This window comes from Episyrphus balteatus, chromosome X (genome assembly GCF_945859705.1).
Source record: "Episyrphus balteatus chromosome X, idEpiBalt1.1, whole genome shotgun sequence".
Lineage (NCBI taxonomy): Eukaryota > Metazoa > Arthropoda > Insecta > Diptera > Syrphidae > Episyrphus > Episyrphus balteatus.
In genome coordinates this window covers 7,168,797-7,238,787 of record NC_079138.1, presented here as the reverse complement: position 1 = coordinate 7,238,787, position 69,991 = coordinate 7,168,797, and the positions used below count along the sequence as shown (strand labels likewise).

The following is a 69,991-nucleotide window of genomic DNA, read 5'->3' as shown; positions in this document are numbered from 1 at the left end:
AAAATTAAAAACCAAATTCGTTTAATTCAGTCTCTTTTAAAGATTTTTTTGATGTTTGGCATTAAATTTAAAAGTCGTTTTAGTTAAAACACCAAAATCGACCTTTTAAGAGGGATTTTTAGAGCAAATGGAGGTTTTAAATAGGAAATGTCATTTCATTTATTATTTAATTAAACAAAGTTTCAGTGTCAGTTAACAATTACAAATGAATAAAACATGCATGAAAATGGAAAAATGGGATGGTGAAAATGTGTTCAATCAATTTCATAAGACCATAACGTTTGGTAATTGGTAACTTTGGTTTACAGAACAAGTCGTTTTTGTGTTTTTTTAGTTCAAACGACATGTACTTTATAGGTTTATGAGTTGCTTCAGGTTTTGGCCACTACTGGCATATCTCTCTCGCCAGACAAGAATATATTTATAGGCTTGCCAGAAATTTTTTAATCTATGGGTATGAGGGTTAAATGGACAACACTTCATTTGAGATTTTTAATAGAGACAAAATTCAAAGAAATTAATGCATTTCTTATCCACTTCTCAGAGCGCAGAAGAGCACAGAGAATATATACACGACTAGTGAAACTAATCAGGGTTGAGATGCTGCGTAATCCTAATCATCTCAAAAATTACAATATTTTCAGCTTTTGGTTTTTAGCTGCAAATACTTACGGGGCATCATTTTTGTGTTTTATATTGTTTATCCTTCAAATCTTCAAATTGAAATATATTTTATTTGACAAAAATGTAGCTTTTGACAGTTTAATTTTTCAAAAAATAACTCTGGGATATTTTTAATGGAGTTTTAAATTTAAAATTTCCATTAAAAGTAAAGACTTTAACTAAAGCAGAGTTAATTAAATGAATTTTTAATGATGGAAACTTAAAGACGTCAATAGCTAGATACTAGATTACCAAAGCTTTAAACTAAAACGACAAATTTCAAAATTTAATTTAATTAATGAATGAAAATTTATAATTGTATGGTAAGTTGAGAGAGGGAATGAATGTTTTGAGGGTTTTCATTTTTTTTGTCTCGTCGGATCTTTTTTTGTTGGACGTTTTTTTTCAGCCGGTTTTTTTCGGTTTTTCGGTTTTTCGTTTTTTTTGTAAAAACCGGTTTAAACCTTCAGGACAAAAAAAACGAAAAAACCGGTTGACCGAAGCAAAAAAACCGAAACCGGTTTAAACCGGCCGGTTTTTCCCATCCCTAGGTTAACTGATAGGTTCCAGTCTATTCATCATTAGCTGCATTCCGTCTATAGATTCGGTCAGGAAGACTGGATTAATGTATATATTAATACTATATACTATTTTAATACATTATTTGCATTGAACTTCATTTCGACTTTATTTCCCAGATTTTCTATATTGTTACCATTTAATTTCTATCTTATTGCCATTTTTCTTGGGATACATCATTTCTGCTTTATTACCATTTTAATGTTCCACATAATTACTCATTTTTTTCGAACTTATTACTCATTGGTAAGGAAATAAAGTCGACTATGAAAAAAAGGTAAAATTCGACTTTATTTCCAATATAAAATGGAAATAAAGTCGATTCTACCTAATTTCTCTCTATCTTAATTCATGGTACCTTGCAATTAGGCCCAAGTTTTCAATATACTCTACCTGTATTACCTGTAATATGACCTTAAGAAAATAAAAAACAATACAGTTCGATAATTTCATAGATTTTTTTTATTTCATCCAGTAACTCAAAGTGCTAAACACTACTTAACTTTAAAGCACTACACATTGATATTCTCTTTTTTTGTTTTTCAAATTGATAACTTAACAATTTTAACAGTGATTGATTTTCTTTAGTTTTTGTTTATTTTTTCTTTTTTTTTTTTTTGATAAATGGATATTTGCAACGGTTTTTTTTTTGTTTTTAATTTTTTTTTCACTTTATGGTAACTATTTTTTATAATTTTTTTCTGGATGTGAGGTGGGATCTCGAACATTAAAAATATAACAGAATATGCTTTTCTTTGTAACAAGATATTTTTTTTTGTTTTAAGGTTTAAGGGCGCCGTAGAAATAAATATAAAAGTGTATGAATTTTTATATATACATATTTATACATATATATACGCATACTTAATTATTATAAATATATAGAAAAAACAAAACCTTTGGTTTTAAAACGAAAAAAAAAACTTTTTATTGTTGCAACTGATCCGTCCGCCCGACTTGTACTCTGGCCTCGACTGTTTTTTGTTTCATTTTCGTTAAAAAAAAATTTATTGCGTTTTTTTGCCAGAAAGTATCCGTCTTTGACTTTAAAAGGTTTTTTTTTTACTATCCAAGCTTAAATATTTGTTATAGTTTCAAGCGTTTCAAGGATATTGTTATGGTAAAATAAAGCTGTAGATCAGTCAATGGGGAAAAATCTGAAAAAAGTTGTGACGTCAGCTCAGTTTGGATGCAGTTTTGAAATGGGGTTTATCCTGAGTATAAATCTCAGTTTGCGTATTGTTTGGTTTTGTGGATCGTCCGCTATTTAGAAAAAACGCATTTGTCTTAATAACCCGAGAACGAATGGTCGGAGTTATACTTTCAGAGTATTAGTACCGAAAAGTATAGCATTTTCAGTTATTTTCCACTTATTTCTAAGGGTTGTTTAAAATATCAAGAAACCCACTGTTTGCACTATTTGCTATTTGCGGTACTGTAACTCTGAAAGTATAACTTTTATAGAAAAATGATGTACTAGAGAAAGAAAGATAATAATATTTCCAGTCTAAAAAATTATCGCAAATTTTCTAACCGACCAGTCGTTCGCGAGATATTTAGACAAATGCGTTTTTCAAAATAGCGGGCGCCCCACAAGACCAAACAATACGCAAACTGCGATTTATACTTAAAATTAACCCCTCTTCAAAACTGCATCCAAACTTAGCTGACGTCACAACTTTTTTCGGACCCCCTACACTTGACTCCTCATTGACTGAACTACTATATAGTAATATGCAGATGCGATGTCCTTTCATTGGGTCTCATTTCATTGCAATTACACCACTGATCAGTGGTAGGCCTTGGTAACCCAGAGTTTATATGTTTGAGGCCACACGAAGCTTGCAACAAACTATTCAAAATTTTGATAATGGAGCGATTTTACATTATTAAATCTTATTTGAACGACGAATTGTCGGTTTTCATTTGTCATTTACAACAAAGAGTAGGTACCTATATCAAATAATTGTCTAATTCAATAGCAGCATTTTAAAAATATGGTTCTTATTACGAGTGTCGTTCAACATTCGATGCTGATTCGATTGTTTGTTAACAGAAAAGATCGAAGGATAAAACAAAAAATATCGTTTAAAATCAAGATTCATAATACCAAAATTCATGTTCGATGATCGAATATCGATAAAAGTTGTCTTTCGATAGGCAAACGGCACTCGAAATAAGGGCGAGTGTCCATAATTTATGGAGTTTTTGATATTGAAAAATGCCGCAACTGAACTAATTTCCAAATGGATCGGTGGAGGTAGAAATTACGCAGGATACACATGCAAAATTGATCTCGAACAAGTTTGTATTTAAATGAGTGGCCCAAAAAAAAATTAAGGATATCACATTTATGCATCTAGCTTTAATTAAATCTCGAAATAAATTACATTATATTGATGCACGGATTAAGATAAAACCTTTGGCTTTTCGGTGGAACTCTAATTATGACGGATTCAAAGTTTTTTTTTTTTTTTTTTTTAATAAAAGGCTTGGTGAGAAATTATATTGCTCTTTGATTTACAACAGATATATTTTTTTACTTTAAGAACTGTTGTTTTAATGGTTTTGATAGTTATTACTGCATTTATTCATATTTTTTTTATCAAACATATAAACTTGATCTTTTCAAAGGATTACATTTTTTTTTTTTTTGTATTTGATTATGATTTTGTGTGTTCTTTCTTATGCGAACTTATGAATTGAAATCCCTTAGTATTTTACTATTACTAAATATTTGTTTGTTTTTTCATATCCAGGTTTCATCTAATATTTATGTGATTTGTGTTTGTTTGTTGTTTGTTTGTTGTTTGTTTGTTATTTGTTTGTTGTTTGTTTGTTGTTTGTTTGCTGTTTGTTTTGTTAAACAGAAAGAAGAACGAAACTTAATTTATTTTATTTTTGTTTTACATTTTTTAAGATATTCAATTCACAATTATTGTTGATGCTAGGTAATAAGAGTCTTGTAACTATATAAATAAATCACACTTACTGGTGATTTTATTATTATTATTATTTTTTTATTATTTTTTTTTTTTTTTTGTTAATTTTATGTGTATGTTTAATTTTACTATTTTGATAAGATATTCCCTTTGAATTTGTATCAGTTTTTTTTTTTGGTTTTTTTTTTTTGGTTTTAGTTTTATGTATTTTTAATTTCAATAATAAAAAAATAGGTTTCTGATAATTTATTTTTTATTTGTTTTCCTTTTAAGTCTCTTAAAAATTATTCTATTCAGTTATAATTTTTATAGAATATTTTTTAAGGTTCTGCCTTTTCATTTTTTTTTGTCTTAATTTTTATGTGTGGGGATGTCTGTGTGTTTGTGTTTGTGTATGCTGTATGTGTGTGTACATGTGTGTTTAAAAACCCCATAACTCTATAACACTATCTTAAAAACAAAATAATATTCATATGTACAAATATATACTTGTATACACGTTGTACTTGTATACATGCAAACATATACAAATAGAATTTTTTTTTTTTGTTTACTTTTTATTAATTAGCATGGTTTTAATATTTAAATTTTATTATTATTATTATTATTATTTAATTATTACTTTTGTTGTTTATTAAAATACATATTTATAACTATTTTACACAGGTATATAACAAATATGCAATACTAAGGTGGGTTGAATTTTCGATTTACATTAGTTTTTTAAATATATATATATATATTTCTTTTATATTTTTTTGTTTGTTCTTGATTTTTTTTTTTTTTTATTTAAATCCATTTCCATCATACGATATAAAGAAATTGTTATTTTTATCAGTTATTTGATTTTACTTTAATATTATTTAATAATATTTTTTAGTTGATATAATAATGTATATATATGTAATTTACTTTACTTTTTTGTTAATTCTAAATTGTACGAACATACTTTTTGTCTCAGCTTGTTTTGTTTAATTCGCATGTTGTACCTAGAAGTAAGTTTTTTTTTTCATCATTTTATCAATGTACACTTTGCTTTAAGGACATGATTTTATTTTATTTTTTTTTTAATACATGGACTTGGCTGTTTTCCATATGTACGTATGTAGATTTATTTAATTTATTCTTTTAATTATGTATCGCATGTAATTATGTCAGAATGGTATCTAGTGTGTAAAAGTACAGAAATGACTGTGATGTGTATTTAAAATATATAAAAAAGAAAACAAAAATTAGATGTGCTAGAGAAAGAGTTTTCGAATGAATATAAAACTAATTGATTTTTTTAAATAGCTGGTATCTTCTTTTTATGCCTCAAAAAATTAAATCAATTTGTCAATTTTTTTTTTTTTTTTTTTTTGTTTTTTTTTTTCAAAAATAAATTTATGTGAAATTTCGTCCAATTCAATCAGAATCAAAATTATTTGATCTATTTTATGAATTTAATTATGTGATTTTTGTCAGGTATTAAATTTCATTTGGATTATTATGAGAATCCAATTTGCGTCGTTTCAAAACTGAAATATATAGCCGAAAACTTTAAACAGTGTGCTCGCTTTCGATCATCGTTTCGAGAAGGAATTAAACTGTATCTAGTTATTTCAAACTTTTCTACTGTTTCGAATTAGAGTAATTCGAGATGGTTGCAGAGGACCTTAAATTAAAAAAAAAAAAAAAACTTTTCGGTACATCTTAAATTAGTTATGTAAAATAACATTTTCAAAATGAAACTTACAATGTCGTCCTTAATCTTCAAACAAAAGCTTGCATTAAATTATAATTATGAACTTAGTCCCAGCTGAACGATATTCCAGATAAATAAACTACATACATAGTTTACTAAATAATAGTTCGTATGGCCGCAGCTAGTTCTCAGTTGTGTTTAAAACAAAAATTTGTTTCAAGACTTTGATCCGAAAATCACAGCTTCCGAATGTAAGAAAAAAAATTATTCGTCGGCCAAGTTTCAAAAAAAAAAATTTGTGAAAATTTAACACTTGATAAAACTTATAAAAAGAATTAGTAAATCGCTGGCGTAGCTCAAAGATTGATTTTGTGTGTACTATTGTAATTTAAATCTTTCCATTTAACTTAATTTAATTTTTGAAGAATTTATTTTTTTTATTTATTTAAATTTACAGACTGGGCATTCAAAATGTATGAATTTTTTAATTAGATTTTGTTTGTTCATTTCTTGTGGATTGTTTTTGTTTTGTTTATAATCTTTTTTTTTTTATTCGTTTTTTATTATTGTGTTATCCTACAATCGATTGAAATACGTACTTTACTTATATATGGAATATTTGGCACACATAATTTTTGTTTGATATTCACATTTTTGTTTTTTTCATTTTTGCATTTTTCATTCATGTTTCTAACTTCTCGCATAGTATTGTCGAAAACTTATGTGGTTATTCATTTTATTTTAATTTTTTTGAGTATCTACTGTAAATTAATTTTTCTTTACTAAAATATTTACCAGTTCATCCATACACAAGTCCTACTTAAATCATTCGGAACATACGAAGCTGGGTTCTTTCTGGTGTTGTTGTTGTTGATGTTGTCAGTTGTTGTTTTTGTTTTTGTTTTCTACCAAAACTTAATACTTTTTTTTGTTTTTTGTTTGTATAAATTGCCGGTGAGCAATTTAGTTTTAAGTTTTAAAAAATGATATTGGGTTTAAATTTAAACAAATTGCTCACTTTTCTTTATCACAGTTTATTTGTGTAGAAATTGAATTCGTTTTCTTTACTCCTCTCGGCTGAATGAAGATCTTCTGTATCCTGTGCCTATTTTTTTTTTTTCTTTTTAAACTGACAGTTATAGAGTTTTGCCATTTTTACATTATAACTTTTAAATGTTGTTTTGATTTCTTTTTATATAGTTCGGTGGCATTTAGATTGAAATAAATATGTGCTCAGAATTTGCGTGATAAATAGAGATACTGTACTGTTGTTTTGTATATAGGAAAAGCGGAAATTAGTTGTTACAATATAAAAGTTAGCATGGCGGAAAGTAAAGAGAAAAAATAATTTAAATAATTTAAAAAAAAAGTAGATAATAAATTGATTTTAAGACAGTTGCATATGCGAATTAATTTCATATTATCACATGTTAAGTATAAAATAAAAAACTTATATAAAAAGTTATTTTAGGTTTTGTCTCATATAATTCCAAGGAATTTCCTGGATATTATATATTCTTTTGTTTTTCATTCATTCTTTTATATTTTTTTTTTTTTTGAAGGGAAACCTAAGGCATATACAATAACGTAACAGATTTTAATCTGAAACTTTAATGGCACATTACTTAAGGCGATTAAAAATATTACTTTTTGTTTCGTTTTTTTATTTATTTCTTATTTTTTTATTTAATTATTTTTTTTACTTTTGTTAAATATTTCTTTTCGTTTTTGTCGATTATGGATAGTGAAGATAGACACATTTATTTTTTAATTTTGTTTTTAGAATATTATTTTTTTAAATATTTTTTTATAATTTAATTTTTGTTAGGAAATGTGAAGAAAATTGCTTTTGATTGAGTTAGTTTATTGTTATTTTGCATTTATGATTTTTTTTTTTTTCGGTGCGTATTTTTTTTTTAGGAAGCTGTTTGGGTTTAATGATAATTAAAAAATAAATGCAAAACAGATTCAAAAATTTAAAAAAAAATATTTTTGCTTTGCATAGTGGAATAAATTTTAATTAAGAGAATTTTTGTATACATCAGTAAATTGTAATAATGCTAACTTGTTATTTTTTGATAAAATAAATTAATAATTTAAACTAGCTACTTTTTCATATAAATCTGCAACGGAAGAACTTCTTGAATGTAATGGTTCTATTGTAGATTTTTGTTTGTGTGTGTGTGTTTATTTGTTTTAAATTTTTTTTTTTTTGTTGTGTTGTGCTCACCGACAGTTTTTTTATTCACTTAGCTTAAAAAAGGAGTGTAGTTGTTGTTTAAACATTAAAATATAATAACATATATTTATTGATATAAATAGGCCAAAAAGTTTAAATATAATATTTACCTAATATGTCACAAATTCAGTGCGTTTTGTCTCTTTTAAATATTTATTTTTGTCAAAGATTTTTTTTTTTGTTTTTTATTTTTTTTTTTTTGTTTTTTTTTTTATTTCTCTTAATTTCAGCAATACATTTTTTTAATTTGTTTTATCATATAGTTTTCATTGAGCAACATAAACATTTATATATATATATATACAATACATATTTGTATATATTTTATTTAATATATATTGTATTTAGAATTTGCAAACTTACTACAAACCATAAATTATAAATAATAGACATTTAAAGAAATAAACAACACATAATATATGGCATCTTTATCAAAGCCAAACTATTGAACAGTTATTCTATATATATATAAATATGTATGTGAGTTTATATATATATTTATTAAAAAAAACATTCAAGGTTTTTTTTATAATAAATAAATGGCTGCATGGCAAAAAATGCTATTGCTTATATTCTTAGAATAAAAAATGTAAAATTGTATTTAATTTTTTTTTTATCTAGAAATAGAAATTAAATTTTACTAATAAAAATAAATTAAATATTTGTTAGTTAGTTTTTTTTAAATCTTCTTAAGCTGAAGAATGCGATAGAGATTAAATAAGTTTGTGTGTTTTAAAAATACAATTTTTTCTTTATTAATAATTTTGTTTTTGTTTGATAAATAATTTTTTAAAAAAAATGATAATTATATCTTATTTAACTTATTTAACAAAGTACCCCTGTTTGTTTGTTTGTTTTTTTTTTTTTTTTTTTTTTTGTAATGTATTGGAAGACCTCACATGGAATGTTGTTATTCTATGTGGCATGAGACACTGAAATACTCTTAAATGCAAAAATATATACTTTTAAATCTACATTTATTACATTTTGTTGTTTACAAAGGAGTTTTTTTGTTTCGTATTTTTTACTAAATTTTAAACTTGAGGCATACCAATACAAAATTTTCAGGGTAAGTGGGGGGTAATTCACAACTTACGTAATGCATTGTTTTGTTATTTAATATTCATAATTCATGCATTCACCATTTGAACTCTTCGTACCTACAACAGTCAAAGACTGTAGAGGGGTGGAGGGGGGGGGGGGCGGGGTGGATGTTGGTTCTCAGATGCCAAAAGCGGCTGTTATAATACAACATTTTAACCCTGGGCATTGCATTTGTATAAACTGAGTGGTATTATACGCATTTCAAACATTTTAATCAGAGGAACAAATACCTTGTAGTTTGTTTAAAAAAAAAAAAAATCAATTAAAAGTAAGGGACAAAACTTATTGCAAATAGATATTACGAAAGCATTTCGGATTCTATATTTCGATCATGACTAAATACGTAAACATATGCTAATAGCTGTATTTTAGCTTAATATAGAACTCCGTATTATAGGGGCATAGGAGCTCAACCTGCTCCGCGTATCAAATTTGTTTTTTTCTAGCTTATAAACACCGACCGAAACACGAATATGTCCCCCGCATAAAGAAATACAAATCCGAGAAAATATTGCTTGCTATGATAATTTTGCAGCTATGATAAAAATTGTTAGGTTAGTTTAGGTAAATAATTTTTCTGTGTGGAAAAAGTGGAGGAGTAAATCTCGAAAATTCGGAGCGTTGCTTTAGAGTAGTTTGTTTTTTTTTTCCCTCAAAAGTGGAGCAAATTCTCGCCGATCGGAGCAAGGTTCAAACCTTGGAAGGTGTTATTGGCAATGATTGTGCACTTAACTTAAAAACTTCGCATACCTGCACTGGAGTAGGTTGAACAGGGTTGTTTAAGGGTCAGTTAATTTTTCTTTTATTTGCTTTATTTAACTAATAGAACACAACTTTGGGTGCAATTACTTACAATAATAAGAATTTTTTTTGTGAAGCCGCGCGTTAAGCTACATTTATTATGGGTGAATGTGGAGCGATTTCTTGCGTAAATTTAATTAATTTTTTTTTTTTTTTTTCATTGAACGACGAATTCATATCAGCATTAATTAGGTTAATAAAACCCTTCCAGTATGTGTAACAAAAACTATATTTACTAATAACAACATTTGAAGACATTATAAGTCCAACTGAACTAACCTTTAAACTTATGAATATTTATAACAATTTCACAAGTGAAAGTTGGTTAGTAGGACTGATTTATATACTTTATAAATCCATCAGCTCTAACGAATTCGGTCTACGAACAGTTTCTTTCTAAATTATCGTTTCACAATCACAATTAATTAAATCATGTACGAAACAAACAAGAATTTATTTAAAGGTCTTAATATCTGAAACTGATATATATTGAGGAAAAGGACAGCAAATATTGCAAGATGTTATCCTTTTTTATTTGATTTGTACGGGTCCAGTTCAAAAAAAATTTTTATAACATTTGCATATGTAAAATTATATAGATTTTTTTTTTGTAATTTTGAAACTTTTATGCAAAAAGCTTTAAGTAAGTTTTGAACGGCCCCTTAACTTTTTTAAATTAATATTTTTCTAACTAAGTACAAACTCACTTCTTATTTTTTATGTGTTTTTCAAGTTTAAGACTAACTCAATAAAACTTCTTTGCGCTACATAAAATCACTAAACTATCGCTATTTTTCATTAAGTTTTTAGTTTTTTTGTTTTAATAATTTGTCGGTATATATTTTCCATTTTGCTTTTTTTTAAATGCTTTGTTCCGAATTGTGGATTAAGGTTGGTATTAAAGGCAACCGCGTTTCTAGTAACAACTTTAAACTTTAACAAGATACTATTTTTTATTAACACAGATACAAATAATTCATATTTAAATATTTTTTTATTTTTTGTTTTTAAATGTAAATTAACATTTTTTAATATTGCAATTGATTTTGGTGTTGGTTTTAATTTTTTTTTTTTTTCTTAGCTTTGTTTAATTTTCTTTTCTTGTATTTTTTTTTTTAGTTTTATCCGGCTTTTCCTTTTATTTTAATTTTATATTAATTTTATTTTAAATATCTAAATTTTTACCTACTCGCTTCACCTATTGTTTCTGATATAAAGATTCTATACTTTCATTAAAATGGAATTTCTTTTCTAGAATACTTAGAAATGTAGTAAACAATTATAATTTTGTATTTTGTTTTGATTTGTTTTTTTTTTTTATAATTTTAATTAACAAAACATAAACCAGGTGTCTTGGAGCTGTGTTTTTGTTTTTTTTTTTTTTTGTTTTTTACTTGTTTATTATTTTTTTCTACTTATCCATTAGGGATATGGTGTTGCTGGTGGGAAGGTTCGATTTTATAATTTATGGTGGATTTATAAAATTGATAAGAAAAAACAAAACAAAGCCTCAAACCATTGCTGTAAAAGAAACTATTATTTATATTGATAATGGACATATACATATAAGGAACAAAATGAAAGAAAATCTTTACGTGTAACAACACACAACACTCAGTTACATTAATTGGAATTAACTTAATACTAATGATCATTCTTTTTTCTTAACTTCACACTTTTTGTGTACAATTAATTTTCATTCAGTGAATATTTTTTTAAGGAACTAGCTATAGAGTCGAATTAAGGAAAGCTTTATGCTATGAATATGAATATATCGAAATTTGGAATTAGACCTTTTTTACTTTTAATTCCAAGAAAAACATATTTATTCATTTAGCCAGGTCAGAATTCCTATTTCTAGCTGAAGAAATGCTTGGGACTCTGTGTGTGTTAAATTTTGGATGTTAGCACAGTGGGCTAGATTTTCATTTTTGTTGCGAAATTCATAATTTTTGAACGGGTTGGTATATTTTAATACATATTTTTAAACTTTTTTTTAATCAAAATCTCTCTTAAACTCAAATAAGCAAAAAGTGGCAGCTGATATTTCAGAAATAGTCAAAAATTAAATTTCAGTTGAGTTAAGTCCGTGGACTTTCATCGGAAATTTTGTAACTCAACTATAGGTAAAATAATTTAGTAAAAAACAGCTCTCCGAAAGCCTTCGAATTTTGCAAAATTGAAACAAAAATGGATAATATTTGAAATAAAAACAGTTTTTTTTTTAAACTCCAACAAAAAAAAAACTATGTTTTGAACTAGTCGTTTAGATTTAAAAAAAATCTAAAAAATAAAATAGGGAAACTTTGACCACCACCTGTATCAGCCGAATCCTTCAACCGATTTTAAAATTTCTTTCAGTTTTTGAAGCTTCCAATATTCAATAACACACATAAATTTGATTTCAATTCTAAGCACATACGAAATATGAATGTCGCAAGGACTATTTAAAAATGCACTGTGCAACGCAATATTTCCTTATAAGTCTTACAATATACAGTAAAAACAAATATTACCAAATATTTTGCATACAAAATATTATCACCCGTATTGGGAATGTCAACTATCGATTCCTTGCCATAAGGCAACAAGGTTTTTATTGAGTGAGAATAAGCTCTATATTTTCTTTAATTTCGTATAAGATGATCATACAGATATTTTCAAGCTTCAAATAAATTTTCCAAAAATGTACTACATTTTGTTACTTAGATCTTATTGCGTAATGTCAAAGAATTGATAGTGATACTGAAATTTTGTGTGTTTAAGTAATAAGATATCGAAATTTAATATTTATCAATTGATAGCAGTAAATCGCAATAAGGGTAGATTTTCAAAGCAAGGCCAGTAATTTTTTGATATTTTTTATTGCGTACAAATGGAGTAAAGGAAGACTTCCAGTGTAAGAAGAAAACTTAAACCTAAGATAATTCAACATTTTGGTTGTTCATTGTGCAAACGCATACAGCTTCCAAGAAAATAAGAATACGGTTCTTGTAAATTTTTGTTAAAAATATTGAGTGAAAATTAAATTTAATTTAATAACCACGAACGAAGCGTTGTACATTTTACTTTGCACATTTTTCTTTCATTTTTAATCCAAATAATAAATATTTTATATTTTTAAACTTTACTTTTGCTTTAAGCATTCTTTTGTTTTTTTTGTTCTTTTTGATCTTATAATGTATATTTGTATATTTTCATGTAGTTCTTCCTCTTTTAGAGTTTTTAAATGTCATTTTTTTATATTTTTGTTTTAATTTTTCTAAATGTAAAACCAACGACAATATTAACAAAAAATACTATGTAAGTCTAGGGTATGTATGTATATTTATATAGATATACGATCACATATACAAACATGTTTATGTGTATAGATGCATAAATATATATACATATACATTTATATATATAGATATAATCTGGAGTTTTAGTTTTATTTTCTTCTTTTTACTTCCTTTGGTTTTGTTTTACATACATAAATATTTTTTATCAATATCAATATAAACAAAATGAGGACATATAAATCTTATTTTACATATATTAATAAATATAATGTTATTTTATTATGTATATAAATATTTCATATGTATCTGTTATGTTATATTATTATTATTATTATTGTTTTTTAAATATTATTTTGTGTTTTAGTTTTCAAGTTTAAGTTTAAGAACCTACTTCAAGTTTTTTTTTTTTTGTTGTTGTCGAATGGACGCAACGCGACGCGCATATCTATACAAATACATACATAATAATGCAATTGTAGTAGTTATAATGAATGTATCCCCTTGATGTGTATATAGTTGCATTTGACTTTGACTTGTTAGTGCGTTTGTTTTATTTGTTTTTTTTGTGAAGTGTTTGTGTATTGTTGTTTTTGTGTTATATGAGAGTGTATAAAATTGTTTGAATTTTATTTTTAAATGTGCGTGTAAAATGTTTATTATCACTGCTGCCTGTGGTATGTTTTATTCCGGCTTAAGTCGATGCCACTGTACAATTGTTTGTCTTGGTTTGGATATCATATCTTGCCAATGTTTTGTCTCTGATGCCCCAGATCCATTCTTTCCTGTAAATGTATATTTTAATTTCAAAGAAAATTCAAACGAAAATAAAAACTTATAAAAATACAACATAGAGACGTGCATTTTTAATTAGGTACATAATATTAAGATGGAAGACAAGGTACACAGAATTATTAAGGTCTAATATTTAATATATTAGTAGGTATATATATAAATTGTCATTTTATTTGTTTATTAATAATACATCTTTATCAATATTCTACATAGGTACCTATAGTTTTTCTACAGTTTATTTATACTCCATTATACATAAAATGTTGAGCGAATTCACATTCACATATACATAATCAGCCCTATCGTGAGTTTCACGTGAACAAAATTCCACCCGGAAATAATTAATTTCACTTTTCCCTTATTGGAGTTCCGGGAGAATATCTTACGGTGTTTTCAACTTTTTTTTTCAGTACATATGCGAGTCGACAGCTCTTCTCTCACTTAAATTTTGGTGCCGAACAAGAAACTAGCTTAGCGGTAAATGTAAATTCTCTTCACGATAGCTCACGATAGCTTTTAAGATTCCGTGCGAACAAAAATATTCCGGGTGAAAAAAAATTCCACGGGGGACTCACGATAGGGATGAATATTTAATTTAACAGTAAATTCGTGTCAGTGCTTTGTCCCAATATATGTATATTATACATCAAAAGTTATTCTATAATCTATAACAGTAAAACCGCTTATAACAAAGCGGGAAAATGTCAAGAGTCCAACGTTCACTCAAGCAAATATTTTTTTCACTTAAACCAACCCCACTTAAATAAAAAAAAAGGAAAAAATTCACTCAAGCGGATCTAAAAAAAAATTCAGATGTCATTTTCATCGTGGTAAAAATGTGGTGAAATTGGAAAATAAAGAACAAATGAAAGCGTTCAGAAATTTTTTTGATTCAGCAATTTTGTCGATTCGTTATTTTTACTTGCGATATAGTTACTATACAGGGTTTCCCAAAAGTAATGGATCAAATGAAATATATGCTGATAGGCCAACTTAAGGCCTCTCAGAATTTGGTAACTTGTTTATCCCAAATCCTTACGGTTTTCGATTTAATGCAATTCTTGTGAAATTTCGAAAAATCCCTACTTTGCAACAGTATTTTGCTTACTGCGTCCATTTTTGATTTTTGTTTTTTACAATTCTTTTAGTAAAACATTGCCAAATAATGAGGAACAGTTAATTAATCAAAACATTTTTTATTTCATACGCCATTTCGCTTCAAATTAACTAACCACTTTCAAGTTTTATAAAAAAATCAATTTCTAAGTTTTATTTGAGAGCAACACCGCAAACAAAATTTGTACGATGTGAGAATGGTTTATTATTTTAAAAAGTTGCCCTTTTATTTTACTTTTTAAAAAAGTATAAACGTTTCTAAGGTTTCAGTTAGATCGCAAAATATTAGTTACAATTTGAATTAAAAAAAACAGCGTTTCTCAGAGCAAAAATACAAACAAAAATAGAGGCTTTTGTTCAAAGAAAAAATAAACAAATAACAGTTGGAGAAAATGTGTTTATTTTTGGTTGTTTTTTGTTCTGAAAAACCCTGTTTTTGATTGATTAACTGTTCCTTATTATTTGGCAATGTTTTAGTAAAAGAATTGTAAAAAAACAAAAATGGGCGCAGTAAGCAAAATACTGTTGCAAAGTAGGGATTATTCGAAATTTCACAAGAATTGCTTTAAATCGAAAACCTTAAGGATTTGGGATAAACAAGTTACCAAATTCTGAGAAGCCTTAAGTTGGCCTATCAGCATATATTTCATTTGATCCATTACTTTTGGGACATTCTGTATAACAATTTATGTACCTATTCGTACAAAAAAAAAAGTTGAGATAACAATTTTCCATGACATTAATATGATAGAGAATGCCAAAAAAAGTGGGTCCCAAAAGTCGGTCTGTCAGTCTGTTAGTCTGTCTGTCGAATTTAAGCAACTAGAACTCCAAGAGCAAGTTGTGCCTCCCAAGTTCGAATTAAACGAATTTGATTCAATGAAAAATGTAAAATGCGAGTTTTACTTAAGCGGGTTTTACTGTAACAACATTTCAATACCAATAACTTGAAAATCTATATGAAGTAATTCATAAATCATAATGAAGTAATGACATTAGATTTAAAATAGATTCTCCCAATGGCATGAAATGATTTTTATGAGAATTCAATTTGATAAAACCCCCTCCAAATTTCTGGATGTAAAAATATCTTGTTACTTTTTTCAAATAACAGTTGTGTATACTTCTTCATAAAGACAAAAAACATGGCATTAAATATGACATAACATGATTTCTGCATGGTTTTGTTCCCAAGAGGAAAGTCCTCTTAAATTAAGTAGACAAATTTTCTTAATTTGTTGATTTTTTTAATTTAAAAGAATCCAATTAATTTAATAAGTAAATAAAATATTATCAAACTTCATTTTTGTATTTCAATATATATACATATATATATATTATAATTTGAAGTATATTTCAATTTGAAAAATAAGTGTATGATAATTAAACAAATAGGGTTTCTGATTGAATTTACTTAAATCGCTCTTGTTTTGAGGTGGAATCCTTTAAAAAAAAGAATATCAAAAACTTTAAAATTGCATGTCTTTTGGATAAATTTTTGCTTTGAATCGAATTTAAACGTTTTCCATTTAAAATCTTATTTTAAAATGCCTTAGTTTTTCTCCGTGTATTACTATGGTTCAAATGTTAATGTGTTTTAGTCATAATCCTAGTCTGACATTTGTTATTTTTGAAGAATAAAATAATGCGTAGCTTTCATTAGGATAGTTTTTGTCAAAAAAAAACACACAATTCTTTCTTTCCTTGTTGTTTCGTCCATCTTTCGCAAATAAATTTTGTCGAAAATTGGAATTCTTCTGTGTATCTTGTTTTGAATTCTCATAAAAACAATCACCAATATAAGTTTTTCTTATAAACATTTTAAGAGCTGCAAGAAAATGCATTTAAGAAACAAGGTTTATGTTTTTTATTTTTTCGTTAAAAATAAGGCCCGCTTCTGTCGTGTCGCATCGGCTTCTGCTTCAGTTTCAATTCCAGCACTTTTCAAATGTTACTTTTTTTGGTTTTGTTTTCAATCTTACTCTGATCAGTCTTCATGGAAGAAACCTAAGCAATCTAACAAAAAGCGTCGCGACAAAAGTGGGTGTTTCAATGTGGACGCTCTGAATTTTTTGTTTTGTTTGTTTTATTTTTACTGGTCTTATAACTATACATCTTAAATTGTGTGTGTGTGTGCGTTTATGTGTGGTTATGTGTGTGTGTTTTTTTTTTTTAAATTAGTTTTTTATGGTTTTCATAGATAATATGACAATTTTAGACAATATGAGAATGTAAGAATATTTTTTTTTTAATTTTTTTGTTATTGTTTTGTTGTTGTTGGGCATACACACTACTCACCAGCTAACAATATTCTTCCAATTAACTCATTTCGTCCAATATTATCAAAATCCATTACCATAACATCTAAGGAGCATTCGCGGATCTTCTCCCACGGCACATTGAAACTAAATGATTCATTAAAAACAGGATTAAGTGTGCAATTAAAAATTGGAGTCTTTCGCTTTTCGACACGCTTATCACCAAATTGTAGCCAGACCTTAACGTACGGATCTGAAATATTGTATAAATTTTTTGTTTTTGTTCTTTTGTTTTTGTTTTTTTATTTTTATTTTTTAGCTTTTCGTTTTTTTTTTTTTATTTTTATTTTAATACTGTTTATACAGTGCGGTTCACTTACTTAGACGGGTGTTTAAGATCTTACTTGCATTTGAACTTTATCCATTAGTGAATGGTCCTGCATTCCTCATTTTTTTCACATCCTTTGACAACATATCGTCATGTGAGTTCTTATTTGTCCTAGAAGCCAAAAACTTAACTTTTCAGGAGAGCGTTTTCAAACTTCAAAGTGGTGGTTTGGTTTTTTTTCAGCCTCATCATAGTGATTTGTATGTTTTTTGAAAGATTATATATTTTTCCAAAATAGACATGTATCTACACCTGTCCATACAGTTACAGACACATGAAAAACCAAAGCTGAACATTTTTTCTCCAAAGGAATTTGTATTGGATATAGGACAGACAAACAAAAAAATTAGGAAACCTAAATATTTTTATTGAAGTCGAAACTCAATACATTCTTTATTTAAGTTTAAAAAAATAAACGAAAATATTATTATTACGTAAAGTGTTTATAAAGTTAAAAATAAATGAAAGGTACTTTATTCTCGATAAGTTAAGATAAAAAAACATAACAAAAACGCAATTCTTATATTTATATTGCCTTATATTGTCTTTTAGTCAATTTTTAAAACAGCCTTATAAAATTGGACATCTTCGCTGTCATGCATTCAGGAAGCATATGAATGATGTCCTTCTACATTAGCATTAACCCTCTGTCGGCACACGGGTGCGAATTTGGCACGCCAAAAATGAAAAAAATTACAATTTTTCAAAAAAGTGGGTGCAAAAAAGCCTCTTTATAATGGTGTAAATACATTTTTTTTTAATTGTGAAAACAATATTCGAATTCTTCGGAAAGTTCTACATCAATTTCATAAACGTTTTCTCTATAAAATATGAGACATAAAAAAGTTCTAGCGACATGAAAAAGTAGAAGCCAAATTCGCACCCGTATGCCTATCACGTCACAAAAAAGAGGTGTGCCTACAGAGGGTTAAGAAACGATACTTTTGGCAATGGCTTCAAAATTTGAGTATTTCACCTCTTCCTAGGAGGAGCTAATATGGGGACTAACGTACAGTTATTTTTTGTGAAAAATATAACTTCATTGGATATAAGACATTTGAGCACAAATTTTGCATAGTTATAAAGCCAGTATTTGTCCTACTGCATACAAAAATGTATATTAGGACAAATAAGCAAAAAATTCATTCATCTATAACTCATTTTCGGCAACAATGGTCTGTAGGACAAATAAGAACTGCCGTTACGATATATCGAAACAAAGTTTTTTTTTTGTAACTAACGATTCAAATTTTTGTTTTGCTTTTTAAGTAAAAAATGATTTCTAGGTATTTTTTTTAAGTTTTCAGATTTTTACTATATTTTTATATATTTTATTTTAGTTTAAGTTTTAAATCTTATTTCTTGTTTCTATAGAAAAAAAAATGCTCAGGTGTTTTATAAATAATTCTGAGCGCTCAGAAAAAGCGTTTTTCAGATGATATTCATGCTTGATATGATCAAGCTCTGTTCAGAACTCATTTCTGAACTTAAAAAAGAAAAATGCTTTATATAGATACCAAAATTCTATAAAACTCAGATTTTAATAAGAAATTAGTTTTGAGGAAAACATTTTTTTTTATTTTTGTTAAAATTGAGTTCTCTTGAGAAATGCAAAAACAAAAAAAAACCAAAAATTTAAATTTAAATTTAAGTGCTTGGTGAAACCAAAAAATCCCATTTCAAGGTATAAAATCCTTTTAAATGTTTAAAGACCTTCGTAAAATTGGCCATTAGAAGCTTTAATTTTGTCCAAAGTAAAAAGTAGAAGTTCTTAAAGAATTTCAGATAATTTTGTGTCAAAGAATACCTGAGCTATGTGAACCGCACTGTACGTTTAAAAGTTTCGGTTTGCTTTTTTTTTGTTGTTGTTTGAAGACAAAACAAAAAACATAAAATCGGTTTAGTACACAGAGCGATGATATGGATGTACCGATCTTTTTTTTTTTTTTGCGTAAAATTTTGATTGAAATTGATCTTACCTGATTTTCCGTTTATGTCTTTAGCTTTTAAATTTCTAGCTTTTATCAATGTCAATGTTAGTACTGAATTTGATGGATGATAACAAAGAGATGATAACAGTTCGCCGCATTTATCTTTAGCTGGTGGCTTAAGGGCTTTCCAAAATGATTGCTTACCAGCGAAATCAACCTGTTTTTTTTTTATAATTTTCGATTGTTTGTGTTTGTTGGTTGTTTATTTTTTGCATCAAGTTTAAAATGTGTGTAATGTAATTAAAAATCAAAAAGAAGACAAAGATTTTATATATGTAAAATTTAAAATATAGTTTTTTATCTATGTTAAAGTGTTAAAACATAAATTAAAAATACCTGACATAGTGGCAAAAAAACCTCTCCAATCGAATCGTCACGTGAGAATCGATCATAATCAAATACGTGTAAATGCAAAACCTGCACGGAATTAAAATTCGATAAAAGTAGAAAAAATAAAAAATAATCATGGCAAGAACAATAAAAATATAAACAAAATAACGAATATGTAAATAAGATTACAAAATTGTATTTGGTATACTCACTCTCGATTGAAGTTTTTGTATGGGGAATCCCTCGAAGTAGAAAGTCTCGTTCCATCTTGGATTTAGTGTTCGCCTCTTGATTTTGGTTTCAAGACGATGTTTTTTATCGGGCAGGAGAGTCACGCGGACATAAGGATCCGATGTACCACTTAGATCCTTCGCTGGTAGTTCTTTACCCTGGAGAACTTTAAGTATGAGGGTGGTATTTTGGAAATCATATTCCAATGAAAAATGTATTTGTCCAACATTTTCGCTGGGCTCAGTGTTGTCCACATACATGTCAACCATAGAAATACTGCGATTCTGATATCAAATAAATTTCAAAAATTGCATATTTATTTAAAGGAAAAAAGAACATTACAAAAAAAATTGATCCGCGTGGCCCCAAGCAACGAACCCCTTTCAAAAACAAAACAACGCAATTGTTGTTAAAATCATGCGAATATTCAAAACATTCAGGTTGTTTTTTTTTTATTTACAACAATATCAGTTCGGCATTTTCAATTGTAGTAAGGTATACTGTAATAGTACAGTGCATTTATAATGGTCATATGGGTGACCCAGCAGTTTGTACCACCCCCAAATTTGTTTTGCTCATTCGATAGAGAATTTGCTGAAACGTTCGAGAAAAGATTGTTTACCTTTAAATTCTCTAAAATTCTGCTATACAACTTTTTTCTGTATCGCTAAAAATACAAAAGTTATTTATACTTTTTTTTTTTTTGTTAAAAATACTCTTTTTTGTCCTTGTTTTTTTATCTTTTTAACTTTTTTCTTATTCTTTTTTTAGTAGTTTATAGCCTTATGTTACAAGAGAAAGTTCAAGGAATGCATTTACATAAAAGACGCGAAGTTCAATAATTTTCAACCTTTTTGTATTACCAACTTTTACCTAGCATGATAGATATTTAAAAAAAAAAACTAAAATACTAAAATCCTAGATGGTGGATTTCACTAGTGCAAAATATCAGAGTTGTGGTATTCAGCTAATTCTCTATCGAATGAGCAAAAAAAATGTGGGAGTGGTACAAACTGCTGGGTCAAATTATAAATAAGGGCCGCTGTGGGGCCGCAGCGTACACCGGGCCTAATGGTTTTTAAGACACGAAAGTAGGGATATAGAATGGAAAACAAAAAAAGGTAGTTTCCAGACACCTCACGGTATCCATGCTTACTAAACAGCAAAAAAATCATAGATTTATAATTACCGCATTATCCTTGCCTCCTGTATCTCGTTCCACACCCGTGTTTGAACCACCTGGGGACTTTGTTTGTGGTGTCTGAGTCGTCGTCCTAAACGGTTCAGTGAAACTTTATTAAAGACAAATAATAATTTGTTATATCAAATGTTTTAAGGAAATTTATTTATTTTAAAATGTATTATTTAAACTAAGCACTTAGTGAAAATATAAAATTACACATAATTAAAGATAATTAAAGTTGAAAAAATTACTACAAGTGAACAAAAAATTATCTCAAGGCCCAAAAAATGGATTTAAAAAATTTCGTCCAAATCATATTAAGTGATTGATAAGAGGCGTACTTTGATTTGCCGGGTCCCAGGGGCAAGACTAAGTTTTCGGGCCCCTTTCATGTTTGGGGCCCTTTTGATATTCATATCAAATATGAAAAAAAAAAAGTACGTATACGCCATACGTCTTTTTTTTTTTTTTTGAGAGGGGAGGCTCCTAATACTTAATTTTGCTTTCAAAAAAGCAACTTATTTTTTGGGGGCACATGAGGTAATATATTTTTTGATGAATTTATGTCATCGGTGCCGAACCTGCCTTAAGGCAAAACAGGCAGTTGCCGGGGGCACAAATCATCTAGGGCGCCAAGATTTGTGGAACAAATTTCAAACTGAAAAAAGTGTAACACAATAGCATCTCCTTGAATCTTAAACAATATCAATATACTACTGCACTGTATTCTGTTCATGCTTCAGTCAAAATCCATTGACTTTTAAAGATGCTTAGAACATTTAGATAAACTGCGGCAGTACTTTCAAGCAAACCGTTTTGAGGAAACTTTATTTGAAGCATCATACAAGAACGCTATAGGTGTTGCTACAAAGATGAATTATGCATGTAGATTTCATGTACGATGTACGATTTAATGAGCTTACGTGAGTAGTCGCCGTTATCAGTCTGAACAATCTCAATCAATTGATCCAAAATTAAACTTTAAAGTTGATTTCTTCTACCACGTTAACGATGTGACGGTATCGGTTTTCTCTGCTATATTTCAAAGAGTGTTGACTTTCAGGATTGCTGACTGGAAGCAATTTTAACAGCAAGAATTGACGACAAAGTTCAAAAGGGTGTTATAGCCAGGGATCTCTTTAGTGAAATTAATATATTCAATCAAACGTCAAATCGTACTGATCTCAAACCGCTATCAATTTTAAATTATTAAGCTTCACACCATTTGCTTAAATTGCATCCAAATTTAACAACTGCGTTAAAAATTCTCTTCACGTTTCCTGTAAGTGTTGCTACAAGGGAAGCTAGTTTTCCAAACCATAAAATAATAAAATCAGATTAACGCTTGACTATGACTGAAGAGCGATTAACAGGCTTGGCAACAATTTCCATTGAAAAAGACATGCTGAATAGTATTGAAGAAGATATTAATATAAATTCGTCCGATTTTCTTTTTTTGTAAGTCTGGGGCGCCAAAATTGAATTTGAATTTTCAACCAAACATTTTTTACTTTCTCTATGGAGCAAGTATTGGTTTCGTGTCAAAAAAATCTAGGTTTTAATTAAAACTAACATTACGACGATGGAGAAATCCAAAAAAGTGGTTTTCGTCATGACGTCCCACAGTGCGTTCACTAGTGGACAAAAATAAAAACTAAAAAAAAGCAATATTGATCTTCTAAGCTATGGAGCTGGTCAATCATTATGTTAAATTACTATTCTTTGGTGTTTTTAATTTTGTTTTGCTCATTTTAGTGGATTAGCGGGACTTTCAAAAGCACTGAAAATAAATTGCACGACTGGGGTCGCACGTACTTGCTCTTATGCTTAAAGTAACTATAATGTTAAAGCTTTTTATTCAAGAAATTTAAAATTTGATATTTTGAAGAAATTTCATAAGTAGTATAAAAAATTAAATCTGTTTTTATAATTAATTAAACTCCATTTTAAATTATCTTAAAAAAAAAACAAATATGCCATTTTATTTCTTGTATAAAAAGGTATTTTTAGAAAAAAATTTTCGAAAATTGTAGGAGCCGTTTTTTAAAAAAATAATTTTGTATGTATAAAAATTTTTTAACATTTTTCAAAAAAAAAGTTGGTATGCCATTTTGAAGAAATAATTAATTTACACATAAAAACTAAATTTCAAAATTTTTCATTGATCCGTGATAAAAAAATTGATTTTTCAAAAAAAAATTTTGAAATATTTTTTAAAAATCCAAAAATGCGTTTTTTGAAAATTTTCTAAATTTTTAATATTATCTTTACTTACACACGTTTGTATAAAAAATTTTCATTTAAATCGGGTTAATGTTGTACGAGATATTCAGAAACGAAAAAAACCGTTCTATGACAGGTACCGTTAATAACGGTACAAAAAATATTTTTTTTATTTAAAAAGTTGGCTCTTACACAGAGAAAAATATGACCCGCTAAAAACTAACAGATTGCCATATTGTTTTACCGTCCATACATTTCATAAGGAAATCTTATTAAAATCAACGATTAATAAGGTTTTTTTAAGGAGATTTCTTATTATTTTTATAGAGAAAATCTTATTAAAATTTGACTGAAAAGTTGATTTTTTTTGCAACTTAGCACTAGAACAAAAATCGCGATCAATATTTTCATGGCAGGTTGGTTCAGGTGGTAAGGTGGGCGACTAATGATTTGAAGTCTCCAGTTCGATTCCCAGCCTGGTCATCGTTTTTTTTATTTTTTTGCAGATTTTAAAACAATAAGGAAAACCCGATTGTTTTAATAAGGTTTCCTTCTTGGATGAAAACCATAGAGAAATCTTATTGTTTTTGTTCTATTTTATGTGGTCTATTTTTCTCTGTGTATGTGTAATCTTACACACAAAAATTTAAATCAAAATCGTTAGAGCCGTTTTCGAAAAAAATTAACTTTTCTATTTCCGTTATATGGCAGGTACCGTTAGTTTTGGTCATAAAAAAAAAATTTCCATTTCCCCTCTAGGGAATCACCAAAAATTGCTAACTACCAAGTTTGAAAAAAATCACTTCACTCGTTTAGGCTGCAGCTCCAGATAGAGACAGACAGACAGACAGACAGAATTGCCGGACCCACTTTTTTGGCATTCTCCATCATCGTAATGTCATGTTATCTCGAGTTCGATTTTTTTTACGAATCCTAAACTTGCCCTATAGTACCTATATCGCAAGTAAAAATTTTAGTCATTGTGACAGCTCGAGATTTTATTTTTGTGCATTTTCATTGGGAGCGGTACGATTGATCGCAAACTAAAATCTCTTATAACGAAATCTCGGTTTTTTGCAAAAATCACGCAAAGCAAAATTTCGCATTTCAAACATCTCACATAACAAAATCTAGCATTTTCAAAATCCTGCAAACTAAAATCTCGCATTTTAGAAAAAATCATCGCAAGTTTATTAAATTCTTGCTATACAGGGTGTCCCAAAAGTTAACGTCGAAACGAAAACGGTAGATAGGGTAGGTGGTGACAGTAATCAGAAAAATAATTTTAAAAAATCGCAGCCATATATTTTGTGAGTTATGGGCATTTGAAAAAAAGTCGAAAAAATGGTGACCCTGTGTGACGGTTTTTCATGTGCCGTGACTACAAATCTTAATTTTTCTCATTTTTTTTCTTTTGTTACGGAACTTTGAATAACCCTGCTACCGAATGCATTCAAAAACTTTAACTCAGGTGCATCAATTTTAAAGCAAATATTACTTTTTTGTCCAACTAAGTACCAAAAATTTTTACATTTTACAACCGTAGTGTAAAAAAATGCACTACGATGTTTCGGCAAGTTACCTTAAAAGTAGGTGTGTTCAATTTTCTTTTCAAAATGGTATAACATTGCTGAGAATATTCCATAAATAACCGAGATAAAATTTATTTTCTTAAGAAATCCTACTTTTTTATTAGGTAATTTTTCCATATTATTTAAGTTTTTGTATTCTGAAAGGTTCCGCCACTAAAGAGGATGGAAAGGGTCAAAACTATTTTATATTTTTTTAACTCATCTAGATAGTTAAATTTTTTAAATTTGGTGCAAATGGTGCAAACCGTTTTTAAGGTATAAACAATCATACGCAAAAGTAGGCGTGTCAGGGAGCGGAAAGAGTAGAAACTATTTTTTTATTTTTCCACTCATCTAGATAATCAAATTTCCAAAATTTGCTTCAAATGGTGCACTTCGTTTTTTAGATATAAATAATCATATTATACATATTCATTTTTATTAAAAAACAAAACCGACTTCCATTGCTAAAACTGGGTCTTATGATTTTTCTAATAGTTCCTATGGCGTCATGTTAATTTTGATAATTTTGAACTGAACAAAATTGAAATGGGACCACATGGCAGCCACCAGTTTTCAAATACAACAAGAATTATCCAAATTGGTTCACTCAGTCCAAAGTTATGACTTATGAGGTAACAAAAAAAAAAAAATACAGTCGAATTGAATACCTTCTCCTTTTTAGAAGTCGGTAAAAAGTGGGCGTGGCAGGGGGCATGAAAATTTCGTCACTTTTTTTAGAAAGGGTCAAAATTATTTTATATTTTTTTAACTCATCTAGATAATCAAATTTCTTAAATTTGGTACAAATGGTGCAAACCGTTTTTAAGTTATAAACAATCATATACAAAAGTAGGCGTTATTTTTTATTACATCTACAACAATTTTTCTTTACATAATCAATTAGTTTTTGGAAAATTGATTTTTGTCCACCATCTCCATACAATTTTTCTCCATCTCCATGATTTTTTCGTAATTTAAAAGGCTGTTTTTTTTTTGGTTTGTAATATCTTCTATAGAAAGTGTACCTACCTAACATAAAAAATTTTAAAGTAAATGCAATTTAATAGAAAACGGCTAACAAAACTGCCTTTTTATTTTTTCTCAAAAAATACGTAGGTATAATGCAAATATGGTATAGGTAAATTTTCTTTTTTAAATCACTGATGTTGACTCTTCCCCGAAATAGTTAATGGTTAAACCAATTTTGTCTAAAACTTTATTTTTAGACAATTTGTATAATACAAATCAGGGGCGGATCCAGGATTTTTTTCTGGGGGGGGCACAAGGGACGGGTTGGCAAAAAAAACAGCAATAACAGTTAGAAATAAAGTGAAGTACCATACGACTGACTAACAAGCAGAAAATTTTAACGACCCACAGTGGTCTAAAACCTGGCCAAAAATATTTAGGCACATTTCCCACATCAAATAGGTACCAAATGACCAAAAAGTTATTCGGAAGGAAAAATTTTCATTTTCTTGTTACAGTAAAAGCCACTTAAGTGCTAACCCTCTTACTCCTGGATTAGCCGGAAGAAAAAAAATATAAAAAATCAGAAAATGCACGTACAATTCTTTATTTAATTTTTTGACTTAAGTTGTTTCATCAAATAGTTTTTGAGAAATTAAGTTTTAAAGATGAAATTTTGAAAAAAAAAATGTTTACGTTTTTTAATTGATTTTGTATAAAATTTTGCAATATTATGGACATAATTATACCATTAGTTAATGACCTAGTAGTTTTTAGTCAAATACTAATAACTTCATTCTAATAAATATTAAAGTTCCTAAGAATAACAAAAAAAACTGAATCATACTTTTTTGCCGGGAAACCCAGTTTTGTTTTTTTTTTATTTGCATTAACCTTTTGTAACCCAAGGTCGTAAATTTAAAAATTAATAAGTCAATCGATTGGCCTTTATCTTTAATTAAACACGTATTTTTTAAAAATTCAATAAAGTCATTATTTACTTAGTTATTTCGATATTTTGGGAGTAAAAAAAAAGTTTAAATAATTTATTTTTATATAAAAATGCAAAAATTCAAGCAAAAAACTATCTAATATTAATTTTTAGGCACTTTCCTAAAATCCAAAAATAAAACCCCGTGGGGTTTACTAACAAAAACTATTTTTTTTTTCTGAATTTCGTAGTTTTTACACAAATCAATTAAAAACTATTGGTGCTATTTATTAGAAATTTGAAGTACTATTTCGATAAAGCAATACTTAAAGATTATAATATTAGAAGCTTCAAAAGAAAAAAAAAATAGTTTGTGGAGAAATTTTCTCAATAAAATAATAGGTGTGTTTTTTTGTTTATCTATATAGATTTTGTGCAAAAAAACGACATCGAGATTTTGAAATCAAAACAATTTACGTGTTAAAAACAACAAAAACTTTATCTGTATAGATTTTTGAAAAATCCAGATAATTATCCAGATTTTACTTTCTCTCGATAAAAACAGTAGTGCCAAGGTAGTTTAATTGTTGTGTTCATACAGAAATATCTGAAAATATTAACAAAAAAAAAAGCGAAGAAAACGAGGTTTGAAAAAAACTCTCATAGAAAAAATTAATTAAAAATTAGTTTGACATGGTTGCATTGAAATGTTAATATCTCGAGATATACGCAATGCACTTTTCAGATAAAAGTTTTAAATAGATCCTGATAAGATTGTTGAACAGATATGTATATAAAATTACCAAAGTTTTTTCGAAAAAATAGAAAAAAAAATAAAAAAGTTTTCACATTTGATTTTTAAAAAATCGAAAAAAATTCAATATGGCTACCTTCAAACGCTTATGGCACAAGAACTACGCAACTAATGTTAATGGTCATGGTCTTAAAATGTAGCTAAGAATATACAGATAATTTTTGGTTTTTTGTGAAAAAAAAAATTTTTGAATCCAACATGGATGCCATGACCATATGAAAATTTTTGTTTGCATCCAACATGGATGTAATGGCCTTCATTGTATATATATTTCCAAAGTACTATCATGAAGTAAAACGATCTTAGGAACTCTAGTGGTGACTTGAAAAATCAGAATTTGTATGAAAAAAACACACTGAGCGCCACCTCAAAAAAGTGGCGACATGAACTAATACTAAAATCGACTTCATGATAGTACTATAGAAATATATATACAATGATGGCCTTCCCACTTCGGAGTTAAAATAAAAAAAAAACAAAAGCAACATTTTTGACAGACAGCTGCCAAAGTATATGTACAGTGGTGCCAAATGTTTGCATGGATTTCAAAAATCTCGATGTCGTTTTTTTGCACAAAATCTATATAGATAAACAAAAAAACACAGCTAATATTTATAAAAATCTATAAGTAAGGGTCGCTTTTGAGGAGTTTTTTTTTCAAGGGGTCTTTATTTTCGGGGTGCAAACTTGGGCAAACTTCTGAAATGCAAGTTTGTTCTACATATCCAGCAGTTCTATAATATATAGTTTATGCAATTTTGTGACGTGTTCCGCTATTTTAAAAACACTAATGTTAAAAAAAAAAAAACAACGAAAAAAGTGCAAATTTTTTGACCCCTCTGTATGAAAAAATAGAGTTGCATATACAATTATTTTTTTTATGTCATTCAATGTCATTCGATGTCCATATCAAAATTTTTCACCAAAATCACTTTGAAAATTCACTTTTTTTTAAATCGAAAAAAAATTCGTGTGTACCCAACAAATAGCCGTTTATTTATTTGTGAGGTGGAGCTATTCATGGGAAAGGGATGCAACAATCAACAAAATTCGCATTTTCAGCCAGAAATAGACAAGAGTTTCACTCAAGTTCTTTCTGTTATTATTCATATATTTTAAAAACTCTTATAGTTTGATTTCCTTTAAGTATGAACTTTAAGTTCTGGGGGGGGGGGGCACGTGCCCCCCCCCCCCCCTGGATCCGCCTATGATACAAATAGTTAATTAATACAAAGGTTCTTTCAACAACAAGAGTAAGTTCGTGCGACCCAGTCGCCCTTTTTTTGCATTCGGAAGCGGATATCTCGAATCTCAAAAAAAGTTTTGATTTACAGGCAAAACAAATACAAATATTTTTTTTTTTTTTCGAAGACATACCTACATTTAAACTAAAAACCAAAAGTTAGATGCTTTTGAAAAAAAAAAAAAAAATTAGTTTAATTTATCAAAATACTCCATGAAACTTTGAATAGACAGAGACACCTACCTGTTGTCTGTGGTGCCTTCAGTTTCATTTGCGGCCGAGTAATATTCAAATAATGCGACAATCATTTCAAAAGATCTTGCCATAGCAGCCCACATTGCGTGTGTGATTTTATTTCTTAAATCAATTGCTTATGTCTAATTTATTTAAATTAATTTTAATTAAGATATTGATTTTGTCTCTTTTGTTTGTACTATGCGTTACGTTGAGTCAAATTATATATCTTTTTTTTTTGTTTTTCTTTTTAAAACTTATTGTTTGATTTGATTTTGTTGTATACAGACAATAAATATGTCAATTGTTCAATCCATTTATTAATTCCATTGGTAGCTTTAATTCAATGTAGCGTTTGTATCAAAAAAAAAAAAAATTTGTGCCAGAGAATTCCGCTCTATACTGCGGAATCTCAATTTGGCACAAAACAAAATGCCCTTGTGAGAAAATTTTGAGGGGAGAATATTTTTTTGTATAATTCCGACAAGTCTCCTTTGTCCTGTTTTATCTGTGAAACAGAGTTCAGAACCAAATTTTACTTAGACAAGATTTTAGAAACTATGAACACATTCTCGTTGTGATTTCAACAAACAGCAAGAATTTGGCATTTTTTTATTTTTAATAAATCCTTTATCCTCGAATGAATTGAAATATTACACCAATTTTCTTTTTTTTTTTTGGTATGTAATGTGTATACTACAAATTCAACAGGAAGTATAGCAGCTTGGAGAAGGGGTGTCCTGTTTTATTTCATATTGTTGTCAACGGTCAACGTTTTTGTTTTCGTTTTTCGCTCGCTTTTAATGATATTAAAAATACTTTTTTCTTGTGTGTGGTTGCGTGTTCACATGTAGAGTAACTTTAACTTAGTGGTTCTAGATTATTATGTATGTATTAACAAAAAAAAAAAAAACAACACTTTATTTTTAACAGAAATTAAAAACAAATTACTATTTGAATGTAAAAACTCAGTTGTTTGTCTTTTTTTTCATTTTCAAGAACACTTGTTTTTATTTAATTTAAGTCACAGAATATCCTGTTTTAGGTATACAAAATGATTTGAACTTAGTATGTAGATATTTTTTTTTTTTAATTTTTTATTTTGTTTATTAGAAATATTAAAAAAGTATAAACTTTTTTATTCTACAAATTTCAAAATTCAGAATTATTACATTGTTTAGAGATTAATTATATAGGGATATATTGTTTAATTTTTTTTTTTCATTTTATGCCAAAAAGTGTTTAAAAGTCAACAACACTGGCCACAAAACACGAGACTAACTGTTGCTGGTGGGCTGGATAAGATTTTTTTTTAAAGTAATGAAGGAGAAATATAGGTGCTGTATAAATTGAGAGCATACATGTATATACATTTAGAGTTGTGCGAATTTGACATATTAGAAGAGAAAAAAGCAAAAAGAGTCTCATCAATCCACAAAAGGAGAGATGAGAAAACTGTGACGCAATTTCATGCTCAATTGTCAAGTTGTGCGTATATGAAAGAGCGCTCCTTGAGCCTTACAAAAAATATGAGGATTGTGAGGATTTGTGTTGTTATTGCATTTTGCAACTATTCACGGCACGGGCATGGGAATGAAAAAAAGAAAACTGGGAAAAGGGAAGGAAAGTATAACTATGTATCTACCACCAACAACAGGGACGCAAGACCAGGCGCAATACTATACTCTACCACCACAACTAGCGAAACCATTCTCACAAATTTTGTCTCTCAAGTGGCGCATTGAGGCAAACATTGGCTACATAAAAAAAAAAGAAAAACAATGAAAAATAAAAAAAAAGAAATCCTTTCACCCATCCAGGCCGACATTTCAAATCAGCCAGCGCAAGCGGCCAGCGACAGCCTACCCTACTATTTGTGACTTGTAGGAGTTGGGTGGATTTGGGTATTTCAATTTGTGTTACCGTCAGCGCAGAGGACAGCGAGCGCTTCACCAGGGATTTCTTGGAATTGCCAGGCTTGCCAGATTGCGTATATGTGTTATTTGGATTTTGATCCTTTGCACTTTCGATATGTCCTACAGGGCAAGTCTATCGAACTCTAGAAACAATCAAACATGGCATTATGATGATAGACAATGTCTGTCAGTCTGTCTGTATGATTGTATGAATTTTTAGTAAAGAAATGTTGGTGGTGGTGGGGAGTTTGAATTTTTTTTGAACCAAAATTAACGGTACCTACTTCCCACATGACCAAAATGAACAAGGTTATTTTTCTCAAAAACGTTGCAAATAAGGTCTTACTTTTCATAAAAAAAAAATGGACCATAATTAATAATTACCTGCCATAGAACCGTTTTCTTGATAGCTGATTGATGATGAAAATTGGAAAAGTTTTATTTTTGGCGGCAAAACTAATTAAATTCAAAATATTCTTTAGAGTAAGTTCGGGTAATGTGGTATAGGTTGGTAATGTGGTACACATTGTTTTCTAAGAAACTAAAGATAAGGTCTTTTAAGGCAAAAGGTGACAACTTTTGTTAAACGAATAATGCGTACTCAAAAACACAAAAATATTCAATACATTTCAAAAAGTTGATAAATCTTCATAAACGGTTACGTGGATTTTTTTTTTGAGAGCCTTACAAAATGCATTCCCAAGCGTTTAAAAAGCAATTAAATAGAACAGTTTGCTATTGATTTACGTGATTTCGATTTCTAACTTTTAATGCATTTTTTTTTAGTGTTTTGTACAATATCTCTGTTTCCGCTAATGTGGTATACTACAATACTTTAATGTGGTATAGTAAACTCCTTTAGATTATGCCCAAATGAAATTAATATTTTATCTTAAATTTAACAAAACACAAGTTATTTTTAACCTTCTGATGTTTTTTCTTTCATTCTTAACAAAAAGAAATAAAAACATCTGTCTTGGTTATTTCAAAAATGAAGACACTCATAAAATATATAATATTGGATAGGAAAAGTGTATACCACATTAGCAGACGTATGTGTACCACATTACCCTCCACTTTCCAAATGTGGCCACTTTCGAGGTCATTGCACTTTTTAATATAAAACTTTTTTTCTGAAACGAAAAACCACTGCAAAACATTCAAAACACGAAAATAATATACCATTGCACATCTTCACAAATTTTCGATTACTTTGATATAATATTTTCCGAAATATATTCCGAAAAGAAACATGTATACCACAATACCCGACTTTACTCTACTGAATTTTGAATAAGCTTAAATATTTTAAGCAACTTTTTACATAAGCAAGTTTTGTGTAACCCAGTCCAGTTAAAAAGCAGTCGAACATTCTGCATTCTGTAGAACCAATTGAATGAATTTGTGATGTGAAAAGAGATGTGTTTTCTACTAAATTGTGTAAAATATAAATAGATTCTGGTTCCGTACGAAATTCAAATCAAATTTCTAGCATACACCAAAAAAAAAAATTGATCATAACAGAATTAAAATTTTTGAGTGACAACATTTAAACTATCATTTAAAATATCAATTTTGATATGATTATCATATCATTTTTAGATTTTTTAATTTTAGGTGGATAATGAAAATTTTACTTTGACAATTAAAATACACTGGTCAACAAAATTTAACTTTTTTTTGCCACAAGAACCAAAGTATACTTTTCTAGTAGTTTTTGGGGTGCTGAATCCGAACCTGGAGTCAGAAAAATTTGATTGGCCTCCGTTTTTGAAATATTACTGTTATAAAATGATAAAAATTGGCTGTTTTCGAGGTTCTGTTTTTATGTGGGGTAATTCATTGAAAACAAATTTGTAAAGGTCATTATAAGAACAGATATTCTTCTTTCAAAAACTGTTTAAATTTAACCGATATATCTTTTATTGCTCGAGATATCTTAAATTTCAGTTAATAAGCCAAAGAGAAACTAAACTTAATCTAAAGTTTAAGTCACTGGTCGCAGATTTTTGCCACAAGAGCCAAAATTTACTTTTCGGAAGGTTTTTTGGGTTGCTGAACTCGAATCCGCAGTCAAAAAAATTCTATTACATTATTATTCTTGAAATAAAACCGTTTTAAAAAAAAACCTTTTTTCTGCATTTTATAACGGTAATATTTCAAGAACAAAGCCTAATAGAATTTTTCTGACTGCGGATTCGAATTCAGCAACCAAAAAACCTTCAGAAAAGTATATTTTGGTTCTTGTGACAAAAAAAGTTTAATTTGGTTGGCCAGTGCTGTTTCTGAGTCAAAGAGCGGATAACTTAAATTTTAAATATATCGGGCAGGAAAAAAGATATCGGAAAGATTTAAACATTTTTTGAAAGAATAAGACCAGTTCTCATAGGCACCGTTGCAAATTTATTCATAATGAACTACCCCAAATAAAAACATAACCTCGAAAACAGCCAAAATGAGGTTTTTTTGGCATTTTCTAACGGTAATATTTCAAAAACGGAGGCCAATAAAAAATTTCTGACTTCAAATTCAAGTTCAGCACATCCAAAACTACTACAAAAGTATATTTTGGTTCTTGTGGCAAAAACCTTGTTGACCAGTGATATCAATGTTGACTAGATTTTACGTTTCAGTTTATTATAATGATATTTCTTTCTCTCTCTCTTTTTTATTACTTAAAGTATTTTCTTTCTTTTTTCAAAACATTACTGAATGTGAATATTCTTTAAAAAATAGTTGTGATATTATTTTTGTTATTATAGATGATATAATTGTTTTGTTATTTTCTCCCAAACTATGTGAAGGAAAATCTTATTGCCGATCAAACTTCCTCAGTAAATCATACATTTTACTCCGAAAAAAAAATTTTTTTGTTGATATTTAAAAAATGTTAATTTGATATTTAAATAAATTGCACGACTGGGGTCGCACGTACTTGCTCTTATGCTTAAAGTAACTATAATGTTAAAGCTTTTTATTCAAGAAATTTAAAATTCGATATTTTGAAGAAATTTCATAAGTAGTATAAAAAAATTAAATCTGTTTTTATAATTAATAAAACTCCGTTTTAAAATATCTTAAAAAAAAAAAACAAATATTGCCATTTTATTTCTCGTATAAAAAGGTATTTTTAGAAAAAAAATTTTGAAAATTGTAGGAGCCGTTTTTTAAAAAAATTATTTTTTATAAAAAACAGACAGACAGACAGACAGACAGACAGACAGACAGACAGACAGACAGACAGACAGACAGACAGACAGACAGACAGACAGACAGACAGACAGACAGACAGACAGACAGACAGACAGACAGATAGACAGACAGACAGACAGACAGACAGACAGACAGAATTGCCGGACCCACTTTTTTGGCATTCTCCATCATCGTAATGTCATGTAAAATTGTTATCTCGAGTTCGATTTTTTTTACGAATCCTAAACTTGCCCTATAGTACCTATATCGCAAGTAAAAATGTTAAATTGATATTGTTTTTTTTTCGGTGTAGGCAGTCCCAATTTTCATTAAATTAATTTGAATAAATTTATAGTCGCGCCAAGTAAAAAATAAAAAAAAAAAATAAAACAAAAATCACAAATACAAATTAAGGGTCTAGGGGAAAAACAGCACAAGTCCTATCAAACTCATTCCGAGAAAAACACAATTTAAAATTTTGTCCTCTAAAAGTACTAAAAGCACATTTATTTTTTTGTTTTTTCTAAGCAAGGCTTAAATTTGTTTTCTAAAAGTAAGGATCCCTTCCAGGGTTTGGACTTCAGCTTCAAAATTTCGAAGCAAATTCGAAAAAAAAGTGAAGTAGATCCAAAATTTCGGAAGTAGATTTCAAAATTAAACTTTCAGAACATTTATTTACAAAAATGTATTCTAAAAAAAATTATTTTTCAACTAAATTATTTTTCTTTACTTTTTTATTATGATCCTTTCCAAAAAAAACCTTTCTCATCTAGTGGTTGTAACGGTGCTTAGGGGTAAAACGGTTAATTCAGCGTAATCTTACAAATTTGTGATCAGGAATTCTTCAAAATCAATCAAAATTTCTTTGATAAACTTTATTTATATCTTGAGTTTGAAGAATAATTGACCTCCATTCATCTTTTGAGATTTCAGTTGAGCTTTATTTCTCAATGCCTCGACCAGATTTTAAATTTATTACTTGAAAAATATTTTTCAATCAAGAAATAGAAGTAGATCCTGAAAAAGAGAAGTAGGGAACTAGATTTTATTTGTTTCCCAAAATCGAAGTAAATCTACTTCGATAGAAGTAAAGTCCGAACCCTGATCCCATCAGATAGGTAGTTCTAAGTAAATACTACAAGACCTTATCATTAGTTTATTTTTGACAAAAAAGGGCACATGTGCCGTTTTTCTTCTGGACACTGGACCCTTCAAATTCTTAAAATATGCATTCGGCCATTTTACATTAAACTATAAACATCGTTAAAACAAATAGAATCTGTATTGATTTAAGAGCTATTTTTTATTTTATATTTTTTTAATTAAGTTTAAATAAATTTTTAATTTAATTTAAAACTGCGTTTTGCGGGTATAAGTTCCTGCATAGCCTTATACCTACTTTTATTTATTTATATACATAAATAATAAAATCGTTTGACTGGGAAATTGAATATGTTTTTGACAACTGGCTCATTGATTTTCCAATACAGCCTCTCATCTAGTATAGAGTCCTACATCCTATGTTTTTTTTTCTCTCAAAGAAAAAAAATGGGAGAGTTGAGAGGTATGTAGTTATCAGAATATTATCTTCTAACAGAAAAAGAAAAAAAGCTTTGAGAAGGATTCGCATAAAAATAAACATACATACATCCAGAAAACTCTTTCTCTCTTCAGCCACTTCTATTTTGGTTTTATTTATTTATTTTTTTTTATAAGATGTGTGGCAAGCATATTTAAAAACTTCATTTACTTGATGTAATATTTGCAGGAAAGATAAGTAGGTGGAAATAATGTGGAATGTGCGGAGAAAGCAACATGTCAGCCGGTTCTATATTTCAAACGACAATTTATTTGCTCTTTTTCTATGTAAGTAGGGAAGTCAGATGTGTGTGTGTGTGTGTGTTGCAGGAAAAATCTAACAAATCATGAGAAACAAGAGGATCGAATTTTTTATTGGGCAAGTTTAGGATTCAATAAACTTTTGGTTTTCAGTTATAAATAGAGCTTAAGCACTATTCACATTAGCACGACCAACGAATGAAGGAAAATTCGTTGATTTTGACATTTCTTTCACATGAGAGTTTTTAATTCGTCGCGTTCACCGTTCACCGAAAGAACAAAAATAAGAATAATTTTTGAGGTTAAGAACGGGCGAACATTTTGTTCGTTGGGAATGTGGATTGTGTGGAATGCGAATTTCTCAAATTCCTCAAATTTATAAACATTTTATATTAAAAGGTGAATAAATGCATCATAAAATCAAATAGCTACATTTCTATTGATTTGTTGGGAATTTGTGAGGACATAGGGCTTGAAACGTGTCTTAAATCACTTTTTTTTTCATTCATTCGTCATTCGTTGGTCGTGCTCATGTGAATAGGGCTTCAAAGAGACCTTTCGATTAGGAAAACTTTTTAGAAAATGCATTATTCTTTGGCAAGGGGTTAACCTTGATTTTTTCTCAAAAGTCCTAAAAAAGTAATTTTTTTAATTTTGTTTACATTGACAATGAATAGGCCTATCCAGCCCATTCATTGTGAGCACATATGTATCTATCACATATGTATCGTAACTTTGATCTTAAAATATCTGCTTCCGAATGTAAGAAAAAAAAATAAATTCAAAAAGTTATGATTTTATGTCTTGAGTTCTGAACTTCTTGTAAGCGATTGAACCGATTTCAACAATTTTGTTTAACAGAAACGTTTATTATTAAAACAAAATAAAATTTTTCAAAAAACACACTTTTTCGGATGAAAAAAAATTTTTTTAAAGATTTGTTTTATGTAGAAAAGCGGGCTTGAAGTCAGTTTAATTTGATTTATGTTATAAGTTTTCTCGGATGTGATTACGCCTTTCTTCAAGACTCTAATGAAAAATTCAATTAAAATCAATTTTTTAATTAAAAATACAAATTATTTTTAAGAGCCCCCTCCCATATGAACATTAGAAAAAAAGCTGCGCTAATTGTTGCTTTGTAGCATTTTTTGTTCATTAAATGTTAAATTTTAGTTCTTTTTTAAGAAGTGCAAATATTAAGAAAAAGCTTTTGATATAATAAAAATGAGTGAAAAGCAACTTACCCAATCAGAGGAGTTTTTAAATTAAGAAAACCGTTTAGTTTTCTATTGATATTATTCTGTATGGGTGTTGTTTGCTGTGGTTGTTGTGGCGGCTTCAATGGTTGCGCAGGTTCCTGTTGAATTTCTTGGGTAGCTGAGTGCGGCAAGCTGAGGATAGAAATTAAAAAAAAAAAAAAAAACAGAAATATATCCAGTCATTTGAAAAGCCCAACACATTTAGCGATCAGTGAAAATATATATTGCTTTGGTTATAACAAAACTGGTAAAACAAGGATCTTTGAAAAAAATTTCTCATTGAAAAACACGTTCTCTGCATTCGAAAATTTTCTCTAATAGTGTCCACTAAGAGAATCATACAATTTTAATAAAATGCAAATAAAAATTCATTATTTCTTAAAAATTGGCACATATAACAATGAGCAATTAAGTCATTACTACACCGAAAAAAAAATTTGATAATAACAGCTATCAAATTAACATTCTTCAGTGACAAAAGTCGTCCAACAATTAAAATATCAATTTTGATATTTTATCATATCATTTTGACATTTTTTAATTTCAGGTGGGACAGTGAAAATTTCACTTTGACAATTAAAATATCATTTTGACATTTTTTTAAGTTAAAGTGAATAGTGAAAATTTCACTTTGACAATTAAAATATCAATGTTGACTAGATTTTACGTTTTAGTTTATTATAATGAAACCTATTTCTTTCCTTTTCATTTTTATTATTTTTATTATTTTAAGAATTTTCTTTCTTTTTTCAAAACATTACTGAAAGGGAATATTCTTTACAAAATAATGGTGATATTATTTTTTCTATTATAGGTGATATAATTGTTTTGTTATTTTCTCCCAAACTATGTGAAGTAAAATCTTAGTGCCGATCAAATTTTCTCAGTAAATCATACATTTTACTTCGAAAAAACACAAGGCACCTTTAAATTAGTACACATTAAGAATTTTTTATTTAATATTTTTCAATAATTTGGAATGAGAAATTGATATGAAAAAATGATAATAAAATATCAAAAAAAATTTCCAAAATGTGACATTTAAATATCATCCTGATAATAAAAATGTTGTTTCAACATTTTAAATATCATAAAACACATTTTATAGAGCATTTTTGGCTGATATTTTAAAAATGTTAGGTAATTTGATATTTAAAAAATGTTAAATTGATATTGGTTTTTTTTTCGGTGTAAAATCAAAAATTGACATCGATGGTACTTAAAATTCTACAACAACCCTTTTCACAAAAACATATTTAAAAAAAACAAAATTAAAAACATATTTTTCAAAAACGCAAACAAACCAAACATACATAAATCTTTCATTGAAAACAAAAGAAGGAAATCTATTTGTCCTAATTTAATGTAGTGTGTGTGTACTTGAAACATATTTACATTCAAACAACAATTCCTCTTTTTTTAATTCCTCTTTTTTTCAAATCTACTTTCTTCCATTAGCAAAACAAACCTATCATCAGCCACCCACGTTTTGATCCGTTTAAGGACCTTGTTGCTGCGCTACCTTAACAATGAATCGATTGTTCTCACTGTGTTTCTGTACTAGAAATATTAAGAGCTCCTTATATGAATAGTCGTTAAAGTGTCGTGGACCTTGCTTGGCTTTTATTTAAACAACACTTGAGTGGTTAAGAGGTGAATTATCTCACTTACATTGAGGACCATAAGGTTATTCGTTTGAAAAAAGGAGGATTATAGTTTAGTCAATAGAATTATAGTTGCTGAAGAGTGTTGGTTTTTTAGTTATAGTTTGATTTTATATTATTTTGAGAAGATTAGTAATCGCAGCATTAAGTTAAGACTGAGAATTATTTTAAAAAGTTTTTTTAAATTCCACCTATTCACTTCCAAGTTCCAACAAATGAAGGGTAGCCGAAGAATGTTTTTAGATTCAACGGTATCGTTACCAATTCCAGTAAGGCCTAACTACTTGGTATATACCTTATGTGGGATACTCAAACGTATTCAGAGCACAGGTGTATAGAAAGCGGCTTAGCCGACCACTCGCCATTGGAGTCATAAAAGGGACTGGCCCTCCAGATTTGGTGCCAGGGTGACTGCCCGGTCAGGAGTAGGAGTCAATTATTATGCTTTAAGGTAGTAAATGATTTTGTCTTTCTATGTTCCGTTATAGGCGTCGCACATAGGAGTATTTGCAGTAAAAACCTGGTCATAAGTCGATTTTCTGAAAATCAAAATTGACACCAAAAAGTTTGGCAAAGTGGGTGCAAAATAATACTGTGTCAATATGCTGCACTCATTTTTTTGTTTTTCGATCGTGTCTTGTTAAAAAATGAGTTCAAAGTTAACTGTTACATCTACCTCATTTTTATTTGAATTCGAAGTATTTTGGTAAGTGTTATTCTATATGCGATATCGAAGTGTTGTGATAGAAATCTAAAAAAATTTAAATGGAGAATTCTTCTTCAGTTATTTATTAACGATATTAATAAAGTTTTGAAAATGTTAGATGGTTTTTTCTATTTTAATTCGGGCTTAGAACTAGTATCTAAAAACTTGACAATTTTGGTAAGTTATTATTTGAACTTTAATGATTTTGTTTTAGTATACCCCGTTATTCTGCGATGAATTAAAACTTATGAGTTAGTTTATATATTCTTTAACACAATGCAACAAAAATTGGATGCTCTTAGGTGCTCTTTAGAGAATCGAGGGTCAATTAGTTTTTCACTTTCTGATAGAAAATATTCCTTAATTTATGCAACGTTTTTTATTTTTAAATTAAATTTACTGATATTATTAGTGTATTTTATTTTGGGTGATCTTAATTAAGGTTGGGGAAGAGAGAAAAGAAACTGAGAATTGCGTATTAGGGATGAGGAAAAAATTTTGAGAAAAATAATGTCGACAGGCGGAGTACAGGCCATTAAGCAATTTTTTTAGTTTTTGGTAAAAAAATAAAAATAACAAAAACTAGGTTTATATTGTATTTTCTTGTAGGAATACTCATTTTGAACAGAAATAATAACAAAATCCACAAATTATGGCCAGGTTTTTGATGGCAATACTCCTATGTGCGTCGTTCTGTCGAAAAAAAAACATAGGAATAACCAATAAGGAACTAAAACGTTCATGGGTTTTTATTGCAGAAATCTGTTAAATCGTTTCATTTAAAACGTTTTGTGGAGAATTAAATTTCCTATCGGAATAATGTTTTTTTTTTATGAAAAAAAAAAATCCATACAAAACAGACGAAACAATCATTTTTTAGTTTTTTTTTTTGCTTTATTGGTGGTGTCTTTTTTTTTGCTGAGATAGACATAAGCATTGCACTAACAAAAAAAAGAAATTTATATTTTCTTCAAAATGTTGGGCTTGTTAATTGTTTTCATTTAAAATTAACCGAAGTATGCCCATTTGAACCTATCTTTTTCCGAATTTTAAGTATTACTCAAGTAAAACAGAAACATTTGAGGAAAAAGTACTATAACTTAGGAACCAAGAATTCATATATCGTTTTTTTTTTGTATAGCGGTTTAAAACAATAATTGTTTACTATAGGAAAGCGGGTCTATCTCCCTCCGTTAAGACGGAAGGGGCAATTTTATAAAAAAAAATACGTAAAATCAAAAAAAAAAATTATTAAAAAATAACAGCAGCACTTACAGTAATAGTAAGTTATGACATACTTTTTGCTAGAGCTTCAATTATACACTTTTACTACAAAACGTTTAAAACGCAATATATACAAATTTTGCTTTGTTTACGAGATATATTCAAAAACCAAAAAGGGGGCTTTTGCACCCCTATCTTCAATTTTTACCCTCTCATTTATTCTTTCTTGTTTTTTTTTTATTTGGGATGAGTCTGGAGAAGTACTATGGTTTTAGAAACGTTTTAAAACTTCATAACTTTATTCATAATTTCTGGAAACATTTACATATTTTTCATGCTCTGTTTCGAAGATTTTTAACCTCTTCATTTTTCATGGGTGACAAAAGTTGAGTTGGTTAAATTTTTTTTATTCAAAAAGACATTAAAAATAGTAAAAAAAAAAGTTATTAACTGCTTCGTTTATACCATATTTACTTAAACCTTCTGAAAGTAACTGAAACTTTTTTTTTAACAAACGAGTATGAGCACAAGCTTTGGTGTTATTTTTTAAAATAGGTTTACTCTAGTCAAGAAGAAAATATCCAAAGGTGGATGGTAATTGTCTGCATAAGCAATTCCAGAATTTGATTCAAGATTTTGCCAAAGTTCTGTGCCAAAATTGAATTTTGATTACAAAAACAACAATCATATATTAATTAAATAATCAAAGACTTAATAAATGAACTATACTCGGGTAGTAAATAAATTATAAACCATGTTTGCTTTTTAATTTAAAAATTTAATTAAAATCAAAAATATTATTCTTACCGCATACTGTAATTACTAGAGTCTTCATCTTCATTTGGCTCTATAAATTGAAGTTGAGAACGTTTGTGCCGCCACCATAAGTAACCTCCAGCCAAGAATAGGGATATTGCAATTATGATACCAAGTGTTGCCAGACATCCTATCAGTATTATACTAGTCATTGCTGTGAGGATAAATAATTGGTTTTTTTTTTTTATTATTTTATTGAAAACAAAAGTAATGCAAAAAGAAAAACAAACTAAACTAGTTTATATAAATTATGTTTTTCTACAGAAAAAAAAATGTTACGTATACGCCATAGTGTCCAATTTTTTATTTTTTTTTTGTTAAAGATGTAGAAAATAATCCTCTCCGGTCTTTTGAGACTATGATATCTAAACCAGACACAACAACTATTAGTAACAATTAATTTAAGGGTCCGTTTTTATTGAAAGTAATCATTTTTATCAAAAAAAAAAAACCGACTTCTATGGATCGAAAATTAGATTTATTTAGAGTTTTTTCATAGATTATATATTCAAAACTGGATCAAACCAAAAATGCAAGCACCAGCTGTCTTACCCAAATTGGTTTACCCAGTTCGAATTTATGAGGTAACAAACATCCTCCACCTCTTCCTTTTTGGAAGGCGATTAAAAAATACATTTTTCATACTTTCTATGCATGTTTGAATTCATTGCATTTTTCTTTTTTATTTTTTAAGCCTATTACAGTCAACCATTTAAAAGATCAGAAAATTAAAGTAAAAATCAGCGTTACATTTAAACCTTTTTAAAAAAGATACGTATACCACTTCACAAATACCCAATTTTATATTTGAGTATTTTCCTAGACATACATTATCTTAAATAGTGCCCGTGTCAGTTTTGCAAACTCCGTGACCAGTCTTAGTTTAAAAACTCTAGGGATCATTCTTTGCAGAGACCATATAAACCTTATCATTGCTCATATTTATGGAACCTTAAGAAAACTGTGGATATCTAATTCTTTTTTCGCCTCAGGAAAATAAAAACTTCGTTTAATTAGAACTCTACTAAAAAAGTACAACAGTTAGACAGAAACGCTAATTTGGGTGAACACGTTTATTTTCACTTCTATGTGTTTTAATTTTGTTCAGAATTTTTGGACAAAACTCTTTTTACTTAATGTATAACGTTAGTATGTATGTTCTTTCATAAAAATATAACAAGTTCTTAGATTCCCTTGTCGCTTTTTTAAAATTCCTGTTTTTTTGTGAAACGACAAAAACAAAAAGCAAACAGTGAGATATTTATTTTTGAAAAAATCTATGAATTCAACATGATTTTGTGTTGTTTTTTTTTTTTCTTTTCTTTATTTTTGTTTTGTAACCTAATTAATTATGTACTAGTTACTTATTTATGTGACGGTTTCGTTAATTTCTTTCTGTTTAATCTGTCCCTCTCACTGTTCGCCTTAGCCTGTCTCAGTGATCGCACCCCTTGCAAACATTAAGATAAAATATGTCTTAAATTTACCTCAAAGTTTGGTTAAGATAGCTTGCAAACATTCTAGACTATACCAATTTAAAAGAAAAGTGTCTCACTGTCCGCACCTCTCCCCATAGCCGTATTTAGGGGGGGGGGGGGGTTTGGGGGTTTAACCCCCCCCCCCCCCCCCCCCCCGAAATTTTTTTCAGAAAATCAAAAGATATATATTATAAACAAATATAAGTCTAATATGTGCAGCACTAAATTGTTTGTTTTTGTATTTTAATGATTTGATTACCTATCTGAAAATCTCCCTTAAAGTCTCTACCAATTTTGTATCGTTAAAGAAGTCGATGAAGTTTTATAATGGAAAACAAAATTTTTTTGTACCATTACAAATTTTGGTAAGGGATTTTTCAAAAAACGAGTTTTTGTCTCTTTGACCATTTCCTTAAGCACCATGCTAACATCTTAAAATGCTCTTTAAAGAACCCTTTAAATACCACAAGTATTTATGCAAGGTTTTTGGTGCCCAGGCTAAACTATACTTTTTCAAAGAGTTTCGGGTGCCGAACTCGAATCCAAAGACAGACATTAGTGTCCGACCGAAGGTCGACTTTCAGCCGAAGCCGAAGCCTAAGCCGAATTATTAGGCTGAAAGAAAATGTTCGGCCGAAGCCGAAGCCTAAGGTTGAAAAAAAGTCAAGAATTCTCTTCCAAAATTCAAAATTTTAAATTTTGTTCGGCGGCTACTATGATGGCACACATTTGTTTTGAAATTTTTGAATACCTACCGAAAAAAAAATTGCAATCTTTTCTAAAATAGCCGAAGCCGAACGTTTGGCCGAATGTTGTTTTTTTGAGCGAATTCGGCCGAAGCCGAAGGCCGAATTCGAAGCTTCGAACGGACACTAACAGACATATTCGACCACATCTCGTTTTTGAAATATTACCGTTAAATCTATTTAAATCTTTCCGACATCTTTTCTACTGTCCGAGATATCTTCAGCTGCTTGTTACCCACTTTTGTTCTATGTTAAGCTTAAATCCAGTATATAAGCGAAAATTAATGTACCCATTTATTCAGTATTTTAGTACCTCTGTACAACATTTAATAACGAAGAAAAATAACAAAAATAATAAAAAATTATTAAAATTATTTTTATTTTAAGTAGGCGAAACGCTTTATAAATTTGGAATTGAGGTCACTTGAACTTTAAAATTGTATGTACAACATTTCGTTATTTTTTTGTTTCAAATTATAAAATTGAACAATTTCAGTTTATTGTTAAATTTCAAAGTGAAGTATAATTAGCTCATGCCAAACAACTTGGATTATTTAAAATTTTTGTTTTTAAGTACTGCCAATTTAATTTAAAACTCAATACATAAAATGTTTTATATATAAAATTGTGCGAAATAATTTTTTGTATAAAGCCTAAGAATGGTTAAAATTTGTTTCTTCACAAAAATTTTCTTGCTCGCTAACGCTCGCAATTTATATCAACCAACTTATTCGCTCTTTGTACCAATTTAAACTAGACATGCCGCTGAATATTCGGCCATTTTTCAATTCGTTTACGGTAAGCAGAACTATTTTAAACTTTTAACTACGATTACTAGAAAAGGATATTGACAAGTTTTTCGCTTTGACACAGTTCTAATGAGCATTTGCTTTAGCACTATTAAGAATCGACTGCAGTTACATATAGTTGATACAAAGTATTGTGATTCTTAAAAAAAATTTTTTGGTCTGATCTAACCCCCCCTGAAATGAAATCCTAGCTACGGCTATGCCTCTCCCCTACTTGTACCAATCATTTCCCACTTTTTTTAAATTCTTGTTTCCGAAGCTTGATTCAATAAAGAAATTATTTTATACGTATAATTAATTTATTTAAATTGAATTGAAAAAAATATTCGATTAAGAAAAGGATAAATTCATTTATTGTTCAATTTTACTTTTAACTTTTTACAATAATCTCTAATCGCTGTAAAAAAAAAATCCTATGTTACTTGATAGTCCACTTTGTGCCCCAATTTACCAATAACTAAGTAAATTAAATGCATTTAGGTACAAAAAATCAAAATTTGTCTTTTTCGAATTTTGGAAAAAAAGTCAACATTATTAACTCGAAAAAAACTACATTTCAAAAATTTCCTCCAAATCCATCGAGTGAGACATCAAAAGAATGCTCTTTTCATAGCGTAAAACCAAAAGTTTCTTGAAGGTCTGGTTGCTGAGTTATTGCAAACCAAACATTTTTTTTTACCTTTAATTTGTTCGGATATTCCAAGAAATCAAGGCCAAAATAAATTTGTTATTATCGCAACAAATACAACAAATAGCTTAGATAGCAAATATCTACGACATGACAGCATACGTATAACAATAAAAATACAGGGTGATACCAAAAATAATAACAAAATCATAAGTACCTATCTCCCTCAAATTCACATCTCAAAATCGTAATGGCATTTCTATTAGTTGCTTGCAAGACATCTCGCTAAAAATTGACTTTGATTTTTGCTAACACAATCAAAGCAAATTCACATTTTACTATAATATTAAACGTTTGCTACACTCTTTACATATAAACACCATACCTCATTAACTGCATGTTTCTTCTAATGGCAATAATATAATCTATATTATCTCATTTCTACCAACATATTGACACATCGATAAAAATGTACGCCTTCTAAAAGAAGAGAAAAAAAAATATATTTTGGGTTATCAGTAGAAATATTGAGATATCACAAAATTCTTGGAAGACGACGGCGACGTTATGATTTGCCATTTAGAACCCTAACAGCAGTTTTCTTTACCTAACAGCAGCCAGCCTCCAACACAGTTGTGCATTTAATATTGGAAGTCGCTTTGATTCGAAATTACTTACATCAGAGTACTATCTGAGATGTAAGTAATGAGCTTCGAAGGATATATTAAGCTAGCTACGGAAATCAACCCCCCACGATGTTGAAGCCATCAACATCTTGCCACGATGATGCAAGAGATTCTTTGCAGCATATTAATATACATACAAATACACATAAACATCAGCATCAGCATTCATAACATTAATACTATCATGATGGAAATTAGAACAGTAATTTGGACTTGCGGAGTAAACTGTTTTGAGAAGATTAAAAATGGTTTCTAAGTTAAACAAAGTTAAAGCGAAATTTTCCCTGGTACTCACGTTAGGCATGTGGCAAAGTAAAAGAAAGGTTGAGCAGAGGTGTTTTCAATTTGTAAATTATGTTATGTAGAAAGGATTGTCTTTAAATGTGGGCACATAAGGTTTTTTCCCAGCCCACAATACGTTCACAGGAAGAAATAAGGCAGTTTATAATAAGATGTTGTTCATTTTAAATCCCATTATTGCTTAAAACAATAAGAGTTCCTATTAAAATAAAAATGGAATCTGTTTACAGTCGATTGCAGGTAAAATTTATACAAAAGACGAGTGTACGAGTACCTATATTTAAGCTTTAGCTTCCACCTAAAAAAGTGATTAAATTAAATTTAATCAGAATGTCGCTCATTTACTTGAATACTATCATAACTCATAACTAAAAAATTATGATTTTTAGTTATTAATGCAGAAGTGATTGGAATAGAGTAATCTCTAATCCTACAGAAAGTAATTTCTTAGCTTTTAAAACTTTTAGAGAAGGAGCACTAGTTTTGTTTTAGAAACTAAATTTTTACATATAAAAATAGATAGATATTTAATTCAAAACTCGTTTCCTGAAAAAAAAAAACAGTTTTTGAAATATGACAGTGTTCAAGTAAATGAGCGATATGTGTTTGTGTTCAAATATCATACACTTTTTTTCAAATGAAAATTCACTTTAAATTAAAATGTCCTTACATAAAAAAAAAAAAATTAACCTGTTTGAAGTGTTAAAATAAAAGGATTTTCTTATTAAATTAAATGAATTCTTTAAATAAATGATTTAAGCCGGATGTCTTCTTGGCAAAACAAAAACAACTATTCAGGAATTGTCTTCATTTAATACAAAGATTCTATTTGTTTCTACCACGTCTTTTTCTATGAGCATGTCGGTAAGTTTTTGCCAGCTTAGTGCTCTACTATACTAACTACAATTCAACATGTATTTTTGACTTTTATTCCTATCTTAAACCAACGGTTTTAAAATAAGAAAAATTTGTGACCTTAATGGCTGATTTCACGAAAGACTTTTAAACATTTAACAGGCTTTTAAAATAGGAAAATAGAGTTATCAATTGGAGAGGACACTTTGAATGCATTACAGTGCCATTGGACTTATTATATTTTAAGCTGGATCCACACTAGGTTGATCAACACGTTCAACATACGTTCCAAATCGACATAATGAATAGTTAAACATTTCCAAACTGATCTAATTAATGTGGAGGCTCAGGTATGTCATATATGAATCAGTTAGAATAATTTTCATACGTTAAGCTGTTCAGTATGTTGATTTGGAACGTATGTGGAACGTGTTTTTCAACCTAGATTTAGATGGGCAAACGATCAAATCAAAGAAATGTCCTGAAAAAGGATTCACTAAAATACGAACTATTGGTCGATTTGCGATCATTAATATTGATAGATAATAAATACTGAAATTCGTTATTTTAAAACCGAATTAATGTGGCAAATGGTATATACTTATATAGTTTTAGTTCGTAGTGGGATCTAATTCGTATAGGTTAGCAGTATCAAAAGTCAACTGTCTACTGAATCCTGAGTTCATTTTTTTTTTATATTTAGAAGCCGTTTAACGAGAAAGTAATATTAAAAATTGCAAAACATTTAAAGTTAAAAATAAAAAAATTATAAAAACAAAACTTACCTCTTTTTTTTTTTGTTATAGGCTCCAAGCAACTGTTTGTAGTAGACCTCTCTTATTCCTTTTTTGTTTATTTTTTAACAAATAAACAACGATTAAAATTCACTTTTTAGTTGTATTCATTAAGTTTGATAAGTTTTAAACTTTAAAAAGAAAAACAAAATTTGAAACACTCCGATAACGCCACCGGACCGGAGACCACTCGCGGTCAAGCAATCAAACTGATGTTATTTTATTAGAAATATATGTAGGCATCAATTATTTATTTATTTGTTTTTTTTTTTTCATTTTGTTGTGTGTGTGCTTTCACGAAACATTAATAACATTCATTTTGAATTATATTTTGTAATTAAAAAGTTGTGTGTGTGTCACTTATGGAGGCACTAATATATCGATTTAATCCTTAAATTTATTTTAAATTCCAGGAAGTGTTTGTACGTAGTTAGTTTACATATTTAATATTTTTAATTTTAAATAGTTTTAAATTTTAATTTTTTAAGAAAATGTATATTTTATGTATATATATATAATAATAAGTAGCTATTTTATGTCTGTGTTGTGCTGTTATTCCTACAAACAGCAGCATAAAATTTAATAAATAACAATTTAATGATGCTTTTGTATTATTAATGAGTTTTTTTTAATTTACTTAAGACTAATTCGTTGAATTTTTTATGTATTTTTGTGTATTTTTTTATTATATTTTTCTGTCTGTGTTGTTGCTTTTTTTGCTTCACTTAATCGAAGGACAAGAAAATTGTTTTGAAAAAATCGTCCGATTTACCAAAAACATGTTGTATATTTTGTATTCTACATTTTATTTTTAAAAAGTGGAAGAAAAAAAAATAGTTCATTTACTAGATCATCATCACAATCACTTTAACAAATATTTAAATTAAAAAAACAAAAGAAAAGAAAAAAAAATTGTCTCGCCGTGGTTCGCACTTTACTTTATGGTTTTTTTTAAAGTTTTTTGCTCTACTTACTGCAATAAAAAAATAACAGAACTTTATTTTATTTTAAATAAAAAATAAAACATCACATTATTTTTCACCTTTAGGATATGCTGTTTTGTAGTAGGGTTTTCTATAAATATATAATTTTTGGTGTATCTATTAGTTTTTGTTGTTTTCTGCATCCGTGTCATTTTTTTTTTATTTTAGATAAATAGTTTTTCTTTGTTGTATTTTTATGTAAATTTCGTATAATTTTGCTTCATAGTTTTATCAGTTGTGTGCCTGTAATTTGAATAAACATAATGTTCATTGGAAATTGTGTGAACAAAAAAAATCACATAAAAAATAAACTATTTTTCTGAGAGAGATATTGTGTGTGTTCAATAAAATTCACAACTGTCACAGAGATATACAAACAGAATGGATTTTCAAACGCAGAAAAGACACCACGAAGTATACTCCACTTTCATTATAATTACATATCTCTGCCTCTCTATCTTTATTTTTATCAAATTAACAAAAAAAAAAAAAAATATAGTATACTTTTCGTTGCTTTTGCAGTGTGTTGACATGATCCGCCCGCTTTTTTCTTTATTTTTTCACCTCAAAGTATGCACAGTATTTACACTTAATGAATCTTACAATTTTTTTTTTTTTGTTTATTGTTATGTAAATTAAATTTCACTCGTTCCCCACATTTTTCCGACGACGACGACAGTTGTTCTTATAAGGAGGACAAAAGCAAAATACTTTTTATCAAGAAAGATATACAAAATTTCAAGTATATACAAACAAAAAAAAAAAAAAATTAAACGACCTACAACCTACCATGTCCTACTTCGAAACTTTGAATGACTTTGAGATTTGAGATTTTTCCGTCCAAAAATTTTTTAACATAACATATGCGAATGTTATTAAACTTTTGGATGATGAGACAGATGTTGTACGATGTTTTGCTTAATTGTTCGATACATTTTGTTTTTTTTTTTATTGTTTTCGAAGTAATATTTATTAGTTTTATATGATCATAGGCAAAATTAAACTAAACAAATTATTATTGCGATAAAAGACAAGACAAGACAAAAAGCCGAAACTCGAATATTCTCAGTGTGTTGGATCGACCTCTGACTCTGGGAATCTAACTGACAAGGAAAAGAGTTACGAAATACTCTTCTGCTTGTGCTTCGGTGCTTTGCTGTGATAGAATATTGTATCTATAGAATGTGTGTTGAGTTGAAAAATGTGTTGCCTTTTGCCTTAATGGAAATACAAAATCCTGTGCGCTCTCTAGTTTTTGCTACTAAAGGGATGAAGAACAATTTACAGTGGGCCAGATTTTCATTTTTCTTTGCAAAAATTCATAACTTTGCAACGGGTTGAGATATTTAATTTTTTTACTAACAAAAAACATACAGCTATGAATATGATGAGTTTCAATAAAATTAGTTGTCAATAGTTGTGTTTTTTTGGTATTGCTATCCCTATCCGCAGCTGGCGTTTACATGCATTACAAAAACAACACGCAGCTGCCGATAGGAATAGAAGCTAAACCAGGCTGCTGATAGAATTTTAAGGAAGTGTATAAGGTTACGTTTTCCTTTGGTGCATGCATATACATTTTTGTTTAATGTTAATATTTGGGAAATCCCACTGCGGATAGCTTTGCCAAAAAAAAACACGCCTAATGTCTTTCAAACCTAAAATATGTCTTGAAATTTTTTGTTTTTGCTTGTTATTTGCAATGAAAGCAGTTAAAGCAGTGTTTCCCAACCTTTCTTGTGTCATGTCCCACCAGAACCCTTCCAAAAGCCTCATGTCCTTCTGAAATCATATGCTTGGAAAACTTTAACACAATAAAAGTCTTAAATGTACAACAAAATTTAATGTCTGAGATAAAGATAATTAAAAAAAAAATAAATAAATAAACCCAAAATGTTTCAAATTAAACAAAAACAATAATTGATAAATATTTGACGGGAAGTGGTGCCGTTAGCTTTTTTTTATGAAAAAAAAAAAATATAGAACAGAACATGGCAGAACAAGAAAAGCTTCACTTGAAACACTAGAATAGAAAACAATAACAAACACATTTGACTGTTTTCACAAATCTGTGCTAAGCTGTTCTGACTTGATCTCTTTAAATTAATTCCGTTAAACTTCAGAGCAAGTTCAGAAAATTCTGTTCTGAAGTGTTCCAGACAGGCTCAATAAAAGCTGTTCGGAACAACAATTTTCTGTTCATTTCAGAAGAGGCTAAAGAATCCGAACTATTGATTTTAAGTGAAGTGAATTTAATAGCATTTGACACGATGAATAACAGATCCTAGATGCGTTTAGAAAAATACATAAGCTACGAGTACATATCGTAGCCGTTCAATGAAAATTCCCTTAGTCCATTTCGACTTCAATTAAATTTTCCAAGTTAACCAATAACGGAAGCTTTATTTTTCAATTGCAACAAAACAATTATTTTACCAAAATGTTAACGAACACGATAGTGTCTTCAAGTGTGGAAATGGAAACACATGAATTACAGACTTTTCGAAGAGAATTGTAATGCAGCACAATTTCGAATTGCCCCCCGGTGGTGGGACGTCGCGACGTGTCGGCTCCACGTTGGGAAACACTGAGTTAAAGTATTTTTATTTGTCGTAAAAATATCAATAAAGCCTTAATTTAAGATAAATGAAGACTTCGGTTAGAAAACCAACTTCCAAAAACGAAGAGGTTATTAATTCGTTAATTTCCTCTGGGGAGAAAATCTTAAGTTTTCAATTTTTTTCTCAAGTGCTCTGAAATAGTTTATGAAAATTCAGTGAAAATAGGCAGATACCACACCACCAGGGGAACAAAATCTGAAGCACGAGTGTAAAGTTATTTTTCTCCTGTACTATCTAGCAAAATTCAAACATTGTGCAAAGTTTCAAGATTTTACAATAATCTGTAAAATTTGATGAAAATTCAGTGAAAATATGCGGATACCACGCCCCTGAATGAAAAATCTCAAATTTTCTATGTTTTTCTTTTGTATACACCACAACACTACAGACCGGTTGCATTTTATTACCTTTTTTAATAAAAAATAAAAAATAAACATCTCTTAAACTAAAATAGGCAAAAAGTAGCAGCTGATTGTTTAGTAAATAATTCAAAAATAGTCAAAGTTGAGTTGAGTTTCTTGAGAAATTTTGTAAAGCCAAAAACTGAGTAAAAAAAGACTTCCGAAAATTTTCAAGTTTTTTAACTAGGTTTTTAGATTTGTACACAAAAACACTTACAATTTGGTATTTCAACCGTTTTTTAAAATTGTTTCAGTTTTTGAAGCTTTTTTCCCTAACCCAGTAAGAAATTAGTTTTGGATTTTAGGCAATGACTTTTGAAAAGTTGGCCCACTGTGCCTTGTCACAACAGCAAAGTTCTTTCTCGTTGGCTATTTTATTTAATATTTTGATGTTTTTTTTTTTTTTTTTTATTTTGTATTTTTGTTTGTGTTTTTAGATACTACACTGTTGTGCGTTGTTGTGTGTTTTTTAGTGCTTTCAAAAGAAACAGGATGTGTATGTTTGAACTATATGCTATATGCAAGCAAAAAAAAAAGTGTTGTAATTGCACTTGCAGGCATACCTTGCCTACTCTCAGGAGTTGATTATTTTGTAGTTTGGGAGTAAAATTAAAAGTGAAACAAAAAAAAGATGTTAAGCTTTTGTTTCCTTTGGTGCTGATGGGTGTTGGGTGCCAAAACAAAACATAACAACAACTAGAAATCATAAAGGAAAATAATAATTATTACGAAAACTATATTTCTACAGAAGGATGTTGTAAGCTGTAGAAGGATAGTGACATTGGCAAAAGGGTATATATCCTCTTTTGATATATCAGCTTCTTTTTCAGCGCTTTGAAATTTACAAATGTTGACAAATGACCAAATCAAAAAAACAGTTGGGGGATTCCTTTGTGATTTATTTTTGGAATTTTTGTCAAAATAAATAATAATCAAGCTCTCAAGCTTAATGGGCTAAGTTTTGTTTTTTTTTTGTTAACGGAAATTACTTTTAAATTTTCTTTGTTTTGCATTTTGTGTGCGTTTTGTGAACAATATATCTTTTTCCATCTATGGTTTTAGTGGCCAAAAAATTTAGGCAGAAAGAAATGCCTGCAATAATTAAAACGAATAACGGCAACAGAGAACCACTATCTAAGTTAACTTCCTCACGATTTTTCCTAACCTACCTATATAAGCAAAAATAGTTAAAAACCAGAGATTCTTCTAAAGACATTCAAGTTTTAAAGTGAAATTTTATCTGAGAGTTAATGTACCTACAAAGAAAAAAGAAAAAACATTGGTTTCCGTTTTACTTTTTGTAAATTAAAAAAATTGCTTGTTTGGAAAATAATTACCTATTTATTTGAATAAAACTATTTCTACTATGCGTGGGTCTAGATAAAAAGAGTTTCGATAATCTACTGCACCCCCATTTGGGAATAGAATGCATTAAAATTACAAAATCGAAACCAAAACATTACTTAGTGTAGAGTAGTGGTGGATGAATATGGATAGATACCTAGGTACTTTTACTAAGCAGAGAGAACAGTTAAACTGACGTTTTTTTTTTACACTTCCTTACCTTCTCCAATTCCATATTTTATTGATTGAAAACTGACAGTTCTACGAAGATAAGATAAATAAAAATTAGGTTTTGCAACCCTGGGGCCAGTTTCACAGGGTGACATTTACGTGCGTCTATAGTTGGAAGTTAAGTGACACTTCTAGACTTCATTGTATAGGGAGTCTCGGAAACAAAGGTTTTAGGTGTGAAGAAATGGATGTTGATAGTCCATACATTGCAATTCTCAATTATAGAAATTTTCATCGAACATCGAAGAAATAAGATTTCAGCCAAAATAATTTATCTCGGACTGCGTAACTCTACTAGGTTAAAAACTGAAAAGTTTCTTGGAGGTGTGGTTGCTGAATTACTTGTAACCAGATTTCAGATTTAAGCCTGGTACGCTGCTCGCGCTAAATTTTAGCCGAGATAAAATTCCCATACAAGTTATCGATAATTTGTATGGAACTCATTTTAGCTCGGCTAAAATTTTTCGATAATTTGTATGGGAGCTAAAATTTAGCGCGAGCAGCGTACCAGGCTTTACGAAAAAAATACAAGGACCTAGCCTCAACAGAGCATTTTCTAAAATTTCCTACATATATTTTCGCAATTTTGAGAACATTTTCTTGAGATCGATCTCATTTTAGATGTAAACAAATTTGCTGAAACGTGAGAAAGGAGCTTAAGCTTATTTTTTGCAAATGACCCATTGTTTACACACTTAATGTAATTTTTTTTAAACATTTTTTTATCTTCTGCTCTGAATGCTTAATCGTTAAAAATTAGAAAAAAAGGAAGTATCATACGAGCTTTCAAATCATGATGAAAAAATTCGATTTGAGTAAACAATTAAAAGAAAAATACGAAAAGAAAATACTGTAACGGTGAATTACTGAACTTCTTTTAAGATAAACATCTGAACACACAATACCTACATACTACCGTGAAGATAAACATCTGAACGCACCTTTAGTAATAAGTGTATAAGTGTGAACATGCCTTTTCTGAATGCACCCCAAAATATCCCTTTCCCTCCTGGAAAGCATGGTATAAAAAGACAAGGTATGATCATTAGAGCCGCCATCTTACAAAATGGGGTAATAAGGTTTTGACGTTTGGCATTTGGCAAAGTCAAAAGCAACAACAACTTCCAAGACAAATTTGTTTACAACAACAATTTCAATGGGCTGGGCTGTCAAAACCTTAAGTAGCCATAAGTTTTGACAGTTCTCGATACTGAGTTTTTTCTAATGATCATACCTTCTCTTTTTATACCATGTCTGGAAAGGAAGTTTCGAGAAACAGAGACGAGAACCTTCGAAGACATTCTCCAATTTCGAGATTCAGGTATAAAAGGGCAGTGTGGACACCGATACCGGACACAGTTTAATTTTGAAAGTGAAAGAGTACACTGCCCATAATCTCGTAAAGGCCCTTACTACAAAATTTTCGTTTTTGATATTTTTGCATATTTGGAGTAAGGGTATTGTCTCTGATTAATTCTCATTTATTTTTTTAGCCAAGGTCTTCAAATAACTCAGAACAATCAAAATGTACTTTTGATTTTTTTCATTTTTATATACAAATTGCGATATTAGATTTAGTGTTTCCCTCTTTAACTCAGAAGTAAGAAAAATGTAGTAAGGGCCTTTACGAGATTATGGGCAGTACAGTACCTACAAGGTGAAATAAGTGTTGGAAATATTTATTAGTAAATAAAGTGATTTAAAAGTGTGTTTGTTTGATCAAATCATAAAAGTAAATTGAATTGAAAAGAAATAAAGCGTGTGTTTATTTGAACGGAAAATAAAAGTGAAAATTAAATGAACGAAATAAGTTTTATTGAGAACCTGGAATAAGACATTACAATTAAAAATGGGTATTCATGCAACCTGGGAAACTTTACCACATAGCAAAATGGAAGAGTTTACCAAGCACGGTTCATGAACGCCCCTTAAATCAAAATGCTCATCTAGCGGAATTTTATTCAAAAACGCACTAGCAAGATTTTAGACAAACACCGGTTTTTTGTGCAGCTAATACCTTGTACTAAGCAAGTATGAATAAATTTTTGGGTGAGGATTTTTGAAATTGAGTCTTAAAGGTGCTTTGGCTACTCCGTTGTGATTAGTGTATTTTAAATTGTTATTGAAGATTTTTTGTCATTTTTATTAAATATAATATAGGAGCATATAAATTTAAGTGAAATCTCATTTCATATGATGTTCGATACTTTGCTATTGTGCTTAAAAGTTGAAAAATCGTGTTTTTTTAGTTAATTTTTACATAAGTGGAGAAAATTTAAAATTATTCCGCATTATTCCAATGGGAACTGTATGTGTTTTAAGGCTTGATATATAAGCTTTCATTTTACATTTTAAGTTGCTGCGCATAGGTGCGACACCCTTACATTTTTTTTCAATTTTCGAACAAGCTTAGCAGAAAAATAACCACTATGGAAATAATCAAAAACAAAATTATAAGGATTGTAATGTTAATTTTAAGCGTCTTTTGTGTGGATTTTTTTGCCATTAACAAGCGTATTGAATAAACTTTATTCTGGTTTTTTAAAAACTATTTTCGAGATTTTAAGACAGCAAATTTTTAAGGATCGGGTGTCAAAATTTAAAATTTAATTCCCTGCACCACCAATGCTAACTTAATGCTTACAGGGCCATCTAATTTTTGTTTTCAGACACCTTAAGCTCCCAACCAACTCTATGTGTTAAATATCAAAGACCATTTTTGATAGTGGCACTGTTTTAAAAGGTTATCGAAAATAGCCAAAAAATAATAATCTAATAAGAAAATAGTTTCTTTATTTTTTCCTAATTTTCTCAAAAACTAGAAGGCATAGGAACATATGGTTTTTTGTGTTTGATAAATGAATAAATCGAGGAAGGATTTATCAATCAATTTTGTATTGACATCCACAAAAATAGTGTTCTATGTGTTTTTTAAAACTTTTTTTTCCCAAATTTTGACTAAGAAGTCAGTAAAAAATGTTGGCTTTTGAAAAAGGTGTCATTCATAACTGTAAGTGTTGCCATCGTTTTTAAATATTTTTTTCTTAATTTTAAGTAATTTTTTAGAAAATTGCCCCTCCCTCTTAAACGGGGGGAAATTGACCCCCTCTTCCGTAGTAAAAAATGCTTGTATTTACTTCCTCTACAAGAATTCGTTACAACTCTTCACCTTATGAGCTATCGTACTTTTGTCCAAAAATAACCCCCATTAAACCTCTTTTGGTAAAAAAATATAAAAGAATATTAACAAAATTGTTGTTTAATTTCATTTTGTATATATTTGTTATAAATTCTATAAAAAAAAAATCCCTCGAAAAGTTATAATCTGTGAGCGTTATTAATTTAATTCCGCTAGATGAGCAATTTGTCACACTGTGCGTAGCGGCGATTTGTTTGAAGTGTATTTGGAGCAAGAAACTGAAAAAAGTAGGTTTTTAAAATTATTTTTTTTTTTCTATTTTATTATAATTTTTGTAAATACACTAGCCCAAAAAATTAAGGGAACAAAAAAAAATCGTGATTTTTTTAGTGATTTTCGATAAGCTGTATCTCAGTAAAAAATGATAGCATTATGGCAAAATAAAAAGCATGTGAAAGCTCTATTCTTCTAGTTTTAGGATTGAATGTTAAAATATTTTCTTTCTAACGGTAAATTAGCGTTTTTTTTAGAAAATGTACCGCTATTTAATGTCTGTGGGTGATAAGATTAATTATTGAAGCTTAATATACCTGAAATTTATATGCAAAGTTTCAGACTTATTCATCAAGCAGTTTTTCTGTTGTGAGGGTTTGAACTTTTGAGATGAAATAAAACACCATATTTCTGCAGGTCTAAATGCCTTACTTCTTGTAACTTTTTTATCAGCAAAATCAAATTCTTTTCAATAAATTTGAACATTTTATTGATAAATATCGTTTAAATTTAAGATAAAACAAGGAAAAATAAAAAGTTTTCAAAAAAAGTTAAATTTTGAAAAAAAGCTTTTTATACCATTTTTGGATATTTTTCCCAATTTTATAAGTTTTTGGTTTTTCCTTGGTTTATCTTAAACTCAAACGATATTTATCAATTTTGGTTTTGAACAGAATAGAGCTTTCACATGCTTTTTATTTTGCCATAATGCTATCATTTTTTTACTGAGATACAGCTTATCGAAAATCACTAAAAAAATCACGATTTTTTTTTTGTTCCCTTAATTTTTTGGGCTAGTGTATATTCATACCTCTTGCAGTCATTTTGGTTTATTTTATCATCAAAAGTTTTCCATGTTTACCAGATTCAGATGGTAAACTTTTCCACACAAATACACTACTTTATGTCAGGGGCGTATACAGGTTTTCTTCTTGGGGGGGCTCATGCCAAAAATTTTTTTACAAAAGTTTTGATAGTAGGCATAAACTTGAAAATGTGCTATTTAAATTAAAAATATTAAAATTTGTTCGTTTTGCTTTTCGAATCGAACAGTTCCGAAGAGTTCTAAGAATAACCAAACAAAAACGTTGTGTGATTCGTTTGCTTTTATTTGTTTAGCCTTAAATCTTCACCATCCTGTCCTTAAAATACAGTGTAATGTACAAGTACTTCGATTGAATAATTTGAATTTAAACAACTCTGCATTGTTTTCCGGTAGTTCAGAATTATTTTACAAGTTAAAATAAAATCTTTTTAGTATAATAACACTGATAACTTTCGAATTAATTGTCTTCCTAACCTCAGGCAAACGAATCGCAAGGTTTTGCAAAAAAAAAATTGCATTTGAAAATACAATTTTTTTAAATTTTGTTTTAAAATTGTACGCGAATTTTTTTTTTCTTTTGAGACGATACAGGATTCAAATACCTCTGTCAAAATAGTAAGGACAAAAAAATATTTTTGGCGTAACAGAAAATATTAAACAAAATTATGCTAGTTTAGATATTTTTTCGAAATTTCAAATGGCAATACGAATGAAAGAAATGCTTTTATAATATTTTATATATTCGGCTCTCATTTAATCAGCTTTCATTTATTTATCAGCGGTTTAAAATATAAAACATATTCAGTTATATTTATTAGATTTTCTTAAATTGATTTCGAAGGTTATTTTAAGTGACCTAAGCTTGCTTAAATATTTAATTTGCCTTTAGAAGAGGTTGCCTATATCTATTCTTATCTATTCTCGGTATAGTCAAAATTTAAATCCATACAAAGCTCTACAACACAGCTTAATTTGTAGCCTATCAATGCCTTATATTATAGAACGAATCAAAGTAATCCTAATCCAGCATAGCGTTCGCTAAAAATATGACCACATCCCCAGATATGGCAAAAATATTCGGTTGAATACCAACAAATTTTTTCACTTTTCATTTTCGTTCATCGTACTCAAAAGAATATAGTAGCACACAACAATTTCTTGTTTAAGTTTTGAGTTCTTGGGGGGGGGGGGCATGACCCCGTGACCTGTATACGCCGTTGCTTTATGTCTCATTACAGTTAAAGAGCGTGTGTACACATGTACACGCGATATATGTTATTGTTTTTCACTCACCGAAAACCACTTAGTAACAAACAAAACTGTTGTCAAAAATTAAATTTTTGCTGTACCAACAACGTACAGTGTGCAATTTTGCCAATCTAGCGGAACTTAATTAGTGATTCCAAGTACCCTAAATTATTTTGATGCAAACCAGCTTAATTATGTTAAGAATGTATTTCTACAAGTGTTTTATTGATTTTAAAAATTATATATCATCACCCCTATTACAAAGCCAAAACTTTTTTCAGGGAATTCCGATTGTCTTGGTTTTAGTTCCATACGATGCAGCATCGACAAATACTCTAAGATCATTGCCATAAGCTAATGTTTATTTTCAAATGTCGCTGTAAGCTTGTTTTTGGTTAAAATTCACATGGTACACAAAGGACCAACTGAATTTATGTGGTCGTGGGTGATAACAAAATATGATTGGTATCTTGGATACATAAGGTATACCTAGCATTTTTCCAGACCCTAGGGTGGTAATCGAAAAATAAAGTGCATTTAAAATGCAGTTTCTTACGTAAAGCCTGGTACGCAGTTCGAGATAAATTTTAGCTCCCATACAAATTATCGAAACATTTTAGCTCGATCTGTTCGCGCTAAATTTTAGCCGAGATAAAATTCCCATATAAGTTATCGATAATTTTTATGGGATAGTTTTTAGCTCAGCTAAATATTTTCGATAGTTTGTATGGGAGCTAAAATTCCCATACAAGTTATCGATCATTTGTATGGGATACGTTTTAGCTCGGATAATTAGCATCCATCAACATGCTTCCTCCAACATTATAGTTCTGATTTGACGTTTGGCTCAAAAGCCCAATTGGGCTTTTAAGCCAAACGTCAGTGTCGAAGAAAAAATAAAAAAAAATAGAAAAAATTTTTTTGACATTTCAATTCTGAGGAAAAGTGGCGTGTATTATGCATGTACGCTTTTGTTTTCCTCAGAATTGACTTGATTTGATTGGTTGGTTTTTTCTTGTACTTCTTTAATAAACAGTTATGATAGAAAGGAAAAAGACAAAGACAGATTGCTCAAAAGCCCAATAGGGAAGTTCGAACATTTGTCCTTGTCTTCTTCTTCTTTTTACAGTTTCCATTTTGACGTTTTAAACTCGGCGAAAACCAAAACAAACCAGCAAAAACAAACCAACAAAACAAAAAAAGCAAAAAGTACAGCATAGAAATATATTTTAAATTCCGTAATTTTTTCGATTTTTAGACACTAAATTAAGTTATAGTAGAACGTTATTACCAAAAAAAAAAACATTTGAAATCGATTTGTATGAGTTTTTTTCAGTTCTTTAAAATTGCGCGCGTCCTTGAAAAATTTGGTTTGTTTTGGTTTTCACCCGGTTTAGGAGATATTTTTTTATTTTCTTTTGTTCGTTTGGTACTGACAGATGAGCGAAATTCCGAATAGACCATTTTTATATAAAAAGTAATCGAACAGATCTTTTTCTAATTCCTACAACATGATAGAACATAATCTCGGTCCTACTCACTCAATCCCAATATCTCTCTATCTCACTTTTGTTGAATATCATTTTTTCAGCGTTTAAAATTCTCTCTAACCATCCTTATCTAACCATCAGCTCCGAAAACCCAATATGAGAGACAACAAATATTGGCGTTTGGAGAGAAATCACAAAACTAAATTTTCAATACAAAAATCTAAACACAAGCTCGTCACAATTTCACTTTAATACAAATCGTTGCAGCGAGCGTTTTGTGGTACGTTACTACTGCTCTGTGCTCTCCCTAAATTAATATTTCTTTGCTCTTGTTTTGGTCATTTAAAGTAGTAAAAGAAAGGTAAACGATTTATTTCTCGTTTGCATTTTTACTTCAATAAAAAATTATAAAACTTAATTAAATTTCGGTGATCCATTAAAACTGTGTTTTTTTTTTGTTTCTCTTGTCTTTGAACTAGATTTCCATAAAAAAAATACAACAATGGCACCACCACAAAGGATGCGAATTGCTAATGAAAAAGCCAGCAAGAATGTGGTTATGCGTGGAAACGTTCCAAAGTCTTCGGTAAGATTTTTTGTTTTTACTGTTTTTATGATACTTTTTCTTATATCCATTTTCCATTACTATTCGATAAGAATGAAAAATTTTATGTGTAATTTTATGTCTACGTATGCATTTTGTTGAGAATAATATGCTGCCACGACAGCAGCTGATTTTCTTTTATTAAGACCTAGCACGAACACAGTAATTGTGTGTAGTTATCAGTTATAAATCGCAATCACAATCTTTTTGACCCTACAACAACTACAACGCACGTCGTCGTTGTAGTCGTCATCGTCATTATTGCCATCACCATCATCAGAGAGTAAATCTCTTGTTGAAGTTGAAGACGTGTCATATTTTTGTACACGTTTTGATTTTTTTTTTTTTTTTTTTTCAAAACAGAACTTGTGTTTTCCACCTGTGTACTTAAGATGTTGGTTTACATACTTTCTTTTAATCTATTGACAATCCAGAAGAATACCATCTGGAATGATACTGTTTTTTTTTTTTTTTTGTTTTTGTTGATTGACTGATTAAGTATTATTAGGAGTTAGGAAATTCCAAACAGATTGTTTGTTTTGTTTTTTAATTTCTGCGTCTTGGCAAAAAGCAAAACAAAAAATAATAAACACTTGTTTTAAGAATTATGATCTAGGCAACCTTTAGAGCAGCTTTAGCAGCCTGTTATCTTGACTGTTTATGTTATTTTCAAATAAGTTAAAAGAAAGTGAATTTTTTTAAGTCTGTGTTAAGTTCAGTAGAAATGCGCAGAAAGGTGTGGCCATGCTCCCGGCTGTCGTTATTTATTAAATTGTTATTGATTTGAAATACAGGGTGTCCCGGGATGAGATAGAAAATTGTTCTACAGTAACTCTCTATCTCCAAAGTTGATACCCTTTAGCAATGATTTAAGAAAACGCTTACTTTGGTATGCCTTTACTCATGTTAATGTTAATAACTCTGTTAATACTTACGATAAAAACTTTATTAATATTTTGATTTTTAGAAGAAATGCTATTTTTTGTACCTGCATTTAAAAAAATGTTATTATCATTTTTTATTGCTCAGATATTTTTTCTTACCCATGATAATTTTTGACTTTGGGTCCGATTTTCTTCGATAAATGCATTATAAATATAGTGTTTTTTTAAATTTATTCTTATGAAGAAAACAATAATGAACAAAAATGTTGTTTACAAGTTTGCCAGAAAACTTATAGATTTTATGATATTTGGGAAAACCTGCACCAGACAAAATCTCTAAAAAATGTGTTTTTTGTGCTTTAGTCAAAAATGGGTACGAATTAAAAATTTATTTTTGTACTTTTAGTATATTTATAACTCAATTTTTTTTCTTAGAATATACCCAAGAATCATCCCTAAAAATCTTCTTATTCCGGGACACCCTGTATATGAGCCGTTTTTGTTTTGTTTTTTAAGTTGTAATTTTTAGAAAAAAAATAAGAAAGAAATTTGCATCCTCTTATTTTGTTACTACAAACTCAAAACAGCATTATTATTACTTTTTTTTAACGAAATCAAATTTTTATTTTATTAATCTATTAGGATATGATTGATTGATATTTGGAGTGTAAGATGTACTACGACCTATAAGATCTATTGTACCCCCCTTTTAAGCTATATGAGTAAGTACCTCATTTTATAGCTCCTCCTCTAACCTAATTCCTTTCATGAAATTGATTATTTGGGGTTTTTTCAACGAGTGAAATTTGTCCTCTTCGACTTGGTAGCGACCCATGTGTTTAAATCTTTGGTGTATTAGTGCATTGCAACTACCCAGGATGTGATCTGGTGTTTCTTCTTTTTCGCTACAGAATCTACATGTTGCACTATTTACTAAGCCCAAAAAATGTGGGTGCCTTCTTAACTTACAGTGGCCTGTGAGGAGCCCAGTGATTAACCTGAGATTGTTCCTACTTAGACTGATACATGATTTGAAACGCTCTCGGTTGTAGTTCCCGAGAAGAATTTTCGATTGTCTCAGTTTTGGTAGTTCTGCCCAGTTTTTTTGCTCTCCTGGTCTCCTCGTCTAGTTTTATTTTATTTTTAATAACATTTTCTCCTATTCCGCAATACGGTTCGGGTCCCATTAAAGGGGAATTTGCTCCCGTTTTTGCTAAAGAGTCCGCCTCCTCGTTTCCCTGGACACCAACGTGCCCAGGTACCCAGTGGAGAGTGACTTTGTTTATTTTGCCAAGTTCGTTAAGCTTTCCTTTACACTCCAATACTAGCTTGGAGTTGATTTCGTAGGATTTAAGTGCTTTTAGGGCAGCTTGACTATCAGACATAATGGCAATATTTTTGTTCCGGTGATTTACAATGGCATTTACCTCAGCTTGAAAGATACTTGGGGATTGACCCATAGGTACGGAGACCCGTCTGTGTACCATTCCGCTGTTCTCGGCCCGTCTGTGTACCATTTGATGGTATTTTCTTTAAATGAGTAGTTGATAGATTCACCTACCCAATCTTTTTTACTACTGGGATGTATATTGTAGTTTTTCACAAAGTTATAATTTGTGACCATGGCATCTCTTGGAAAGTCAAGGAAGTTTTCTTCTGAGGGTCTGGACAGGAATTCTCTTTCTCTGTTGCCTATGCATTTTCCAGCCCCAGTTCCTTCCTTGGCAAATCTCATGATAGCTCCCTTAGCAGCACTTTCAATAAATAGGTGAAGTGGAGTTAAATCAAGAATAACCTCCATTGCTGCTGTAGGGCATGTTCTCAGGTAATTATAGGTCTTACCATCATAGTGTACATCCATCTTAGGATGTATGGTTTGCAGCCCCATGAATTACTTGCTAATCTTTTGCAAATCATTAAGGCTTTCGAAGCTTTACCAGTGGTTATTTCTACGTGTTTGTTCCAGAGGAGTTTACTGTCTAGTGTGATACCTAGATACTTAACCTCCTTCTGTGTTTCTATTACTTCTCCAGCTAACCTTATAGGTTTCATACGGGGAAGAAGTCTTTTTTTGGTAAATGGTATAATTGTTGTCTTGGTTGGATTGATGTTAAGTCCTGCCGATAGACACCATTTCCGAATGTTTTTCAATCCTCCTTGAATAATATCGCAAAGAGTTTCTTCAACCTTCCCACTGGCTATTATTACTATATCATCGGCAAAACCGAGACATCCTATGCCTAGGGAAGTTAGATTTTCTAGTAGTTCATCAGCAACAATACTCCAAAGCAAGGGTGAAAGGACCCCCCCCCCCCCCCCTGAGGACAGCCTCTTGTTGTGATGATAGTTTGTACATTAAGACCTGCCCTTACCTCAGCTGTTCTTGTGCTTAGCATTTCATTGATCCATCTCACTACAGTGATAGGAACTTTTTTCCTTTCAAGAGCTTTGTTTACAGCGACATGTGAGGTGCTATCAAATGCTCCCTCTATGTCTAGAAAAGCACATAGGGCTGTTTCTTTTGCATCCAAAGCTCTTTGTGTGGAATTTGTTAGCTCGAAAAGAGCAGTTTCCGTAGATTTTCCGGCCCTATAAGCGTGCTGGCGATGGTTAAGTGGCATATTTATTAAAACTTCTGATCTAATGAAGTTATCTATTTCTTTCTCCAAAGTCTTAAGTAGAAATGATAAATCAGTTCCTAATAAACTTGATTGTTTATTTTTTACTTTTAAAACTTAAAAAAAAAAACAATTTCTATAAAAAAATGGGTTTTGTTTAAATTTTATATTTTTTATAATTTTTGTTATTAATAAAAGTGATATACATAAGTCCATTTGGGGGTAAAAAACCGTTTGGTTTCTTTGAGAATTTTGATAAATTTAATTACATTTTAAAATTTGACATTTTAATAATCAAATTTTTAATTCACCTGAATTCGCTAACATTTTGCTATATATTTTTAAAAATTAAAAACGCAAACCCTTAAACATCTCGAAACATGAAAAAATGGGCTTATACCACTTTCAAATATATTGGCTCATATTTGTATTTGTTTTTTAAAGAAAAGAAATTATTCAATATGTATAATACTAACAACATAAGGAACTTAATACAATTCATTATACAACAAGATTTTTTTGTTTAAATAAAAAATTAATAAATAAATACGAAAATAAATTGATTTCTAAAGCGGTCAAAACAATAGAACACATCTACTCAAAAAATTGTGGTCTAAATCAATATATTGTCGGAAAGCCCTTATTTGCTAACACCGCACATACTTTTCGATGCATTAATTCGACTAATCTGCGACAAGTGCTTCTTGGTATTGCATACCAAGCCTGTTGAATTTTTTTCCGCAGCTCGTCCTTATTTCTCGACTTTTCTGCACTTTTCAACGATCGGCTTCTGACTGACGATTGTTTCTTTCGAAAGTTCGTACATATTTTCTGACTTCCTTCTTATTACTAAAACCTCGAAAGGTTTTAAATACAATTTTAAATTAATATCATAGTGGCCGCTAAACTGGAAAGTAATGGAACACAATTTTAGTCCGGGAATGTTAGGAAATTTAAAAAGCAGTCAGGGATTTTTTGTAATTGATTTTATTAGTTTCATAGAAACTCTCAATTTACAGTGGACGTCCATTATAACGAATGATATAATGTTCGAGGTCATTCCCTATATCGTGAGCGTTCGCTGATTTATTCATTTATTTATTGATATGTTTTTAGACTGTTAATACTTAATTTTTAATAGTCCTACCATTATTACAATATAATTTCAAAAATATTTGAAGAAAACTAATCACTTATAAGCTTATAACGTAATTGGATAATATGCAAAAAGAATAAGCTTAAGCTCTATCTCACTTTTCTATACATTTTCTAGAGATCTATCTCAAGAATATGAGATAGATCTCTAGAAAATGTACTGAAAAGTGAGATAATAGCTTAAGCTCATTTTTTTTTGCTTACGACCCATTGTCTCACTTCATCAAGTCGAGATTTCAATTGCTCAGCTATTCAATGTTGCCATTTTGTACCCATCACAAAATATTGCATAATGAACTGGCAACATCTACGTGCTTTATTGGATCACCAATAATATTCCTACTAACAACCTAGTCATCTTCGCTTTCAGAACTGAATCCAACAGTGTTGTAATGAGTTTGTTCTTCTAAAATGATTTCAATATTGTTCTAAGCTTCCAATTCTGCTATTTTAGTACGTAACTGAAAAGTATAAAGTCACATTTGAAACTTTAACAACGGATCAATGAAAACAAGAACATTTAATGTGAATTTAACTATGCGTTAACGAACGGATAGCAAATTGTGACCATCCTTCGTTGTTTAAAGATGTCAATATAAATTTAAAGAGCGTTCGTTATATCGTCAAGTTTTTTATATCAGCAGAAAAAAAAAATAAAACAGTTTAAGGGCTTTGTAAAATACATTATTTTTTGTGTGGGTTTTTCTAAACAGCTGTAGGTGAAAGTCGCCAATATTTCGAAGGGCATAATCTTGTTGTTTGTTGTTCTGCAAATAAACTGGGTATAAGTATAATTTAATTAAAACATTAAATTTCAATCCCTGAGTTATATTTAACCACCCCAGAGTTGGCAACACACGCACTACAGATGTTAATTTTCACATTTTAAAATAATACTATATTTTAGAGGATTTAGAGTTTGTTCTGGTTTTGAATTGTGCACATATAAAGAATTGATTGACAATAGTTAAAATGTGGAATTATAGTTGTGTTATAATATTTTAACCTTTGTAAAATATTTTCATATTCTACTTTTTTTATACGAAAGTCAAATTTAAATTTACTAGTAATATACCTACACATCCAGATCCTTTATTTCGTTTACAAATTCAATTCTTTCATGATTTATGTGAATAGTCACACCAGTGTTATCACTGTTTAATGACATTAGCTTAGTCTTTTGGATGTTTAGCATTAGTGTATTCACTAATATTTTTACCAGATGTATATATTAGAGTTTCATCCGGAAATAAACAAACTTTTGAACTAGTTAACGAAGGCCCAATATCATTTATGTGTAATAAAAGAGCAAAACCAACAATGCTGAATATTGTGGAGCACCAATATGAATCCCCGTAGTGTTTATCACCAAATAGGCTCCTTGAACATTTCACTCGCTCCTTACAATTGTGATATCCGATTTATCAACATTTGGCTACTTAAATTTTGAACTTGGTAAATTAAAGCTCCTTTAAAATTAAAGCATTTAACAAAAAAAAAATGAGTAATGAGCAGAGACTACCAATTTGAATACATTTTTCATTTTTATGCAATAAAAAATTAATTTTTGGATTTGTTATATCAATATTATGCCTACAAAATTTGTAATTATAAAATTTTTAATAATTTATCATTCGACAGTGTCACATTATGATTCTTATTTACTTATATTTGATTATTTTTGTTGTCTTATTACAGAAGGTGAAGGAAAGTCAATACCCAGTTGGACCATGGCTTTTAGCATTGTTTATCTTTGTTGTCTGCGGATCGGCCATTTTCCAGATCATTCAATCCATTCGTGTGGCGTAAATTATTAGTTTTTCTTTTTCTTAATTTTATTATTTTTTTAAATGCTCTATCATCTATTAAAAGCAACTCCGATGTAACACAAAAAAAAATAAAAAAAAAGTTCTTCCGAATTTTTTTTAATAATCTTTGCTAATAAATTGTTGATTTTTTTTAATTTCAGTTCTTTTGTTTTTTGTATTTTTTTTTATTAATTAACATGCATTTTATAAAAACAAAAAAAAATTAACTATTTTGAAACCTAAGTACAATAATTAATACATTTCATTTAAATTAATTTAAACACATGACTTAAATTAATCAAATCTTGTTTTTAGCTTGATTTTGTAAAAGGTTTTAATTTATGTTTGTTTTTAATTTGTACTTCTCTTTCATAATAGTTTTTTTACCATTCCGTTATAGCTGCATTTTATTTTTTTCTTGTACTTTTGTGCAATTGTGTGTTTCGAATTATGTATTAATTTTTTTATTTGATTATTTTCGTTATCAATAAAAAAAGGAAAAGAAATATTTACCATTATAAAAATAAAATAAAAAATAAATGGTATACTTATCTTTGTGTTTTATAATAAACTCCTATACATACTGTATATAAAGTGAAATTAATAAATACGAAAAAAAAAAAAAAACAAATTAAACAAAACTAATTGTTAGAACTAAGAATCAAAATAAATAAAAATATGTATACATAGAAAAAAAAAGTTTTTTGGTTTGTAGTGTATATCACTCATGCATGGTATAAAACGTCAGTGTCGGAGCAAAAAAAAAACAGAAAAAAAACTTTTGACATTTCAATTTTGAGGAAAAGTGGCGTGTATTATGCATGTATGCTTTTGTTTTCCCCAGAATTGATTTGATTGGTTGGTTTTTTCTTGTACTTCTCTAATAAACAGTTATGAATAGAAAGGAAAAAGACAGATTGCTTAAAAGCCCAATCGAAAAGTAGGGATGGGAAAACCGGTTTCGGTTTTTGCGAAAATAGTAGAGATGCGCAAAACAGTTCCAAAGCCGGAACGGTTTTTTTTTCGGTCGGAACTAGTTCCTGGAAACATATCCGAGGAACTATCAAGATTTAAACCATTATTTTTGAAAGTAGTATAAGTCCATGTAAACAAACATTAAATTAGGGGTATTCATGAAAACAAAAAATAAAAATCCAAACTAAATCTTAAATGTAGCCCGTTTTTTTAAGTTCCATTTAAAGATCGAATTGAATCTGAATCGAAAATTCAATTCAGTTCTATGATTATACCAGATCGAGGAATCGAATTGAAATAGAATCGAAAACATAGTTTTCTTTTAAATATATTGATAGAAAAATCTAACAAAAGCCAAAAGAAAATAGATAACATAATATGTCTATACAATAAGTTTGGAAATAGGTATATAATATATTTATCGAAAACATGCATATATACTATATTTGCATGTTTTCGATTTGATTCAACTCCCCTATTCGGATCTGAGCGTGTAACCCGGATTCAACTTGGATTCAAATCGCCTTATAAGCGAGGTAACTGAAAAAATATTCGTGCGAATGTCAACTCGAAAAGCTAAACATGAAGGAACTATACAAATAAACTATACTCATACTCCGTAAAAAAAAACTATAATGTATGTTTCTTCTTCTAAGCAAAAAAACAAAACCCTTTCTGCATTAACATTTTTTATATCTTTTTTTCAAAATTATGACCATATATAAAAAAATTTTTTTTTTCAAAAAAAAAAATGTGAATTTCAGTCCCTTTCTCGATAAAAAAAAATTAAAGGTATGATATTTGAGTAACTTTTTGTAATAATCCAGTAACTAGGCATTATTATCTTTCAATTAAGCCATCGTAACCTAAAAATTTTTTAATTTAATATCGTTTTACGAATTTAAA

The 69,991-nt window shown here is 29.1% G+C and overlaps 1 protein-coding gene and 1 long non-coding RNA gene across 9 annotated transcripts; both read right to left on the bottom strand.

Annotated features, from left to right (window-relative positions):
• Positions 1 to 5,789: 5,789 nt before the first annotated feature.
• LOC129920501 (uncharacterized) lies at positions 5,790 to 8,485 on the bottom strand. Its single transcript, XR_008773262.1, has 2 exons — positions 5,920 to 8,485; positions 5,790 to 5,838 (listed from the first exon to the last, which is right to left on the bottom strand). It is a non-coding gene; the product is annotated as an uncharacterized LOC129920501 (long non-coding RNA).
• Positions 8,486 to 9,456: 971 nt separating this feature from the next.
• On the bottom strand, positions 9,457 to 53,912 carry LOC129920500 (synaptotagmin-7). Of its 8 annotated transcripts, XM_056001767.1 has the most exons (12): positions 50,258 to 50,723; positions 49,973 to 50,152; positions 49,528 to 49,711; positions 48,477 to 49,458; positions 42,181 to 42,343; positions 37,765 to 37,911; positions 21,592 to 21,694; positions 20,384 to 20,686; positions 20,178 to 20,258; positions 19,830 to 19,998; positions 17,503 to 17,715; positions 9,457 to 14,078 (listed from the first exon to the last, which is right to left on the bottom strand). In XM_056001767.1, the coding sequence occupies exons 5-12, from the start codon at positions 42,339 to 42,341 to the stop codon at positions 13,978 to 13,980; spliced, it is 1,278 nt and encodes a 425-aa protein (XP_055857742.1). In that variant the 5' UTR covers positions 42,342 to 42,343; positions 48,477 to 49,458; positions 49,528 to 49,711; positions 49,973 to 50,152; positions 50,258 to 50,723; the 3' UTR covers positions 9,457 to 13,977. The 8 variants fall into 8 exon arrangements, with proteins under 8 accessions (XP_055857742.1, XP_055857745.1, XP_055857747.1 ...); XM_056001770.1 differs by lacking the exons at positions 49,973 to 50,152; positions 50,258 to 50,723 and adding an exon at positions 53,828 to 53,912; XM_056001772.1 differs by lacking the exon at positions 49,973 to 50,152 and having other exon boundaries at positions 21,592 to 21,676; positions 50,258 to 50,727.
• Positions 53,913 to 69,991: the final 16,079 nt, after the last annotated feature.

Excerpts from the sequence above, each read along its gene's own strand:
- LOC129920500 (XM_056001770.1), bottom strand. The coding sequence starts at position 42,341 with ATGACTAGTATAATACTGATAGGATGTCTGGCAACACTTGGTATCATA. Across the intron at positions 20,687-21,591 it reads CAGGAGGCAAGGATAATGCG|AATCGCAGTATTTCTATGGT; the intron begins GTAATTATAAAT and ends ATTTGATATCAG. Across the intron at positions 14,079-17,502 it reads TGGAAGAATATTGTTAGCTG|GAAAGAATGGATCTGGGGCA; the intron begins GTGAGTAGTGTG and ends ATACATTTACAG.